The sequence below is a fragment of the Dipodomys ordii genome, unplaced genomic scaffold (genome assembly GCF_000151885.1).
Source record: "Dipodomys ordii isolate 6190 unplaced genomic scaffold, Dord_2.0 Scaffold2, whole genome shotgun sequence".
In the NCBI taxonomy this organism is placed as follows: domain Eukaryota; kingdom Metazoa; phylum Chordata; class Mammalia; order Rodentia; family Heteromyidae; genus Dipodomys; species Dipodomys ordii.
In genome coordinates, this window is record NW_012267218.1 from 15309415 (window position 1) to 15381503 (window position 72089).

A 72089-nucleotide genomic window follows, 5' to 3' on the forward strand; every position below is an offset into this window, starting at 1 on the left:
ATTACAGGCGTGAGCCACTGTATCTATTTTATAGTTCAATTTTAAGAGTCCCCCCAAAATATTCTGTATTCATGACCTTAGACCAATATAAGATATGTAAACATTTTCTCATCTGGATTATACTTTTTATTGTTTTGATTATGTGTTTTGCCAAATGACAGTATTGTAATTTTCACATCTTGTTGTAAAATGCATTTTGCATTCATTCTATTATAGTCTGTTCCATCTAATTTATCCAACATTTCGTAAAGCCACATTAAAAAATCACCGCATGTTTTTTAAAAAGCTGTTCTTTTTCTTTCACTTGCTGTCACCTTCGTTCAAAGTCAATAAACCACAACTGACAGGATTTAGTTGTCAATTTCTAGTCCTATTTTCCTTATCTCGGGTCTGGACCACACAGTTGCTTTCCATCACTTACTAAAGTATGAAGTTGGGAAAAGAAGTGATTGTTCCCAGTTATATTTTAATACTATGGTTTTGACTGATTCAGTTTTTTAGGCTTCAATATAAACTATAGGATCAATCAACTTTCTATTTTACAAAGATGACAATGTTTATGTTGTTCTCATTTTTACATAATTCACACATTTCAATGATTCTAGGCTCAGATTTGATTTTTTCATTGTTAACTCTTCAAGATTTCATTGGAATGCATATATCAAATTACTTTATAAGGATATTTAAACTGAGCTCTAAAATAATTACAGACGTTATATAATATTTCCAAAACAACACAATACTTAAGAATTATGCTCTAACCAATATTTTATTTCATTTATTTTTTATTATCTTGAAATAGTTTGTGAACACAATGCTTCTCAACTAATATCATTACTTTCAATAGTCTCATACATCTCTCCCAATCCACTTCTTCCCTTTCATTTCTTAATTTTGCAATATATACATTGATTTCTTCACTGTATTCTCCACCTCTTGCCCTCTTCATTTGTCTACATTTTCCCTTTGGCCCTACTGCACCCTTTGTTCAATTTTAGTTTATTTAATTACAAATATAGTTTTCTATAATTTAATTTAATTTTATCTGAACTTCATGAGTTCTCCCAAGGGGGCTAAAATTAAGGTGTTCTTCTTTTTGCCCACTGTTTTTTGTTTAAGGTTATCTTTTATGATTCCTCATAGCCAAGGCTTATGAACCAGTTATGTTCACATTCCAAATAATTGTGGAAGGGAGCAGGAAATAAAAGCATCCTGGATGTTGTCAATCATTTTCCATGATCAATTTCTAAGATTTTCAGATTCAGGTAACAATAATATAGTTATACATTGCTCAGTGAATGAGGCCCTTGATTTTGTAAAAAGGAAATGTCAGCAAATCTCTCAGAAATATTAAAAGCAAGACTATCTTTTGAAATACAATTTATCTCTGTCTCAGGAGATGCTTCTCCAAGCTAGTTAAATTAGTGGTTACTAGATGTTCTTCTAAAGTTATATAGTAATACATTCATTAACAAATTAAACTAGGATACCATGAGTTTCTGAATTCAGATCAAAGTTCTTAAAATTACTGATTGTGTATCCTATGTGACATTAAAACTTCTGCATGAAAAATTCACTGAAAGAATTATGATTTTCAGATCATGCACTCTCCAATCTTTAGATGGTTAGTACAACACTAACACAATTTGCTGGTCTGGTACTCAGATACCCCAAATCTATGTCACAGTTCTTAAAATAGAGACTCTGATTTTTCCAATCATACCATCTTCCCTCAAGCTGACCCATCTGGGAAAACCAGTTCATTTCTATTCTTTGAACAACCTCCAATAAGAGTACATCTTGTCATTCTTGTAAACTTGACACTTCTTGATGAGGGGATTCTAGCAGCAAAACATGGCTGATCAGACCATGACACAGTCAAAGCATGAACTCTGCTCATTAAAAGCAAAAGATGATTTGAAAAATTGACAGAAGCAAATCAATCTTTTTACAGAACACTTAAAGTAAATGAAATCATTCTCCACAGCAGCCCTTGGGCACTACAAATGGGGAAATCCAACATTATATTTTCAAATGACACCATCTACAGTCACTTTTGGTACCATTACGTGGTTTCTGTTTATGCAAGCCAAGTGTGTAGCTTATTTATCATAAAGTTAAAATCCATGCATCTCCTTCAGTTATCTCAATCAACTTATAAATAAGGTATTTTTCCAAAAGGAATCCAACTGGTAATTTATTATCCTCATGGTTTGAAATACATTTAAATCAAACTAAATGTCATCGTTCTTCTTAGATACTTCTGCAGATACTGCCATTCTACTTGGCACTTCGATTAGTTCAAAGAACTTTATTCCCTCAGCTAGATAAATAAGTAAAGCTGGGAAGAAGAAAATTTTAATTCAAAGAGGATATAAATTTGTAGGTACCACTTTTATTCTCTGAGTGCAGTAAATTTACCAGATATATATTTATAATTAATATAATGTGCATTATACTCAAAGGCAATTACTTCTCACTAAGGCAATGCCATTGGATTTATCTAAAGTAACAGAGATGTTAAGACTTGATTAAATAAGTCCTATTATAACAAGAAACTGTCATATTAAAGCAAGATTTTAGGATGTTAAAAGCTTAATCTGTACTGCACAAAATGCATATATGTGTTTTATGAAGGATTAGATTGTACTAAAAATCGAACTAAAGCATAATCTATACTTAGTCCTCTAATTGGAGCTTTTCAAAATTTTATATTTTAATTAGGAGGAATTCAGGAGTTGAAATTGGAGGCAAGATTTACAAGTACAGGAAACCTTATCTATATATTAGAAGTTCAGTTATGTCTCAAAAGTGACTATTGAGGTAATACAGTGATTTTTTTGTTCTATATGATTTCAAAATGAAAGTAGAAGTTTCCAGTGTTTTCAGCTATATACTCTACTCAGGAGAAAAGCCAACTTCTATCCGGATGCTTTTCTGTTAAGAGCATGGAGCTGTCATTCCCAAAATTCCATAACAGACAATTCCTCTCTATCATTGTCTAAATCTGAATACTTGGTTAGTCTGGGAAGAGATATCAAAATGCCATCATTACTGTAGTGGATAAAACAATGGAGTTCATATTTTATTTCTCATAGTTCTAGAATTTGGCAAGTTCAAGTGCAGAACACTAGGAAATTTGTATTTAGTGGGAGTTATTTTCTAGTTCATTGGAAGTGATGGAAGGGCTTCTTTGAGTTTATCTTAAAAGTACAACTAACCCTATTCATGAAGAATCTAACTTTGTGTTCTGATCTCCTCCTACAAAGGGCAGACTCACAAATCTATTACAATAATAGTCAATTCCTAATATGAATTTTAGTCTTTAAAGTAAATATGATTTCAATTGTGAGCTACCAGCACATGGCTGCAGAGAGAAAAAGAAGAAGGGAGAGGAGGGGAAGGAGGTGGAGGAGGAGGAGGAGGAGGAGGAAGAGGAAGAAGAGAAGAAGAAGAAAGAAGAAAAGAAGGAGGAGGAGGAAGAGGAGGAAGAGAGGAAGAAGAGAAGAAGAAGAAGAAAAGGAGGAGGAGGAGGAGCTGGGAAGGTGGCTCAGTGGTAGAGTGCTTGCCTTGCATGCCTGAGGCCCTGCGTTCGATTCCTAGCACAACATAAGCAAAAAGAAAAAAGCCGGAAGTGGTGCTGTGGATCAAGTTTTAGAGTGCTAGCCTTGAGCTGAAGAGCTGAGGGACAGCGCCAAGGCCCAGAGTTCAAGCCCTACGACCAGACCCCCCCCCAAAAAAAAAAGAAGAGGAGGAAGAAGAAGATGATGATGGTATAGGGCCTCATGTTTTCTTGGCTGTTTGCTCTGCTTGTGTTCTACCACTTGAACCAAGACTCCAGTCCCCAATAATTAGTGGTGGAGGGACATAAACACTCAGATCATAACAATTACACTGATAATCTTAAGCTCCTGCCTTAACTCAAGTAAAACATTAAATCAAGAAGTAGGTACCATGACATATAATGGAGCTGGCTGAGTATCGTATCTGCAATATTGAAGAGATGAGCACTATCCACTGAGCACTTGGTATAAGTATGTATGTGGCTTGAGAGAAAGAAGTATGCCCCAGGAAAGTTACTAAAAGTTGAGGAAGAAAAACTGATGTGGCACATATATATGATAGGGAACCAAAATGAATGTCCTTAATCTGAAAGTATATTCTTCAAACACTTTTTTTTAAAGATGAGGGTATTCACAACCCTAAGCGGATGGCTTTTCTTTACATAAAACAATAACCATATGTAAAAAAACAGTAAAGCTATGTTCAAAGGAAAACATGGCTATGAAATTCCAAGTCTTATGAGTACGCCTGAGCCTCTGCCTACAGTGGCGAGTCGAGTTTCCTTGTAAAAAAAACTATTCACTTTTATGTTTTGGGCAGGGGGAGAAGGCACTTCAAGCTATACCACACTCCTACCTCATAGTGTAAATCTAAACAAAAAGCAATGATTAAACTCATTCTGCTAGCATAATTTCTTAGGCCACTTTGTGTCACATGCTTGGTAAGTAGAGTATGTCTTGGATTATGCTACGAGATACCTTCCATACACCTCTCTGTCTAGGCAAATATCAGCAGTGCACAACTGGCTTTTGGTGTGTAGCTCTTCCTATCTCTGTTAGATTATATCAATAAATTATTATTTTTCTCATCTCTGAGGGCAATTTTGTAAAAAAAAATCCTGCTTTCATTACTTATTGATTTAAAATGTATGCTGAAAAGTATTAACTAACAGGCACTCTTAATTTTTAAAGAACATTAAAGCTTGAATATTTTAGTACCTGGGTATCTCTGAACTGGGGTTAGTGTGTATACTTATTTCCTTCTATTTTCTGTCATTAGATTCATTTTTTGTAGCTAATAGAGCTACTTCATTGATTTATTTCTAGTATTGATTCTACCCTAAGAGAAAGGAAATACTCAAAAAAATGATGATGGTTTGATTTACATGCTCCCGTGTCACTGGTGGAATAATAATAATAATAATAACAATGCATTATTTAGTATTTCCAAAGTAGAACAACCTCCTGGTATTCTGAGAGATTAGCATTAGCATGGATTCTAGGATACAAGAAGCACTAGTCTTTCTAAAGAAAATAAAAGACAACTTTTTTTTCTTTTCTTCTCTCTTTGGATTATTCCCCTAGGTTGCTGTTTTTTATTTCTGTACCCTTTTGTCTTGTCCATAAGTTCATTTGATTTGAGGAGTGGATGGGAAAGCACAGAAACAGTGGGATGATGTGTGAACAAATGCAGCAGTGAAACCCATTAGATGTTATGTTGGAAATGAACTATGCAACTCGTTCAGAGGAGAAGAGGGAGGAGGAAAAACTGGGAGAGGATGAGGGAGGGGTGACCCTGTTTCAAAGTAAATGTACGTGTAACTGCAACCCCTCTGACCATCACCTTTACAATGAAGTTTTTAAAAATGAAAACAAAAATGAAATTATGGTTTACAAAAATGAAAGTGAAACTCCAATATTTAATTTATTTCATAATTTATCAATACTAGAGATTGGGTCTAAAGTTTTAGGTAAATCTGGCTTTTATCTTTTCACTAACACTCCCTAATTAACTTCCTTTTCTATGAATTTGTATTGCATACCTTGCATATAAATGCTGTAATCAGTCTCTCTCTCTCTTTCATACAGAGCAAGTGAGCAAGAAACTGAGTAAGTGAGAAATTATGTTTGTGTGTGTGTTTGTGTGTGTGTGTGTGTGTTTGACCATTCTGTAGATTATATATCCAGGTGTGTGGAGGGTCCAATTCTACAATCTCAGGAGGTGAAAATTATGCCCTCTTCTTCTGGTGCAAGATACATATGGATGTTCTCTCCCCTATGGACATGACATTTAATAAACACATCAATTCAGTGATCACCCATTGAGTTACACAAGTTTTGATTATGTGGGGCATTTGGCTTCATTCATTTTATCCCAGGAGTTTCATAAATCATAAAGCATACTTTTTTCACTTCTTTATTACTATCCATGATGCAGTAAACATTTCATTTTCTATTTGTGTCATAGGAGATCCTCTTCCTAGACACATGTATGATTTCCACTAATTCAAATCTACTCATACTTGTAACTATGGTAAATGTACTATTTCCACTGTATTTGTTTTGTCTTAAACAATGTCAGGTAAGAATATAGGGATAAAGTCAGGCATCTACCTTTTTTTTTTTTTTTTTTGGGTCCGGTCGTGAGACCTGAACTCTGGGCCTGGGCGCTGTCCCTCAGCTCTTCAGCTCAAGGCTAGCACTCTACCACTTGAGCCACAGTGCCACTTCCGGCTTTTTTCTTTTTGCTTATGGTGCTGAGGAATCGAACCCAGGGCTTTGAGCATGCAAGGCAAGTGCTCTACCACTGAGCCACTTTCCCAGCCCCAGGCATCTACCTTTTTTGATGCTGCATGAGATATACAGCTGCTAGTGAGCAGGATTTTGTGATGACTAAATTGATTGACTAAGTAATTTGAGCATACTTACTCCACAATTTTATACTTTATCTGTAATTGCTCTAATACTTGAGCTACTTTCACACACACACACACACACACACACACACACATATATGTAGAGAGAAAGAGAGAGAGAGAGACTCACTACTTTTGCTCTATCTGGTATATGAGTTTCACTTCATGATCCACCTGCTAGCAGCTAGAATTAAAGCTGTGGACTACCACATTCTACATTCCACTTCTTTTTTTTTTTTTTTTTTTGGTTAGTCATGAGTTGTACTCTGGGCCTGGGTGCTGTCCCTCAGCTCTTCAGCTCAAGGCTAGTGCTCTACCACTTGAGCCACAGCGCCACTTTTTTTTTTTTTCTGCTTATGTGCTGAGGAATCAAACCCAGGGCTCATACATGCAAGGAAAGCGCTCTACCATTGAACCACCTTCCCAGCTACATTCCACTTCTTGTCCCAAATTTTTGCTACAGATCTTAAAGGGAATACTCAGTTGCTTTGGTTTGAAATTTTTATATATATACTCCTGAAATAATTCAAACATTTTTCATTTAATTTGAAGACATATTCAATAAGTGTAATAAGGCACTTCAAATTTTAAAATGCATACGTAACTGTACTACATAAAATCAATTTTAAGGTATGATAGAAAACATGAGGAAATGTCATCTTTTCACTTTTGATGTCAGAACCATGATTGTTTTACAGATTTTACTCTGTATTTTGTTTTGTTTTGTGTTTTTATAAATTCGTAGAAGCTAAAAGTAAATCAGAATTGCTTAATGTTTGCAGTCATAATTCAGGTAGAATGTTAAAAGCATAGGCTGTGAATATAGTACCAAAATCATTTTATAGGAACTGATTATACATTTTTGCTAGAATTCTGTTTCTGTGCATATGGTTTCTCTAGGTTTTGCTCCTTTAGTCCGAGTACTTTCAGGAGAAGTTCATAAAGAGAATCTAAGTTTAATATACATTGAGCTATATCTTGAGCTATTTGGATAATATGTACTATATACATCTAATGAACAAATGGCAAATATTAATAAGAGCACATTACAATAAAGTTTCATGATACTGTGTTTGGTTTTGGCACTATTCAAAACCAAACCATGTTTAGATTCATTTCCAAGATAAATCTAGCTTAACATATGTTTGAGAAATAAATGCATTCCTATTCATTCAAAATTCATTATTATTCCACAGCTGAAAGATCAGTTTTACTAATCAAAAATATTCTTAAGTAAAATTCACGAATTATTAGAAATAAATGGGCCAAAATGTTGTGGTATAAAATATCTGGGTCACTGTTATATGGACAACATTTTACTATTTTCCTACATTCGACTGCTTTAGGAGAGAACATTTTGTTGTTATTTTGTTCTCAGTTCTTATGTTTATGTACTTATTTTATTTTAATATTTAATTGTGAAAATACTATACAATTACATGGGCAAGGTAATGAGTACATTTCTTATCAAGCATTGTTGCCTCCTCCTTTGTTTCCCCATCCCATCCCTTCCCATTACCCTCCCCCCACCCCGTTCCCCCCCGGGGCCAAAGTTGTAAAGTTCGTTTTTCAACACAAAGACTTGTACATTTCATTATTGTAATGGGTCCACTTGTATCCCTATGTAAACGATTTGATTTCTTTGTTGCTTTGTATGTCCCTCCCCCACGGTATAACCCCTGCTTTCACCATATTTGATGTGGAGGGGAAGGGCAAAACAAATCGTTTACATAGGGATACAGGTGGACCCAATGCAACAATGAGACATACAAGTCGTTATGTCGAAAATGAACTTTACAACTTTGGGGGGGGGGGGGGGGAGGAGGACGTTGGGAAGGGGAGTGAGGGAGGATTGGATGGAAAGGGGAAACAAAGGAGGAGGCTACAATGCTTGATAAGAAATGTACTCATTATCTTGCCCATGTAATTGCAACCCCTCTGTACAGTATTTTCACAATAAAAAATCATCTTATAAATATGTTAGAAACAATCGTATGAAATAAAAACACTTGAGTACTTATCTTGGGGTTCATTTCACCTAACATCAACTTATCTGAATGTTTCTGCTTGTCTCAGACATATACTAGTTATTGCAACTAAGGGAAACCATGGGCCTATGTTTCTTTGGGCCTGGCTTACTTCACTTAATACAATTTTTTCCAAGTCTTTCCATTTCCTAACAAATGGGGCAATATCATTCTTTCTGATGGAGGCATAGAATTTCATTGTGTATATATACCATTTAATCATTTTTATTTCTTTATTTGTGATGCTAGGGTTATATTTGTCTGCCTGGTTCTCTACCACTTGAGAAATCCATTCAGCCCGTATTTTTGTGATTATTTGGAAATGGAGTGTAATTGACTTGTTTTGCCACCCTGGCCTCAAACCACTATCTTGCAGATTTTAGCCTCCTGAGTAGCAACGATTACAGGGTACTGTCACACTGCTAAATAATTTGATTATAAATAATTTGGATATTTAGGATAATTTTCCCACATTTGCTTCTGAGAATCAAAGTCAGTAGAAGTTTTCTCTTTGTAGACATTTAGACTTCACAGATAAAGAGATAAAAAATGAAAAACAAATCTCTAAAAACCATGAGCTGAATAGGGGAGTCTAGAAGAATGGAAAACAGCTGGGATATAGCCAACCCAGGAAAAGTTGAAATTACCCAAAGGTGGAGTTTTCTTTCTCCATTAGAGGATGTTTAATGGAACATTATGTTTCAGGTGAGACTAGCCTTGAACTTCAGAGAGGAAGCCGGAAAATTGTAACTTCTGACTAAATATGAAGCTAAAAGATGTCAGAACTAAGGCATATAATGATACCTTACATATTTGAGTCTAAAAGTTCAATTAAGTTTTTACCATATTTTTATCTACTCATATATATTAAATATCCATTCAATCATTCATTAATGCCTAAACTAGTTACAAAAGTGGCTCCAAGTTGTTGTAAGTTACTTAGATTATGGATTAGTTACTTAGATTTATTAAACATAATAAATAGATAAATTGATACATTGATACATAATAGATACATGATAAATGCATGATATCTAGAACCTGTAATTTCATAATTATATATATATATATATGTGTGTCATTAATAACAGAGTAACATATTGTCTTACAATGATTATGCAGGTTAAGTTATTTTATAATTCCAGTTTTTCCTCACATAATTCTTGGCCTTATTTTTTCTTCTATTTACTTTGAAACTAATCATCCTGGTGTCATAGATAAGTGATAATTAGTTGATAGAATTTGTATAAAGAGCTCAGATTTACAATTACTTTTCTATATCCCTACAAGTGTGGCAGAGAAGGTAGTTTGAGAAGCCTGCCTCTGAGTGCTTATATACCAAATTTATTAACTATTTTTCCTGATTGAATTCACAAATAATGATTTTTTAAGGTAAAAGCATTGCCTTTGCTTCATAGTTTTATTCCCCCCAGGAAGTTTTACAATGTACTTTGAACAGCAAGTATTCAACAGAAAAAATATGCATGACTTTATGCCCTTGTTAGGTAAAGAACAAAACTGTGTATTTCTACATGAGTCCATCCATAGAGGCCAGAAAAATCATTGATTATGCCTAAGGATTAGAAATGCAATTCTTTGGATTCTCAACTTAATAGATTTTCCTCCACCCACACACAATCTACTAATTATTGATTTTATAGGAAGATAATTAAGCAGAAAGACAGCACTGAGAAATGTGTGCTTTGGAAGAGAGAAGCATTTAATCTTTGTTCTAATGATGAATTACAAAGGAGAGCTCTGGAGGATAAGCATTTCCCATAAGGAGGCACAGAGTTCAACCTGGTAAGTGATATGCAGAAAAATACACCTTCTTTCTTATTTATGGGTACAATGAGTACTGTTTCAGGTAAACCTCATAAACAAAATCAATAATTCAGCATTGGCTGCCAGAAAAAGGTTTATAACTTTACATTTTAGGCACCTAAGGCTTAATCTATAAACAGTACTTTGTGCATAAGGACTAGACATGAACAAGTTATGGGACCTTAAAATTATTTGATACTTAGAATTGTTTTTAAAGGCCATCATTCCCACATACCAGGTAGCTTATAGTGTGAGGAATATGGTATAAATAGAAGAGTTGCAATTCATTTTAATTTTTATTTAACAGGTGTAAAAAAATGAAGAAATTGTATTAAATGTGAGAAACAATTTTTTTTCAATTCATTAAGTTCAACTTCTAACTCAGGGCAAAAGTTACCCGTTTAATTTTTCTTTCATCCCTTGGGGGACTTGACCTCAAGGCCTGGGTACAGTCCTTGAACCATTTTGTGCTCAGGCATAGTGCTCTCCCACTTGAGCCTCTTCTGGGTTTTGAGCACGTAATTGGGTAAGAGTCTTATTGGGACTTTTCTGCATAGGCTGGGTTTGAACTGTGATCCTCAGATCTCATCCCTCTGAGTACGTAGGATTAGAAGCATGAGCCACCAGTACTTGGCCAGTATAAATTTTTGACAATGGATTAGCTCCCTTGAAATTTGAGACATGTCTTTATGTCTTACATCTTTAGCTTGTCTATGTAATTGGAATTATTCTAGTGGATTCTTTGTTCTTCAGCATATTGTGAGCAAATTCAATTTCCTGTAGTTATTAATCTGTGTATATGGTTCTATAAAAATCATTACATGATATATCTAATTCCTCTGTTTCCATGTAGCCTCAGCTATTTGGAGAAATTTTCTGTGCCTAACATTCAATTAAAACGTATGACTTACAGACTTATTTATAACATATCTCTACTAAGGCATTGAACTCTAAAATCATACAGAGCTGTATACATTTCATGTACACTTTAACCATAAATTGTCCAGCAGGTCACATTACCTCCATATTTCAATGAATAGTTCATTTTCCAACTTGTTTCAGTGTTCATTTCCACCCATTTTAATGACTAGAATACCTTGTTTTCTCTTTCATGGGTACATAACAAATAAAACTCTATGTCAGAGAGCTAGAAGCCCCTTATTTTATATTGTTTTTCAGAAATCTACTAAAGTTTACTGCCTCATACTAAATTTAGATCTACCATTTCTTGTCTCTTTATCTGTGGGCCAGACAAATTTACTGGCTATTCTGATATGTAAAATAATTGCTATTCCTAATTGAGGTAAACTTTGGAGATGACAAGGAAAATAATTTGAATGTTAACTATAAACAAATGTCATGAAAGTTATTGGCAGTTAAAGGAGGTACAGTAACATTCCAAGTACATAGCTTTTAGCATTTTTAAGCAGTAGTAGTAAAGGAAAAGACAGAACACACCTATCATAGGGAATACCTCCAGAATTGTAATATTTCTCCTTCAGGGCCCTAGCAAATATGACCTGATGTTTAAAGAAAGTTATTATTCAATACATATTGAACAATGCATATTTATAATATTGCTTTTGAATTGTTTACATAAGACTATTTCAAAGGTCATATTTTATTGGGAAGTAATATTGAGTCCCTTTTACTTTAGCATAAGAAATCTGTTTTCCATAATTAAAAAAACCTTCAGAAATGTATTCATTTCCTCTCGTTTTGTTATATTTCTCTTTCTGAAGTGATAAAGTTCACTGTCTTTGCTTCACATTTCCTGCCTTCACTTGACACACATTTTGGACTATGTTTTGATAATAACAAATTCTTGTTCTCAATGAACTCATGGTCCATAGACACATTGAACATGATCTTTAATTTTAATGTCTAGCTTACATAAGTAGTATAACAATAAAAAAAATCATGGCTAAGAAGAAAATGATTTAACCTCAGTGAGATTTTTCAGTTTTTTAATGTTAAATTCTCATGAATCCTTGACTTGAATTTCCTTAGAAATGCTGAAATGTTATTACATGCATATTGAACCATAATAAATTCAATTACTTCAAAATAACATGTTTTCTTCTTTAGCATTCTATAATTGTCATTGTAATTAACAATAGTGTTAGAAGAAAAGTAATTTACATATAAAAATTTAACCTTTCTGTCTCATCTCTAATAACTGCTCAAAATGGGGAGCATTGTAGGTATTCCTACATTAAATTGCTGTAATTTGCTATAAATTGCTACTATATTATTGGTATGGTTTCTTTCACTTTTTTCAAATTTTAGCAGGAAGTATAGCATATATAAAAACTAAGAATGATTTGTATTTGGTAATTTAAATAATAATTAGAAATGTAGAAACTTAGTCTTTCAGTGTGTCCTTTTCAAATCTTTTCTATTCCTACCTTCCAGTCAAAAGTAACCATTAGAACTAGTGTGTTATTTTTTTATTTGTGAAATATTTATTTATTTATTTATTTGTCTTGTTTATTTTTTTATTGTGAAAATACCATACAGAGGGGTTAGAATTACATGGGCAAGATAGTGAGGACATTTCTTATCAAGCATTGTAGCCTCCTCCTTTGTTTCCCCTACCAATCCCTTCTTATCTCCCTCCCTCCCCCCTCCAGCCTCAAAGTTGTAAAGTTATTTTTTTGACATAACTTGTACATCTCATTGTTGCAGTGGGTCCACCTGTATCTCTATTTAAAAGATTTGTTTTTTTCCTTCCCCTCCCCAAATTATACCAACATCAAATACAATGAAAGCAAGATTATACCATGGGGGAGGGACATACAAAGCAACAAAGAAATCATTTTATAAATATGTTAGAAACAATCACATGAAAGAAAAATAAAAACATTTGAATACTTATCTTGGAGTTCATTTCACCTAACATCGATTTATCTGATAATTTCTGCTTATCTCAGACATATACTAGTTATTGCAAATAAGGGAAACCATGGGACCTATGTTTCTTTGGGCCTGGCTTACTTGACTTAATATAATTTTTTCCAAGTCTTTCCATTACCTAACAAATGGGGCAATGAGAGAGACTTCTCTGAAGAATAAAGAAGGATGGCCAATAGACACATGAAGAAATGTTCAACCTCTCTAGCCATATGAAGAAATGCAAATCAAAACAACATTGAGATACCACCTCATCTCAATTAGAATGGCTATAGTCAAGAACTCTAATAACAAAGATGGTGGAGGGGATGTGGACAGAAAGGAACCTTACTGCATTGTTGGTATGAGTGTAAACTTGTTCAACCACTTTGGAAAGCAGTATGGAGGTTCCTCAAAAGACTCCACATAGAGATCCCCTATGACCCAGCAATCCCACTTTTGGGCAATTACTTAAATGATCACAAACAAGACCATACTAAAGCTGCCAGCACAACTATGTTTATTGCAGCATTATTTACCATAGCTAAGATATGGAACCAACCCAGATGCCCCTCAGTAGATGAATGGATCAAGAAAATGTGGTATATATACACAATGGAATTCTATGTCTTGTTTATTTTTATATGTTAACATTAATAATATCACACAGGAATATACATGTTAAACATTACATAATTTTGTTTCCTCACCATTGTTAATATCATGTGACTTGAGTTTGAGTCCATGAATTATTATGTAATTAATACATATTCAATTATTTTTTCAGTTTTCATTTTTTTATTGTCAAGGTGATATACTGAGTGGTTACAGTTACATAAGAAACTTGTCAAACTTGTTACCCTTTCCCTCATTTTTCTCCTACTTTCGCTCCCCCGACCCCCAACTCCCAAATACTACCAATTATTTTCATCATATTGCGTTGTGTATATCACTTTTGCCCTGATTCCCACCTTGTCCTTTGTCTCATCCTTCTGTTGTCCCCTTCCATTCCCTAATTCAAATAAATGCATATATAATATCAAGGTGCCAGAATCAAATGTAGTAACAAAAGGGGATATACCATAGGGGGAACATTCAAATTTTTAACAATAAAAAATCCACTATATGTTTTCTGTCTATTTATTTCTATGAAGAATTAAATTGCAATGCACTGAATTATTTAAATAAAATTCTGCTACTTAATAATAATATTGTAGAAAACATTGTCTCTCTTGAGGATCAGGTAAAGACATGTGTAGGGACACATGCACATGATTGCATACACACACACACACACACACACACACACACACACAACTATATCTATACCTAACAGACATAGTCTCTATGCAAGATATAGTCTTTGCATTGTTCCTGTACCAACTGATTCCATATTATTCTCCCAAGTGTTTAATTGTACTGTGTTCTCCTCAGCAATCTGGCATATATAACCTGGCTCTCCCAAACTTTAATAAAAGCTAAATTCTATAATATTTGTGAGTTTTAAAAAATGAAATTTCATCGTAGTAATTTTCATATTAATAACTTTTCAATTTTCCTAGATTTGGGTGATTTCTAAGGGAAAGTAAAAAAGTCATTTTTTATGGGTGGGTTTCATACAGATTCTGGGCCATGATATCACTTTGAACTGTTTATAAGAGTAATATTAAATACAACCAAACTAGAGAGTGGAGCACATTGGAAGCTAAAACTTTTGGAAAAGATGAATGCATAACTTTGCTTATTATCTTTAAGTAGTTATAAAAAGGGGTTTAATTTTAAAATACTGAATGTATTTCAATGAATATATTAAACAAATTAGTAGATCTTACTGTGCTGTCAGTGATGAAATTATATTCTATATCATAAATGTGGAAAGAAATACTCAGGAAAATAGATGATTACTTAGGAAACACTACTATAAAAATAGACTAGACTAGAGGCAGCATGAATAGCTGTAAGATAAGAGTAGACAATGAAAAATAATACTAGACAAAATTAAAATTTGAGTGTGGGAAAAAGGAGAAATAGATGACTGGTGACATTTTAGAGGCTGAATTGTGAACAGAAAAGGGAAAAAAAATCAAGGACTACCATTAGGGCTTAAGGAAAAAGTAGAGTGGTAAATAGAATTTAACAGAGGAATGATATGCAATGTGAGGCCTGTTGTTTCTGTGCACAGAAGGACAGAAGGTAATGGGATTAAGGGTAGAAATATAAAGATTTATATGTCATTGGTTATACATTATTCAGAATCACTCTAGTCTTAGAAAAATTTACTAGGATCAATATCAGTCTTATTAAAATTTACTGTGTTTGAGTAGTCTCTTATGATAGGAAAATTTTATTTGATTTTCAATTTTGAAGAACTTGAGGAATCAAAAATCATGATAATGAAAAAATAATTAAATGCATACATCTAATATGCACCTCTGTCTGGATTTATATTAATCATGGGGAAATATTTTGTTTTTGTCTTCAGTATCGTTAGCCTTTTCTAAAAGCAAACTTGTGAGGAAGGATTGAAGGAAGTGTTTATCTGAGTGTCCGAGACCAGAGAGATCCTTCTGGAACAAAATATACTTTAGAGGGTTTATGATAGAATATTTTTTAGAATTATACCATTTGTGCATCGGTCATTCAACTCTCATTTTGAGAAGATTGACACAAAATGTGTGTCACAAATTTATCAAGCATTTAATTCATTCCTGTGGTCTTTTCTTGTTAGTAATAGTTTTCAGTCCTTTATATGTATGTAGAGGATCCCTAAGGGACTTTAGAGAATAGCATGAGACACTCATATCAGATGTTTCTGCACAACACTTGACATCAGGGGACAGTACTTACAAGTGCTCTCATGTGAAATATGGGCTGTCAAGGGACAACCCAATTCTCAAGGTAGTGTTTTCCATCACACACTCCCTACCAACTTTGATCATCAAAATTGTCTTCAGATATCATCACCAGTTTCCTCTAAAGGAAACACATTTGAAAACCATGGCTATTAATATTTGACTAGTTAAAAGGTAGTATTTCAAGTGATATCAATTACCTGTGCCAACTTGAAGCATCCTTCTTATCTTTAAAACATTTTGTTTCCATATCTCTCTTAACTGGGAAGAGAGAGGACAAAGGTCAGTTAGTACTTTCACTGAAAACTGTTCTTTAAACAACCAGGAGTTGTCACCAACAGAAAGAAATGCCTGCCAGGGCACTGGGAGATGGTATCATGATAAGACCTACCTTTTCAGAAATATGATACAATGAGAAAAATCCTGTTGTAGAAATGATGAAGCCATCTTAGTAAGCACAGCAGGTAGCTATCCATCTACTCTTGAGTTTAGCATACATTTCCCAGGGTGGAAGGGTGGGTGAAAATTTGTCCTGCAGTTACTAGTTTAGCAGTATGAACTATGTAATTATAAGATTCTTTTAAATGAGCAATATTATTTTGTGTGTGTGTGTTTAGTGTACACTTTTGCAGCTCCCTTAATCATCCAGGGAATTCCAATTAGCTGGGAAGTTAGAAAGCTTTTTCCTAGAACTCATGTGGCTGATAAGTTATAAAAGTCTTGCCATCTTTATTTTTTTCTCCTGTGCAACGTGAAAGTGAATATGTGGTTGCAATGGGTAGAAAGTTGAGACTGTGTGTATATTTGCATGTAGGTGGGGGTGTTTGTGCAAATGGGTTGCAAATGTTATGGGAACTACAGAAGAGTTACAAATTAAGTTAGTTTAACATAATCAGATATAGGAAGTAACTTTTTTAACATTGATTTATCCTTGTACTATTGTTACATTTTATTTTATTTTAATTTTTTGTCAAGGTGATATATAGAGGGGTTACAGTTAAGTAAGGAAATAAGTACATTTATTGCCAAACTTGTCATATAGAGGTAAATATCTCTTTGAATTACCTGAGAAACTTGGACTCTAGTTCCAGGAAAAAAGAAAAAAGCAAACTTGGACTCTAGATCCAGAAAAGAAAAAAAACAAGTTGCCCTTGAATGAATGATTACATGCAATGGTATAATTGTGACAGTTGATTAATAAAGACTGAATATCCAAAATGTCATATTCCAAAGAATTATGAACAAATGACTGTAATAGATTATATTCACTTTTGTTTCTTAAAAAAAAGCCTTCAATATCGATTTTACACAAATCCTTGCTCATTGATTGGGAAACACAACCTACCCTTAAAGATACTACTTCTCCTTTTCTAATTCTTTCTCATTTCCACCTCCCTCAAGAAAAAGTTCTTGACAAATAAGCATAAAGAGAACAGCGACACAGTTCTCCAAGTAGGCAGAGAGAATATGTTGTCATCTACTTTGTCTTAACATTGTACAAAATGTAATGTTTGTGGCGCCGTAATAATAAGTCACTTCTATTATCATATTGTAAATATTCAAGCATACAGAATAACCTATATGTTAGTGGTGAAACAATAAAACAAATTACTAGGATACCCTCAATCCCCTGAGAACTGGAACATTACCACTCTCCTTGCATGTAAGTGCTTCTTTTCATATCTCCTAATATCTTTCACCAGTAGACTCTCAATTCCTTGAAATTGGTATTCATTTAATTTTATTGTCCAATTTCATTATTTGAAATGTCATGATAGTGTGAGATAACCTCTGTGCTATTAAGGTAGCTAGAATTATACATGGGTACTTTCCAAGGTCTCTCTTCATTTAAACACTTATTGTTCAATTTTGAAATAAAATTACCTTTTAGCTAATTATGTTTTTACTTATACCAGAATTTTAACTAACGGCCTTGCTCTCCTTTACTAGCTAAATCCTTGACCTCTTGGGCCTTGCTTATAATCCAAAAAATATTTTAGCCGAAAGCTGATGGCTCATGTTTGTAATCTTAGCTACTCAGGAGGCTGAGATTTGAGGATTGTGGTTCAAAGCCAGCCTGGACAGTAAAGCCCATGAGACTCTTATCTCCAATAAACCACTCAGAAAACCAAAAGTAGTGCTGTGGCTCAAGTGGTAGAGTGTTTGCCTTGAATTCAAGAGCTGAGGGACAGCACCCAGGTCCATAGTTCAAGTCCCACGGCCAACAACAACAACAACAAATATATATATATATATATATATATATATATATATATATATATGAAACAGTACATGTTTATGATCTGGGAGCTGCTGGCACAAACCTATAATCCTAGCTACTCAGGGGCTTTGAGGTCTGAAGACCATGGTTTGAAGCCAACCTGGGCAGGAAAGTCTATGAGACTCTTATCACCAAATAACTCCTCCAAAAATGCTGAAAGTAGAGCTATGGCTCAAGAGGGAGAGTATTACCTTGAACAATGAAGCTCAGGGCAGTGTCCAAGACCTGTGTTCAAGCCCCAGGATAAGCAAACATACACAAAAATCCCTACACAGATATTTATGGAAAATGTTAGTTCACTAATCTTACTTTCTATATTCTTTGATAAAATGTCCAAATATGTAGCCTTATACTGGCCTCCAAGTTATAACCTCCCAGGGGGCTGAGATTATAGGGGTATACCACCCTAATCTAGATACTGTTGCTATTCTAATATGTTATGTCATGCAAGCTGAAAATAATAAACTTAGTGATTTGATTTGAAACAAGAGGACAACAATTGAAAAAAAAAGTTGTTCATAATTGCAATATTCTGCTAATTGAGCTGAAAAGAGAGATTCAACAGAGGTTGTTTCCTTCTTCACAGGAAAAATAAATAAATCAAGAACACTTGTTTTAGTTCCTAATAGAATATGAAAAATCAAAGTGAGGAAGAATGATCCCACAGAAAGACACAAATATATCCAGTGTATTTCTGTAGGAAGATTTTTTTCCTACATGAACAAGGCCCAGAAATTGAAAATTAAAATTACAAAGAAATCCAGCCTAAATTATCTATCTAAGACACACTTGGGAACTTCCCCAGTGGGCAGAGGTTGATGGAATGAGAATGTGTAATGAATATGGCATGGTAGAGCAATGTGCCATGATTGCTACTGACTACCTGGGTAGCTGTGGGCAGTCCATTTAACCTGTACCTCTGAAACAACAACCACATACTAGCTCCTGACCCTCAAACAATGAAATATGGTTGCGTACCTAGAACATGGCATCATTCTGTTGCTAAGTGCTATAAAAGAGATAATTACTATTGTAGAAGAGATAACAATATTATCACTGCCATTTTACATCTGAAACATGGAATATGATAAAAGTACATGACTATTTTTAAAGTCACAATAAACATATAGAATTCTTCTGTGGGACAAGAAGAGAAATAGTGCATAAAGTTTAATATGTTACTTGAAGATCATGTCAAAAATAAAATTATTGGGCTTAGAAGGTTCTTTGCCTTTAATGCATGAGGCCCTGGGTTCGAATCCTTGGCACCACATAAGAAGAAAAAGCCAGAAGTGGTGCTGTGGCTCAAATGGTAGAGTGCTAGCCTTGAGCAGAAAACCTGAGGGACAGAACCTAGGCCCAGAGTTCAGGCCCCATGACTGACCAAAAAGAAAAAAGTAAAAATTATTAACTCTTCAAATGTATCAATGCTGGCCATGTACAGGAAGTAAAAAAAAATTAAATGCTTCAATTTTTAAAAGTTTGAACTAATTTTTTTACTACGATATAGCACATGACAATCCATAGTCAAATATGCATTGAGCCACATTCTATTCTGTGAAAGGTATTACAATGATAGGAATTTCTCCTTAAATGTTGGTGACAATTCAAAAGTAAAACCATCTAAGTAAAATTTCCTCATGGGATGTTTTCTAACTCCAGATTTAATTTCTTCAGCATTAAATTCTGCCAAAATTTCTGATTTTTTGTGCCAGTTTTATGATATATTTATCAAGAGGAAGGTTAATTTCATCCAACATTATAAATTTATGTCACAGTGTTGTTAATGACATTTGATTATCTTGTTGTTGTCTGTAAAATTTGTATGCTTGTGCAGATTTTTATGCATATTACTTTTATCTTTTTTCACAGCTAAGACTTTGTCAATTTATTGACCTTTTCAAAGAAGTTAAAATTCGAGCTTTATTGATTTTTTACTGTTACATCTAAGTTCACTTTCATTGAATTATTGCCATATTATTTGCTTTCTTATGTTTAATTTAGTTTTAATTTGTTATTTTCCCAGTCTTTTAGGTATAAGCCTATATCATTAACTGTTTTTTTCATAATAGCTGTCTATGCAAAATGTCAAATTAACACAAATGTAAAATGAATGTTAATAAATCCCCATTACTTATTACCCAACTTAAATGATCATCAGTATATTTCCCAGGCAGAGTTTACCTATAACATTACCAGTAACTATTTTTGGGAATAGTTTTCTAGGTTAATCAAAGTAAAAACAACCTACTAAGTAACTTATTTTGTTAATATTTATTTGTTTAGTCATTGACAGCATTGAAGTTTGTATTCACAGCCATAGATTTGTTAGACAAACACTTTAAAACATCTGAGCATCTCCACCATTCTTTTTTTATTATCATTTTTATCAACTTACTTTGCTCACTCTATAATCCTTTCTGTGTAATTACATGCAATGAATGGGAGTTGTACCAACAGCAGACTTACAGACCTACAGAGGCCACATATGGATGAAATGTGTAGCCTCTTCAAGGAAAAGAAACACACCGATTTATTCAGCATATGACTACAAATACAAATGGCAAGCCAGAGTCTTGGCATGGCTTGTATAATTCATTTCCTTAAATGAGTCAACAAGTATTCATACCCAGGAAGGAAGATTATAACTGGTATTTTATTGATGACATTAAAGAAATGTTAAAATGTATATATATATATATATATATACATTATATATATATACACATATATATATATATTATTGTGAGACTATCAAACAGAGGAGTTACAATTACGTGGGCAAGATAACGAGTACATTTCTTATCAAACATTGTTGCCTCCTCTTTGTTTCCCCCTTCCCATCCCTTTCCCTTCTCCCACCCTCTCCCCCCTGCCTCCCCTGACCTGATCTTCCCCTCCACCCATCTTTTTAATGACTTATCTTTCCTGATTTGACTTTAAAGGCAGTATTCCTTCATCAGCTTCCCAAGTAGCTGGGATTTTATGCACAAGCCACTGCTTCCAATGACAATCTGATAGTTTCAATACACAAAACTTATTCTTAAAACATTTATACTTCTGTGAAACATCACTAAGGTCCAGTTTTTTGTTGTTTTGCTGGTTGTGGGGCCAGAACTCTAGGCCTGAGTGCTGTCCCTCAGCTCTTCAGCTTAAGGCCAGCGCTCTACTACGTGAGCCACAGTTCCACTTCTGGCTTTTTCTGCTTATATGGTTCTGAGGAATCCAACACAGGGCCTCATGCATGCAAGGCAAGCACTGTACCACTGAGCCACCTTCCCAGTCCCTAAGGTCCAGTTTTAGTAAATGTCCTAAGTTCTCTTTTGAATTCAATCCTCAAAGCCACTCCTAGTTCCAGGAACATACTTGCCCATGTATCTTTAGAGGTTCTTTTCCTCTAGACACTCCATTGCAATAAAATTATACAATATATCATATTTAGAAGCTAGTTTACTTTTCCTTAACACTCATCAAGTCGCATCCTTTTTGTATGATACTTTCTATTTTGGAATGGCATGTGTATCAATCTACTTTGTTTTCTAGTTTACCAATCAATGACATTTATATGGCCAAAATATTTTGTCATGCTACTAGAAACAGTCATGCATAAAACTTTATGTGACACACATTTTAACTGCTGGTGGATATTTAAGAGGAGAATTATAGGCACATCTAGATAGGTTTTTATTGTGACAATACTGTTCAGAGGGGTTATAATTACATGGGCAAGATAATGAGTACATTTCTTATCAAGCATTGTAGCCTCCTCCTTTGTTTCCCCTTCCCATCCCATCCTCCCCCAACCCCGGCCCCTAGATAGGTTAAAGTTAGTTTTTTTCTGAAAGTGACAACCCCTAACATATACAATTTTTTTAGGCACAACAGTTTTTTTTACTTTCTCTAAAGTCTAACTTATATATATTATTACCTTTTATTTTTGTACAATTTAATTTAATGTACATGATGTGACATATTAGTATAATTTCCATTGCTCTACCCTAATAACTAGATATACTGAATATTGTTTCACGAGCTTACTGACAATTTGTATATATCTATGAGTGCATATGTGTGTGTGTTTACATATATAGTGGCCCATCCATTTGTATACAGTATAGGTTGGTCTGTGTTCTCCCAAGAGATATTTTGATGACTTAGCCCCAGTATCAAGAAAGTGACTTGGAAGTAGGGTCTTTACCATTACAATCTCTTAGAATGAAGTCATACAAGAATAAAGTCCTTAAAACAATATGACCCCGAGGAAAGGACAGGCCCAGACATAGAAAAGGGACAACCTTTAAGGCATAGAAACAGGAAAATCTCTCAAGTGAAGACAAAGAGAGGGATAGAATGAAGCAGCTGCAGGACAAAGAACTATGCGATACAGAGTAATGGAAGCCACCAGAACCTAGGAGGAAGCAAGCAGTGTTGTGCTACAGTTTCAGAGAGAGTTTGGTGCTATTGGGAGAGTTCAATTTTGGATTCATTGCCTATAGCACAGGCAGACAATACATTTCTGTCCTTTTATTTTGTGATACTTTATTATATGAACCCTAGGAAAGTGATAGAAATTTTGCTTTTTTTTTTTTTTTTGGTCAGTTGTGGGGCTTGAACTCTGGGCCTGGGCACTGTCCCTCAGCTCTTCAGCTCAAGGCAAGCGCTCTACCACTTGAGCCACAGTGCTACTTCCATTTTTCTGGTGGCTTATTGGAGATAACAGTCTCACAGACTTTCCTTACCCAAGCTGGCTTTGAACCACTATCGCCAGATCTCAGCCTCTGAGTAGCTAAAATTACGGGTGTGAACCAGCACCTATTTTTAATCATTACTGTAAGTTATAAAAATTGTTTACAGTGCATATCAGCTATAGAATTTTAAATACTGTAAGTCATTTATGAATTGTCTTTATATTTTGTAATAATGCCTTTTGAAGTGAATGAAGTCTGTCTTTGTTAGTTTGTTTATTTGGGTACTGGAGTCAAAACGTTGGCCCTCCAGCTTGCTAGGTTTATACACTACCACTTAAGCCCATGCCTTTAGCCTTTATTGCTTTTAAATCATGCTCTGATAGTGTCTCTTCCTTTTGTCTGAGGTCAGCCTAAGACAGATCCTTCAATCTAACGCGAAACTTAGGTGGGGAATCACAGACATGCCATTGTCCCATACACAGCATATTGGTTGATAGAGAGTATTGTTAACATTTTTGCTCAAACTATAATCTTCCCAATTCATGCTTTCCAAGTAGCTGGGATCATGTGCATAGGTCACTACACTTACAGCTACTTAATTTTTCTTTAGCATTATGGCTTCTGCTTTAGGTGTTATGCCCAAAAGGAAATATTTATTTAAGCCAAGGTTATAAAAGTTTGGTTCTAGGTTTTATTCTATATTATCTTTAAGATACTTTTTTTTCTTTTAATTATCTTTAAATTCTTTGCAAAGGAGTGGCCGTTCAATAAAGCATTAGTCAATGTCATACTTTGGACCTGTTCACCCCTCCTTCCCACTCTACTTCCCCACCTTTCTTAATTTCATAAGATTTGCATTGAATAAAGTTTTAAAATTTATACTGTGATCTGTTTTTATCCATGCAAATTACATCTGTCCTTTTTTATAAGGCGTTCCCATTGTTTCACCATCTTTGGTTGAAAATTGCCCCATTTAATTATATTGGAGTCTTTGTTGAAAATTAGCCTTCAATGACAGACTTTATTTCTGGAGTTTGTTCCTTTGGTCTGTGTGCCCATCACTTTAAACATTACCTCTCCTTCTCTTCCTCCCTCCCTCCATCTCTCTTTTTCTCTCTCTTTCTCTCTCTGTCTCCTTCTCTCCCTCCCTCTCTCTTTTTCCACCCTTGTGATGTTTTAGTGACTTTTGAAATCAGAAAGTTTTTTACTTAATTTTTTTTAGAATTATTATGTTTGACCAGGATTTTTCTCATTTTTAGAAAATAATTTATGATAAGCTTGTTGTAAATTTCTGTTTCTAAAATGAATTTGATTTTAATAGACATTCCATTTAATCTGTAGAAACATTTGGGAAATGTCTTCCTAACAATTCCATCTTCTAATTTATAAAATGCAAATGTCTCCTTGTTTATTTAAATCCTTAACTGCTGCCAATAATTCTTTATAAAATGTATTGTGCCTATCTTTCATTTGTTAAATTAACTTAGAAAACAAATATTCATTTCTGGGTGTTTTAATTTGAAAGTTTTTATCTCATTATTTACGAAAATATATTTGTAGATATTTTATTTTAATTCTGTTTCTGGCTTTCACATATTTCTTTCTATGAACTGGAAGAGGAAATATATTTTAATCACAGTTCTGCTTAGAACATGCATTCGTATCTCCCTGCATCTACCACATACACTCATAGACCTTTATAAGGGTTTTCAAAGCACTATTTGGAGAATATAAATTGTATTGCAAAATTACATTTCATTTCATTCTATTTAGTTTTCTGGGCTTTTTTCTGCAGAGATGATTTCCCATTTAATTAATTTATCATTCACTAATAAGTCATAACTCATAAATTGAAGAATACCATTCCATTAAATGATAGTAAGACTATGTTAATTCCAAAAGTTTAATGCAGTCTTACTTAGTTGAGGATGATACTCTACAGAGCTCTTCTGAGAAGACTAGTAGATGGATCATCATTAATAGGCTTTTTTAATGTACAGAAAAATTTGAAGATGCTATAAGTTTTTCTAGAAGCATTTGCATGTGTTAATACTACAACAACAAATTACCACACCTGCCACAATCCATATGCTGTCCCTAATACAAAACTTTTGTATGGTAACAGAATATTTTTATACACAGATAATTTTCATAGGTAAATCTGAACTCATGTCTCAGCCTATTTGTTAGAGGTGTCTTAATAAGTATGTTAGTTATCTAAGGCTGGTGCATTGTTGCACATACTGATGGCTTCAAATCATTTCACTGTGTTCAAGTTCTGAGATTAGGTGAAAAACCAAGGTGTCCCCAGAGCCATACTTCTTTTATCTGCACAAGAATCCTTCCATGGCTTGCCTTAGTTTTTGATAGTTGGCTAACAATCTCTGGGATCATTTAGCCTGGGTCTGAGTAGCTCCAATCATCCCACCGAGTTTTCCCTGCTAGTTTCTTACGTTGTTGTCTTCTCTTTAGGACTTTGATCATATTGGATTAGTGACCCACCTTATTCCAGTATGACCTCATGCTAATTAATTGTATCTGTATCAACCCTGCTTTGAAGTCAGGGCACATTTTGAAGTTCTGGGGTTAGCACTTCAATATATCTTGTTTGTAGTAGTGAGGGGAGACACAGTTCACCCCACAACATTAGAAAATTCCTTTTTACTTCTAAGCCAACAGAATGGTATTTGTGGTCAACAAACAATATTGTCAGCTCTACCCGCATTAACCAGAGGAAAACATTTTCATTTGTAGTACTGCCCAAGGCTGTGTCTTGGCTGAAAAATTCAGACTTACCTCAAATCTCACCCTTGACAGGCATGATCTCCTAACTCCTAACTTAGGCATGGAATCTCATGTTTGTCTCTTTCCTTTGACCTGTAAATAATTCCAAATTCCTGAAGTCATCAATTCCAGTGTAACAGCTCTAGCTGGGTTCACTTCAGTTTAGCTGTATTTGCAAGAATGTGGAGCTTTGGATTAAAAAAGAAAAGAAAAAAAAAAAGTAAAAGAACAGGAAAAAAAAAAATCTGTGAGATGCATGGCTTTCCCCTGTTGAACTAGAGGCCGGAAAATAAATGTTTGTACCTTTAATGACCTCCATTGTCCTGACTTCACAGAAATCCCCAGTGGGCAGCTAATCCTTTGGAACAATACTGTACAGATGTTTCACAGGATAAGAAGGCTAATTCCAGACCAATCAGAGTCACTGCAAATGTCAGCACACCAAACTAAAGGGGAAATATGGGGCTAACAGATGCAGCTCCAAGCCCTGATCCCTGTTTGGGAGGGTCACTACAGTAATGGGCCCTTTATTGACGACCGTGGCCACTTTCTCCTCAGTGGGAAGCTGGTGCAGGGTGTGACCTGACATTTGCAGTTTTAATATTTCTAGATGTTTACTTCAAAATACCACTGCCCCACATATTTAGATCCGTGAAATCCCCCCAGCCCCATCTCTGTGGAAATTACTACTAGGTCTTATATTTGAAAAATAAATATTTTGGTTGAGTTCAACAATTCAGGGAAAAGTTCAGATTGAGAAATAGAAAAAGTCCCTAACTCTCCACTGTAAGATAAAAAAATCCTTTAGCTTAAAAATGCTATATGATTTTCTGGAATGGTCCAGATGCATGCTATAAATTATTTTTTGTGTGTTTGTGGGAAAAGAACTTCTACTTTTATTACTACCAGTTTGTTAAGTAACACAAGTGAATTAGATGTTAATGGTAAAGCTGATATGCCCATTTCTTACATATTTTTTATTTTGCAACTTATTCTTTCAATTATTCAGAGTTAGGTAATGTGGTATTCTCTGTTCTAAGAACACACAGACTTAACAGTTTCAGGGTGAGAAGAACAGAGAGAAACTTGTTGTCCCTTAAGAGGAAAATTACATAGAATTTGAGTCAATCATAAGAATTTTTCTCAATCAAATGAGTATAAAATATAAGGATCATATATTAAGATGGGGAAAATGCAGCAGTATTAAGTACTATCTAAAAATGCCTCTTTTTCATAGGACCAGAAAACCAACTGATGAAAAAATTGCCTTTGAATTATTTAGGACTCGACTTTTATTTTCCTTTATTATTTAAAAACTATGCTCCAAAATTACTACTTGAGGAGAGAAGAAATTCAAAGGCTTTAAATGATTCATGAGACAGACTTACCTTTCACTAGAAAATCCAGCTTGATTATAATCATTTTAAGACCCAAGCCATCTCTAAGTGATAAAAACTCACTTCACCAATTTTTAAGAATTGGATCCATTGGAGTCACTTAAGTTAAAAAAAGATTCATTTTTGAGTATAAGTTGTTAAGTCTGTATCACTGGGCAAAGTATAACCCATGACAAATTTTTAGGTGAATTCACAAGTTTAAGACAAAACACAGGTAATATAAACATACCCAGTTACTGGTAAGGGAAGAACAGTTGTGTCCTGTAATCACATTTTGTAGTGAAGCTAATGGCAGGCTAATTCATAGCTGAGGATGTTCTTTGCCAAGCCTATCCTTCACTTTTTAATTTACTTACTGTTCAGTTTTTCTAGTTAGTCTTCTTAGAAAAATAGCAGATAGATTCTCAGCATTGTTTTCCTTTCATTTTAGTTATATCTTTCTGTGTTTGCCTTTTACTTGCTAAAGTTTAAAATAGAGAATTTATTTGGTTAAATAAAAAGGAGGAATGGCCGGATGCTGGTGGCTCATGCTTGTAATCCCAGCTACTCAGGAGGCTGAGGATTACAATTCAAAGCCAGCCTGGACAGGAAAGTCCTTGAGACTCTTACCTCCAATTAACCACCAGAAAATTGGAAGTTGTGCACTCTGGGTCAAGTTGTAGAGTGCTAGCCTTGAGCTGAAGAGCTCAGGGAGAGCACCCATGCTTAGAATTCAAGACCCATGACTGACAAAATAAAATAGAAAAGAAAGAAAAGAAAAGAAAGGGAGGAGGAAGGAAGGCCAAGAAGAAAAGAAAGGAAAGGAAAAAGAGAGAAAGATAGAGAAAAGAAAGAGAGAGAGAGAAGGAAAGAAGGAAAGAAAGAAAGACAGAAAGAACAAAGAAAGAAAGAAAGAAAGGAAAGAAGGAAGGAAGGAAGAAAGAAAGAAAAAGAGAAAGAAAGAAAGAAAGATCTGTTTCAAATGGTCAACCTTCTGGACAATTATCTGTGACTACCCAGAGTTTAGGCATTTAGAGAACTCAATGAGTAGTCGTAGATCAACATTACTCCCCACCCCACTCCACAAAAAAGAGACACCATGCATAAGTGTCTGAAATAACAGAAGAATTTCATAAGGACAGTAGACAATATTTCTTTCTCTTTCTCTCTTTCTCTTTTGTCCTTTCTGCTGGCCTATTTCTCTGTCCTACACTCTATGTTTCCCCATTTTCCATCTTTGTTTTGGTTTTCATTCTTTTGTTGCTATATCATCTTTCACTTCTTTTGGACTTTAGTACTTTTGCTATGAAGTATATTTCACAGCAAAGCTGGAGAGCTAGAGTAGAAAACAGACTAACAGAAAGTTACTTTTTTCTTTTTCTTTTTTTTAAATTTAATTTTATTTGTGAACATACTGTACAGAGGGGTTACAATTACATGGGCAGGATAATGCGTACATTTCTTACCAAGCATTGCAGCCTCCTCCTTTGTTTACCTTTCACATCCCTTCCCAGCCTCTCCCTCCCCCCTCCATCCCAATCCTTCTCCTTACTTTTGATTGGTGCATCACAGAATTCAGCAATTCAGCTCAAAATTGACTAATTCATCGTTATTAATTTATTTTTTCCCCAATACCTTACTTTTGAATCAGTCTTCATATCGAACTCCCAGTCTTCACATCTCAGCATTATGAGGCTGAGAACACAAGTCTATTGCCATCGTATCTGGCTGAATTCTTACTTGGAAATAACTAAGTGTGTGTGTGTGTGTGTGCGCGTGTGTGTGTGTTTAATTGCATATATTTGCTTCGATTGCATTTCTTAAAGTAGTATTGGGACTGGACACCAGTGGCTATGTCCATAATCCGATCTCCTTGGGAGGGTGAGAACTGTAGGATTGAAGTTCAAAGTTAGAATGGGCAAAAATGTCAGAGACTTGTCTCCAATTACTCAATATATACCTATACTAGAGTTATATCTTAGTCAACAGAAGACCAGTTGATCAAGCCAGCCATGAGACACTGAGTTCAAGCACTGGAACTTCGTAAATCTAAAGTGCAGTTCATAGTTTTACCAAATTAGCTATAGACAATCAATTAAAGTAGTTGCATTTTTGGTTCATTTTTCAATGTTGTCTACACCTAAGAGCTGAGCAGTTAGCAGAAATACAATCTACAAGAAGATTGTTCACTGAACAAGTTGGGTTGAAGTTTGGCAGTTTGGCAATTAACTACTGTTGCGTTTTTCAGAAAGGGTCAAAGTTCTCCTAACCCTTTGCATGTAATCAATTTAAGTCCTGACAGTTGAGAATGCAGTAGGATAAGTTAAGCACCTCACACATAAATGATGACATGGTCTTTGCACTAAAAAAGCTCTTATGAAACATGAATAATGTTTTTAAGTGTTCATTTGTCTGCTGATTGTGCTTGTTTCCAGTATTCCCATAAAAACCTTAATTCCAGTCTTTGGAAAAGAAAAGAAAAAACGTGTAATAATATAGAAGCCAAGTTGATGCTAACTACAAGAGAAGAGCCAACAACAACAGAAAAAAGCATGAATGTTTAAGACATGAAAGAGGAAGAAAACTCTATTTACAAGTTAATAAATGTTTGAAGATACAATGAGAAGGAAATTCAGTGTCTGACATCAATTGGCCCTGTCCTAGATAACCTAACATTCTACAAATTATTTCACAGAAACAAAGCCAGGGAGAGTTATTAGATATTTTTAATCTTTTATATTGGAAATGTGTGGTTTATTATAATTAATAAAACATTAGTAAGTAGATTGAAAAAATCTTTCTTTTAATCACATCAAATTCATAAAAATTATGTTGAATTGCTTATCATTTTCTATTTGAGCAAGCTCTTTTTTCCAAAATGTGTTTTATTTCATGTGTTCTGAGAAGACTTACCATGAATTTCTTGGACTATTTTGTAATTTGAGTCTTTAAAGTGCTATACTAATGAGAAAACTATGCATGAAGATACTATCTGGACATTTGTGGGATCATCCATCATGATGAAGACATGTTTTAATATCCTGAGAAATTTCTGCTTAAAGCTAAAAATGAGAGAGAAAACATATTTGAAACAATAAGGATTTTCTGGTCACGTGCCACATTTCCTGATCCATTGTGTTTGGCACAAGGAAACAACTTGGCATGAGCCACTAAAAAAAAAAATCCATCAGCAGCTCTGTCAACTCTATCACTTCCTGAGCTCATGCTTGCAGGAAGTGGATACAAAAACAATGATTTAAGGGGAAAATGACGCTCTAATCTGGAAAATTTAATACTTACTTGCTGTCTCTCTATAGAAACTGAACTGGGAATCCATTCTAAAAATGCCCATTAAACTACATTATAATAACATTATATGAGCCTCCATCTCTAAGATAAAATACTTCATTTTTTCACTTTGTCTTTTTCTCTCTCACTGTTCTCCTCAAACCTCTCTTCAGCCTCCTTGACCTTCCCCTCTCTCTTCCCTTGTTCCCTTATCATCCCCTTCCCCTTCCTCCCTTCTCCTCTTCCTAGTCTGTCCTCATTCTCTTCCTCCTCCACCATTTCTCCTTCTAACTCTTCCTCCCCCTTACCCCTCTCTTCTTTTTTAACTCTTTTCTTTCCTTTGGTTCTTAATAGGGAGAGAAACTAGGGTTCTGGGAGTGATTTGTGAAAGTGAAAAGTGATAACTATTTATAAGAACTTGTGTTCAAGGACTAGAAATCTTCCTTTAGTCTCACTCTGCACTCTCCCTACCAATTTTTCAGTACTTAGACGACACCACAGTGTTTCAGCTTCAGTTCAAGTCCCTCCTCTTGAGCCTCAGCCATGTATACAATTCCATTTCAGTGTCTCAAAGGCATTTGGAAATCTATGGATTTAAAATTGAATTCTTGAGCTCTTTCTACAAAATCTGGCCATAAAATATGAGGAATGTGTAACAAAAAGAAAGTTTCATGTCAAAAATCCTGGAAAATAGGAAGCATTCGATAGCAGGTAGAATTTGTTTCTCAGGGGAGGAGTGGAGGTGCGGATGATGTAGTTTATATAAGTTTGTAATTTAGGAAAATTTCCTTCTACTTTCTGGCTGTAAGTTGACATATATGTCTAGTTCCTAAAATTCCTTTCACTTATTCTTACCTAAATGTTCACAATAATTAGTGGATAGTTCGAAAGAATAACTCAAAAGAAGAGAAGCAGAGGAAAAATTATATTGATATACTAAATATTGATCATTTGAAAAATGACTATAGAACATATTCATATTTATAAATGGAAAATGAAACAAGCATACTAGTGTAAAATAAAATGTAAAACCATGGCAAAATTATTTTCAACTCACTTTATTTTTAAATTGTAATATTAGCTGCTGACAAACAAATTCAAGTGTAAAATCTCTAAGGTAAAATTTTCTTTTCTCATGAAAAAAATCCTAAAGGTTACTCTCTTCGGTACGTGACCTTTCCACGCAAGAGTTCAGTACAATTATCGAACATATGGCTCTAATTCATCACAAAGACTTGAAACTAATATATGGGAGAAGAAGATGTCTTACTCCTTAATCAACCTAAGTGATAATAGTTGTTTTTTTCTCTCTTTCTTTCTCTGGGGTTACTGGAGTTTAAACTTATGCTTCTAACTGAGTACTCATCCTTTTGAGCCATACCTCCATCCCCTTCACTTTCATTATTTTTCAAATAGTCTTCCATTTTTACCTGTGTCTAGCCTGACTTGGCTCCAGTTTAATCATCATCTGCATAGTTAGAATGATATGTTCAAGACATCATACCCACATTTTACTGGTGAAGATGAGATCTGGCAATTATTCTCTTGGGCTGGCCAAGAACTGTGATCCATTTTTTTTCCTCTACTTCAGGAGTGCCTGAAATTACAGCTATGAGTCACTACAGTTGTCCTTTAATTTGTTATTAAATAATATTTAAGTCATTATGTGATGATTTATTCAGCAATTAACTAGTTACACTTATATGGAAAAATATGCTACTATATGCAAATACTTAAATCCACTATGCATGATCCTTGAAGTTTAAGGACTTCTGTTTTGTTTACACCTATTCATCATGCCGCCACAAGTTTTCTTTCTACCTCAGTTACTCTACCAGGTAAAATTCTTTAGCCCTCTGAAGGAGAGCTAAGGAATAGTTGTAGAGGCTTCTATAGTAAATACAGGGGTATTAAAGAATTTAATCATAAACTTTTACAATATGCCTCCTCCCTCAGACCTTACCACAGTATAAAGTTTTCAATGCAATCATAATGCTATGCAACTGGAATGCCTACAAGGTTCTAAAAAAAACAAAATTTAGGACATTTCAAACTGTGTGGAAGAAAAAGTTCACAGACATGATGTATCTCAAACTATACTAGATATTAAAAGTAGCCTGACTTCCACCCAAATGAAAACACATTGATATCTTTAAAGTCCTATGTATTTAAATCTATCTATCTACTGAAATACAAAAATCTGAAGAGTTCAGAGAGGAGTCAGATTTTTCATTAAATATGACACAAATATTGGAACACTTATTGTAAAATAACTAAGAATAACATATTGGACTCTGGAAGAAATACCAAAATGGCTTTAATTGGCTTGTTTCTAAAGTCAATAAGACCCAGTAAAGAATTAATAAGATTGAAAAAAAGGGTGTTAGAAACAAAATCAATATACAAAGAAAAAATGTACACCAAAACTAAGAAACAAAAACACAAACAACTCAGTGAATTCAAGAGGAATGGTACCATGGGACACGTTCAAAAGGTGTAACAGACATTGCTAACACACTAGAAGAAGGGAAGGAAGAACCACAGAAATCGTTGAAGCAATAATGTCAACAAATTTGCCAAAATGAATGATATTCACTTAGGGGAAATTGGAGGACGCCCAGGGAAAGATGAACAGGAAGGGTAGTCTACTCTCTGACTCTATGAGGAAACCCTATCATCATATAAAGAGAAAGGTTTAGTTTATCTTATGGCTTTAGTCCATGATTAATTAGCTCTATTGTTATAAGACTATTGTGAGTCCCACATCTTCATGGTAAAATAATGCACTAGAACAAAACTGATCACCTCTCTCAACTTGGAGGGAAAACCGAGAGGAGAAACATTGGGGTCCTCTTGACCCCTTTAAACACAAGTGCACAGCCAATTCTCAGTCTTTTCTTCCTAAAGCTTCAATCTTTTACCCACTATCGCTGCATTGGGGACCAAGTCTTTTTTAACCCACGGACATTTAGAACACACTTAAGATTCAAGCTACAGTATGAGACACATCATATTCAAATGGATGACAACCAAAGAAAACCAGAATGTCTGAATCCCAGATGGATGGGAACATGTATTTTATCATTAGAGTCATGTTTTATCATTAGAAGTCAATACTCAATGATATTGAATGTAGTGATATTATACTCCCAAAGACAAAGAGAAATAAAGATATCCTCAGACAGAAAAGAATGCATGGGACTCTTAATCAAGAAGACGTGCACAGAAGCTATTCAGGGAGAAAACAATGATATAGGTGAGAAACAGATTTACATAAAGAAGAGAAAGTGCTGGGGAAAATGCATTATATCAAATAAAATAGAATAACAGTGCTTTATAACAGAAATTATTTCTTTCCTAGCAATGGTAAAGCTGACTACTTTCTAAGATTTGCCACAGTTGTATAATTCATTTTAATAACCATATATCCAATTAAAACTTTGATTCCCTTAAAAATGTGTTGATTTCTAACATTACTGCTTGAAACTATGTATTGTGGCACATGGTAAGAGCTTTTTTCATGGTTACATTGCTAACATTCTTATTAATAATCAGGGACAAAAAGAAAATAAACTGAAACTGAAGCAAAAGGCCTCCTGGTTATTGTGAATGTTCTGGTTTTATAAAAATGAAACCAAATGTAATTATTACATTTATAGAATAATAGCAAAAGTAATTTAATAGAATGAATGAAAGGGTTAGGGGAGATTTTATTTGCTTAGTCTCTTTTCCAGTGCTTTAAAATGTGAAGTACGATGTTGGAACAGAATTTCATACTAAGACATCAGTTGCATCTTACAGTCTTTGCAAAGTAGTTTGTAGTTTGTAGAATCTAAGAGTAAATAATTTAATTCATCATAATTGTCTAGAAAATGATCAACCAGGTGTTTGTAATTTGGTTAGATCTATAGTTAGCAAAATAGTTATAAAGTAGACCTTCCAAATTAAATCAATTTATCTCAGTGATTTGGGGCATTCACTGTTCCCTATATAAGCTGGGCAGTAGCTATTGATTAACCCTAACATTTCACAAAACTACAGATGACATTTCCATATTATACGTAAAATATTGGCTATATTCAACTCAGAATTCAATGCCATTTTCTCTCAGCAAAAATGTCAAAATGTTGTGAGCACTGAATGCGTCAGTGGATCTTAGGATTTGTTATGGCTCAATTATTATCTATGAAGAAAGATTTCTTCAGGTTTTCCTTCTTCCATACAAAAATATAAAAACACATTTACTTCTGTGGTATTGTCACCATGTGTTCTGTTTTACAACCACAAAAGACAACCTAGATGATGGAATCAAGACTGTAGATTAAAAATTGGGAAATGGAGTTAATATGCTAGCCATGTCAGCGACTGGAAAAATCCACGAGAAGCAGGCATACCTATCCTCTGGAATTGTTTTGCTTCAAAATCCAGAAGAGATATCCACTGGGCAAAATTTACTTGTTGTAAGGATATAATGTTATATAGTTATAAGGATACATTGTTCTTAAAGCATTCCCCATGTTATAGGTTTTCAAAATGAATTTTTTGTCCTGTAGATCATTCTCTAGCCTTGTACACATCACAATTATGTGAAAACTGTATTGCTGTCCTCTTATATAATACCGAATATAATTGTTTGTATTCCTAGCTGCAAAGGTATATAGCACAGTGCCTTGAGCATTAATCTTTTTCTTTTCTGTCAATGCATTATATTTTCACAAAACTGGTACTAATAAAGACTCTATTAATCAACATCTTCCACCTAATAGATTGGTTACCAGATTTTTCTGTTTCATCAGGGTAATTAAACACAGAGGGTACATTTGGTGAGTTCTATTAAATGTAAAATATGCATATAAATGATGGATATATGAGTTTCTTAAATGAATAGAAACAGTTGAGATTTAGGTTTTGAGTAAAGTCTTCATTATTCTAATATCTGTTAAAGTTGTACAATATCATGACAGTACCATTTCTGTTAAGAAATTCAGTGTATACTTTTCTGAAATATGTGTTTAGTATGCCTCATGTCACCAAAAGCACTTTAAGTCCGTAGTAAACAACCAAAGGAATCACAGTAGTATTTATCTGATGTGCAACATATCTGTGTTGTTATTTGGATGGCAGTTTTTTTCTGTGGTAACAGTTCATGGAGGTGATTAATGATCATCTTCCTCAGCTCACTGTGGGTACCTAGCAGTTGGTCAAGAAATGGCTCTAAGACTGCCCTGGCCCAGCAGTCAATTAAGGACTGCTCCTGGTCAGCAGTTGTTCTGAAACTTAAAGTGTACATACACTATGGCTGTAGTTGTAATTCTATCTCATTGGCTGGCATTGTTTTACAGCCATATATCATAGAAAAGAGAGTGATGTGTGAAGAATCATCTTTGAAAGGAACATGAATGTTATCCACATCAACCAAAACAGAAGATTCTCCTCTTTCCTTATCCTTCATAATATTCCCAACATTTTATCAAGTGAATAATTAACTGTCTTTGAAACAAATTAGAAAATATAAAGCAGTTTATTCAAACTGCATTGAAAGTAATGTTACATTGAATTTTTGGTTGAATTGAAAATGATCACCAATATGTTTTTTTCTGGTACAAGAATTTTAACTCAGGGCCTTGTGCTTATTTGACTTTTTTGTTCGGCTGACACTCTACCAGTTGAGTTATGCCTCCAGCCAAACATTTTGCTGCTTATTTTGGAGATGGAATCATTTAGATTTTTTTTTTTTGGCCAATACTGATGACTAAGCCTGACCTATAAATCTCAGCCTTTTGAGTAGCTAGATTTACTAATATGAGACAAAAACATGTGTCTGTGTCTGTGTCTGTGTCTGTGGGGAGTGGGGGCTAGGCCCTGTCTCAGAGCTTTGTTGCTCAAGGATAGGACTCTACCATTTGAGTCACAGTTCTATTTCTGGCTTTTTCCTTTCCTTTACTTTTATTTTATTTCTTTTTTTTTGTAGCTAACTATCGATAAGATTCTCGTGAACGTTCCTTCCTGGCCTAGTTTTGAAAAGTAATCTTTAGATCTCAGCCTCCAGAGTAGCTAGAATTACAGAAGTAACCTGGCCTGTTACCTAATTTATAAAGTTGAATTGACATAAATTTAGATTACTATGACTTCATAATTAGTAATAAAAATCATTTATTTAATAATTTTCTGGTTTATACATCAAACATTTATATCAAAGAAACTATGAACTGCATTTTACAAATTTAAATTTATAATTTCTTGGCAGCTTAATCAAAAAATACTTGTTGAATACTCACAAATAGTTCAAGATTCATGATATCAAAAAGTCAATAAGCTTATTAGTAATTAAATAACTAACATTATCTATGACTTTAACATTCATATTTTAAAAGAAGATGGATAAATCATACTTATCATTTTAGAAATACCAATGTTATGTATTTAAAGATAAGATGATGCAAATATTTAATGTCCTAATAAGTTATATTTTTGTCATTGAGTAGCCCTAAGAGAAAATAAAACTCATACTTGCTGAACTGCATATGCAAAATAAAGAAATTTAAAAAACAGCTTTCATTATGACTATTATAAGTACAGACATTGTATACACATCTAGAATATTTGGAACACATGGTCAAATCAACTTAATGGTTATTATTTTAATATCCATCACCCATCAGCTCATTATCATTTAGGTTGCAATAAAAAGAGAAACTAAATATAGTATTATTTGTTCCTATTACAGTAAAAGAAGTCTAGAATGAATTTAAAGATTCTGCCTTACTACCAAAATCATCCCCACTTAGAAAGATGCATAAAAACTGAAACTTATTTTTGTCTTTCCCTTTAAGTGCAGTTCTCATTTTGTCACATGTGGCTCTGAAAGCAATGCTTGAACAAATCTAAAATTATCAAAGTTTCGTGGGTACAGCAGAAAATATTATGGCCCAAATAACAATTCCAGTGACCAGCACTATGTAGAACTGTCCTCAATCAATAACAGCGATGATGAGGCTGAGCATGAGGAGACTGGGACACACAGTCACAGGAGCCTTAAAGAAGATGCTTTTGGAAAGAGCTTGATTACTATGTGATTTTGCCCAGACAATAGTTCTAAGATCATACAAGGAATTTGCTAACAGAATTCAGCTTCAAAAGATGTGAACTGCCTGTTTGTTTTAGGAGGAAGATAAGACATGCGGATTGGACATCATCTTAGAGGGAAATAGGTCAAACTCAAGAAAAATACACAAGAGGAATCAGGCTTCTGTAGAAGTTCAAAAGAAAAATTCAGATGACTTTAAAGTCACTGTGGTTAAATAAATATGTGAAAAACCTGGCATGCAAAAAGGAGTAGAAGGATAATGACCTACTTATAGACATTCCAATTTTAAAATTAAGAGGCTAATAAACCTTGTATAGTACAGGGTCACAGAAACTGAATATATTAGCCTGCCAGTTTCTGCCAACTGGCTAGGAAGGCAGGAATATTGGTAACTGTGTAGACAGAGAGATGCACAAGAAATCCAATGTATGTACATTGTATTGCAGAGAGCATGGAATAAGAATAATGATCTATTTTCAATAAATTTGTTCTTTCTCATGTAAAATAGTGTTTATTCTTAGGACAGAAGTACCAAATAGCATTGTAGATCTAGCAGAAAAGATAAAATGGTGTATGTGTGTGTGTGTGAAGAAGTCAAACATAGGAAGGTAAAACAAAGAGATGCGAATTGAAATGGTGACTCATACATGTGGCATTATTATATTAAAGAAATATATAATATTGTTTTTATATATCACATATATGTGTAAAATAATTCATATATGTACAATTTTAGCTATGTTTTATACATATAGATATAGATAGATAATATACATGATATCCAGGCATATTGCATGGATAGTATTATATACATATTATACATAATTAGATTTGATAGGTGGTACACTGTAGGATTTTTCTCCTTGCAGGAGGAATATTGTATGGAAAGTAAATGTAATATAAGATCAGCAAATAAGGAATGATGAGCTATACACACATTAACTGTATGCACAAGAACTAAGAACTGTATATGCAAAGTTAGGCTTTCTATTTTGCAAACCACCACAAAAAATTCATGATATACACTCACAACTTTTAAAATATGTGAATATTGCAACTTTAAAATCTATTAAATTCTTAAAGAAGTCCCTATCGGATAAATTATTTAAGTACATTAGCATGTAGTCTAATCTGTTTACATTATTTAGATTATTGTATTTTCATAGTTACAAAACTTAGGAAGATTATTGGATTTGAGAAAGCCATGTTTTGAAATTCTCATTTTATTTTTATTTTATGTTTTCAGTCATGGGGCTGAACTCTAGGTCTGGGCACTGTCTTTCTGTTCTTCAGCTCAAGGAGAGCTTGCTACCACTAGAGGTACAGCTCCGATTTTGGGTGTCTATTGGTTAATTGGAGATGAGTCTCATGAACTTTTCTACCACGGCTGGCTTTGAACCATGATCCTCAGATCTCAGCCTCATAAGTAGCTAGTATTACAGGCATTAGCCACTGGCGCCCAGCTCATTTTATTTTTTAATAAGCCAAATGTAAAAGCAAGGTCCTGAGTTCAATCATTAGTATCAGCACACTTCAAAATGTAGCTTTCTTTTATGAGGACCAAATTCTCATTTGACCATATTCAGTAACTTTTGACAAATAAAAAAATAACACACCTAAAATAATTATTGTATATGTATTTTTATTTATTAAAATGAAAATTGTTGAAATGATGTAAAGAAGACCTCATTTAGAAACACAGTAGTTTTCAGAGTACTATTATAAAAAGTACAGGTCCTTCCACTCTCCATCCTAATATTTGGATATAAAATGTAATCATTGTAAAGGAATGATATTGTTATAAAACTTGTTTTATAATGAAATATATTCACAATGTTTGCAAAATCCCTAAGAAAAGAATTACAAAAAATATTTATAAGAATGTTTAAGGCCTAGAAAATTTGTTGGGCAGAGTTAAACACAAAGGCTTAGATATCGTAGCCAAATATCTTGTCTCAGTGTAAAAAATCGTAGCAGCACTTAGACGAGTAATATAAATGAAAGTGTAAAGCAATTTGTGGTTGGCCCAAAAAGGTCCTACAGATGTATTAAATTCATCGATGAATAGAGGACACATTTGATTTTTAATAAAAGACTTAATATACCAGTTGACATCATCTGACCTCCTATTTGACATGGTCTGCATATTTATCAAGTCCATTTATTTTCTTCTCCTCAGCAGCCATGCTTGTAAGTTGAAGCCATATGGTCAATAAGTCACTGGGAATGCAGCGAAAGAGAACTGGGAGACAAGACTAGTATTGACCAGTTACACAAATACACAACTGTGTAAAATTACGAAAAAACAAACAATTCCCCCAACATCTTTCCAGCTCACTTCTACCCATAGACATCTTCAAGTCGTACTAGACACACTGTGTTTATTTTTCTGATGGACTTCCTTCTAATCTGTTTCAGATTTTCTTTGCTTACAAAACTACATTTTCCACCAAGTTTAGAGACCACCAAGGAATTACATGCCCAAATAAAAATATCCTCTTTTAGACCTGAATTTAGAATATTCTTTATCTTAGTTATTTTTATGTTCATAAAAAATACAGAATATAACTCGAACAACACATTCACTTCACACACACACACACACACACACACACACACACACACATGAGACATGAAGAAGAGAGGCAACAGCAATAAAGCTTTTGTAAGTAGCTTGGGATCAAAAATATAAAATTGCAATAGCCCACAGTTAGTTCAGCACTTCTGGATCATGTTCACATCCTGGAAGTTCTTAACACTATTTCAACATTTCTATACAACTGGATCTGTCAAAAGACCTGTTGCCTGTAATATTGAGAAGAAAAGGACTTTGTCTCTGCTGCAGTGACAAAGTATAAACAGAGAGACTGTGAGTTTTCAAGGACACTGATATGTACAAATGTACAAAATATGTACAAATGACAGTGTTGGGAAATATGTTTGAGGGTCATTGTCTTTTTTCTGCTTATCTTCATTCTAATTTAGAAAACAAATAGGGTAATACCTTTGTTGAATGCATACAAACTGTGTTCAGCTCTTAGTACATTTTGCATTGGAATTATTCAAAGGAAAAAAATCAATAGAATAGATAGACTGGCACATGACATGTAGATAAATACATAGGTAAATAGAGATAGATAGATAGTTATAGGCATACATACATACGTACACACATACATATATATAGAGAGAGACAGATATATAGACTGGCAGATAGATGATAGACAAACTGAGATTTACTATAGGAGTCAGTTTACACATTTAGGAATTCCTTGATAGATGGCAATGTGTTCCTCACAAGCTAAAGATCCAGGAACAGTAGTGTGCATTTCAGGCTGAATTTGAAGGTCCAAGAAAAAGAAGAGAGAATGATGTATGGCTGAGTCCAAAGGAAGGCACACATAGAACTCTGACATCTGAGGGCAGAATGAAAGTGATGTCTCAATTGTAGAAGAGCAGTATTATTTGTTTTTCCCTCAGCCATTTTGTTCTTCTCCAGCCCTCAGTTGACTAGGAAATTCTGGCCCACATTGATTAGGATAGGACTTCATTATTCCTATAGCTATTATCATTTCAAAAGCTAATCTTTTCTAGAAACTTCCTCATAGACACACCCAGAAATCTTGTAATACGGCTCTATTTCTTAATCCAATCTGATTGAAGAAGATTAGCATGCATACTTTAATATTTCATGAATATCTTCAACTTAAAAGTTCAATTACCAGAAGTCACTCAGAGGATTTGCAACATCTCTTTATAGTGAGGTTTAATCTTAAAGTGTAAACTTCCTTTTATTTTCCATTTGTACTTTTTAGAATATGTTTTAAATCTGAAAAATTGCACAATTCTTTTCAGGGTTTCTAAAGTTGCTTTTTTTTTTCAAATGGGCTAAGTAAAAAAGAAACCATGAAGAATCCACATACTGGTGTTTATTTAAATTAATCATTTGGTTTTTATTTTATTCCCACCACATGCTATTAACTATAATAAGCTATTTGGAAACAAATATACTTTAAACTATGCATTAATAAAAATAATATATTGAGTGTTATCATTTAAATTGTATCAGTGACAAAATGCGTAGAGTGTATCTATCGAGAAACTCCAGAGTTTAATATTTTCAGTTCTTTAATAACTCTATTTAATAAAAAATGTCATCAGTTAGCTTAATTGGTCAATAGCACATATCAAAATAGCCATGCCAATACTCATACTACCAAAGTATATTGGCCCAGTCTTAGAAACAGAATTACTTTGAAAGTGTATGAACTTCTCACTGTTTAATATAATGTGTTTTGCTCTTATCGACTTACGTGAAAACTACATTTATGTAATCCTATAACTGGATTTGAGTTGGTGGAATTAAGAGACTTGTCTTTGAAGATCTTTGCATTTATCAAGGATTTCATCAATAAATCAGACAGCTTTGAGAAAGAAATAGAACCCACAGTGACCATAGTCATGAGAAACAGCAGCTCCAGGACCTCTTCTGCTTATGGTACTTACTTAAAAAGTCTAGGTCAAGTCGACCTTGATAGATAAGAAGTAATAAAAAATGGGATTTAATTTTGAGAACAACAGGATAGTTCGTGGCTTTCAAAATAGATAGGTTTATAGTGAAATAGACATTTTAAGGCTAGCCAAATTTAGAAACAATTTACTGCAATATGTGCTCAATCAAAGTTTTCTACCAATAAAAATAATACACCTGATATTCTCCAGCAAGTTTTGTTCTGTGAGATTTATTCGACTCCCACCAGGATTTGTTTTAATGTAAAGATAATGAATGGTACTTTCTTCCCAAAAGATACCCAAAGGACTCTGCCCCTAGGAGTTGTTTTATTCAGCATTGAATCCTGCATTGAGAAGCAGCAGATGTGAAAGAATCATCCAACTGTTCTGGGAAACCCAATATGGAGAAGGAGATAATTTTTTTTAATACATGAAATGTTTTTTTTATGATGCATTTGGCTGGCAGTATTAAGCTAAGCTGTTAGGTGTAGTCACCACCCAAAATCTTTAATGTAGTTTGTGTGTGTGTGTGAGACTGTGTGTGTGTGTGTGACTCTGAGTGTGTGTATGTGAATAGGTTTGCTTGCATGTGTATGGGTGGCAAATATAGAGACTCCAGAAATAAGAGAGAAAAATAGAAGACGGGCTATCTAAACCATACATATTTCTGTCATTATGATGCCAATAAGCATATGACTGGATTACCTCACTCCCGTATACCAATGTATGTATCTATTATCTATCCATCAACCTATCTACTATCTATCTATTTATCTATCAAAGAATCTATAAATCCAATCCTTTGAACAAATTCCCTTCCAAATTCTAACATTAAACCCAGTCTAGGACAAGTTTTTTTTGGAAAATAACCCCGCTTATGTCTTATAAATTCATAATGGTATTCTTAACAAGGATTTAGATTCACTATAGATTCAGCCTACATATTTTGACATGAAACAGACATTCCTACCATAGACAACTTTGTCTTGTTTTCAAATAGCAAGTAAAGACATTGTGAGAGCAGTTTAAATTAGTGTAAGGGAAAAGCTTTGTAAAAACAAAAGAATAAAAACATGTGGCATAAGAAGTTGAACAGAAAGTGACAAGGTATCTTGCCATGCATGATAAATGTGAAAATTTTCTGAAAGTCAGTCCTTGAAGACAGAGATTCAGTCAACCCAATCTGTAGGAGAACATAATCACCTTACAGAATATTACCTAATCACCCAGAAGGATGAAATGCCTTTCTAGTTAAAAATATGACTGACCAATAAGTAAAATGATAGCAACCATACAATATTTTCTGGAGGTAATAGTTGCTGGGAAAGCGTAGTAATGATAGGATAGCTGAAAATGTAGACAAAGAGTAATACTATTTTTCAAATCTTTCTAACAGGTCTTGGGAATGAAAAATATGTGACTTCTTGCTTCAGCTCTCTATTTTCAAAATGTATACATATGGCAATGATCCATCTACTAAACTTCATTATAGTTTTATGTTTATACAATCATAGCTTCAATATACAACACCATTTTCAACATATTGATAGATGTAATTAAGAGTACAGATGATAATATCTGAGTTTTAATCTCAGTTCCCCACTTTCTAATCCTGATTTATTCTTCTGAGAAGTAGGGTGAAAAGATTTGTCCATGATGAATTATTTTGTGGACTACTCAGGAATTATGAGCCAACTTCTAATTTTAGTAGAATCTATGGAGTAAATACTGATCCTAATTCAAACCAAATAAAACCTCTCAGGTTTTGTAAGGATAAAATAAAAGATAATATATATTGTATACATATATGAAATATATTATATATAATCAACTTTATTTTCCTTAAATTATCCAAATATAATGAAAGGAAAATAAAGCTCTTATGTTAAAATGCATATTTCAACAGAATATTAAGGAATTGTATAAACTAGTTTGAAACTTTCTAATGAATTATGAGCGACAATAAGTCACAGTTGGGTAGACTTTTCTCTTCTGATAATTTTTATTCACATGTTGCTAATTAAGTATCCCCTTTATCATATTCCATCACAGGTCTCCAGGTATAGGACACAATTATAGGTATTAAATGTGAGTTTACATAAATGGGGAATATAGACATGACAGAGATAGAAAGCAATGTTGAGCATTCACAGCAGGAAGGAAGGACAGCCAGCATTTCTACAGCAAAGTCAATAAACAGAGGCAGAGCCATGATTGAGAGATGGAAGAAAGCAGATTAGAGTGGGATCTATGACCAGTGATAGAGGCCTGGAAGTGTTATTGGATAAGTAGTGCTAACATACACTTTTAAAGGATATCTTTAATGCAGTGTGGAGAGTATTTTGAGGAGACCTCAGGAAAAAAATAAAAATGGAATACATCTTTAATAATGAGAAAAACTAAATAAATCCTTATACATTCAAAGAAGAAGAAATTACCCAGGATAAATACCTTCCATCATTAATCTACATTTTCTTCTCAGTCCTTGAGCCATTTATTTTGTTTCTTGAATATACAAAATATTTTACTACCATTGATCCAAGTGCAAACATCAGCCTCTTCATTAGAAGTATCTATGTTGTAAACACTTTTGAAAAAGAAAGGTATGCTGATTTTATTCTTGTCTCCAAAGGACAAATATAACTGTCCATACCTTTACAGAGTCACAGAGACAGAAGCCATTTTTTGAATCCTTATGAGTCCACACTGAAGCTAGGATTACAAAGGTAGCTTTGTCTATAAATTCTCACATGGCTGACATATGTCTCAACATCAGTTTTTGCTCACATCCTTGAGAAGAGAGATTCATTGCACATGTGTACTTGGAAATAAGCTACATGATGTGGTGCCCAGTTAAGATCATAATATGGTGGTAGAATAGACAAATTCTTTTTTATGGGATGAGGCAGTACAGGGTTTGAAATCAAAGCCTGCCATTTGCTAAACAGGTGTTTTACCACTTTAGACATATCTCCAATCCCCTGGATAATTTTATACGAAATAGCTGTGCATTGCAGATGCTGGGGACTGAATATTTCAGTTCTTCAAGACCTATAATGGAAGACCTAATTACCAATAATATGGTTTCACCCATATTTTAGCCTATAAAGATACAATTGCCATTAACTCCAGTTCCAAGTGTAGGGCCGTGATCTGATAGGATTAGTGCCTTCAAGAGACACGTTAAGGTTCCTTCTCTTCAACTTTCTTACCTAAGAAGAGATTATGTGAAAGAAGGAAGAAAGCTTCCACTGAATTCCTCAGTCTCTATCTTGATCATAAATATCCAGTCTCTGAACTGTGCTAAAATAAGTTTCTATTGTTTCAGTCAGGTGTTGTACAGCATTGTGTTATAGCAGCTCAAATAGGATAACATTATCTATTGAAATACAAGGATCTTTTTGTCATTTCTGTAGTAGGCATGTAGACCAAAGCCAACAAACACATTAACCTTCTTATAAAGAATCAAGCCTAACCATTGGACTAGGATAGATAAGAAATGAAGCCAGGTGCCAGTGGCTCAAGCCTGTAATCTTAGCTACTCAGGAGGCTTAGATCTAAGGATCTCTGTTCAAATCCAGCCCAGGCAGGAAAGGCCATGAAAATCTTATCTCCAATAACCACCAGAAAACCAGAAGTGGCACTGTGAGTCAAGTGGTAGAGAGCTTGACTTGAGCTGAAGAGCTGAGAGATACCACTCAGGTCCAGAGTTCAATCTTCATGACTGAAAAAGAAAGAAAGAAAAAAAGAAATGAAGTCACATAATGTAAGTTTATGTGGGTTTGGAGAGGTGGTGGACAATGGAAGGCTTGCCATGGACCAATGTGCACTGCACGCAGAAACTGTCATATTGAATTGAAACATCACTGTACAACTTCTTAAACATTTTTTAAAAATGAAAAACATATATCACAAGTGTCCAAAACTTCAGAAAATCATCTTTTAAATTAACACTCGATTTTCATAGCACAGCAAAACATCAAGTTTAGGAGAAAAGAAGGCCTAAACTGAGCAAATTCAATTGTAGAAAATAAGGACATTTGCTACTTTTGTTCATTTAGCACTCATTTTCCATTTTGATCCAACTGTGATTGCATATTCATTTAATCTCATTCTGTACCAAAATGGGTGTAAAGGCCTAGATGACTCATTTCAAGCTCTGAATTTTCATTTATGACTAATCCCACCTACAGTGAAAAGTTTTCCTTGATCTCACAGCATTTCAGTGTCCTAGGGATGAAAATCATGAGTTGGTAACTTTTGTAGGCAGGGGTGAGAATAGAGACTTGAGAGAGGCTAAGGGAATTTGCAGGTTGCCTTTTTGTTCTGAAAGATGTAATATTGGAGAACTTCAAATGAAAGGAACCAAAGAAAGGCTCACCAAGGAAATAACATGCAAGGCAAGTTCTGCTGCTTCAAATCAAAGGAAAGTAATTTCTGGTGGGGTACACATTGAGGCTGAACATGACTCACCTTTACTACATATCAGACAGTACCATGAGAAGCATGTGCACAGTTTAACCAACATCTCTTGGGAGAAAAGTCAAGGTCAGAGTTTTCACTCATTATCCTAGTTGTGCTTTATAATGTAGGCAATTGTGACCTCAACCACATTTTGGCTGCGTCTACCTCATTTTTGTCATATAAATAAGTAACTAAGTGAGCACAAATGGGGGCTTCTAAAATTACTCTTTGAGTGAAGTTCTTATTGGTTAGTACACTTCCACATGTTTAAAATGGAATATAGCCACATTGGTAGAATCAGTTCAGAAGTGGACAGTTAATAATATAGAAAAGCTTCCGCCCAAAGAGAACTCTAAAACATTATTCTGAGAACTGTTTCTATTTTAAAGTTGTTAGAAACCAATAGCAAGTGAAGTATGTTTAAAAAGGAGTTATAACTTATTTCAGAATAAGCAAAGGCAATTCATTCCTAGAAGGCTTGTTCCTGGTTAGGATATGACATGGAAGAAAGTGTGATGTGAGCAGATGGGCTGAAAGACCACAGGCTGAGTGAAGTCAGGGATGCCTAGCATTGGACATAGCGTGGATAGTGAATCACTTGTAGCTACTCACAAGTACCTTACGAGTCATTGCCAATATCTTTCCATTTCAATAATTATCTTGGTTGTTTAAACCAGGGTTTCTAAAGGGAAGAAAGCATGATAGATTTGGTGGTATAAGATATAAACAGTGTAAGGCTTGGTAAAAAAATATATATATTATTTGTTTTTTGACATAACGTCTTGTACATCTCATTATTGCAATGGGTTCACCTGTATCCCTAGTTAAACAACTTGTTTTTTCCCTTCCCCTTCACAAAGTATACCAACATCAAATATGCTATTTTCACAATAAAAAAAAATAATTAACAGCCAGGTGCTAGTGGCTCACGCCTGTAATCCTAGCTATTCAGGAGGCTGAGATCTGAGGATCACGGTTCAAAACCAGCCTGGGCAGCAAAGTCCATGAGACACTTATCTCAAATAAACCACTAGAAACCTGAAAGTGGTACTGTGGCTCAAGCGGTAGAGCGCTCGCCTTGAGCTGAAGAACACAGGGACAGTGCCCAAGCCAGAGTTCAAACCCCACAACCTACCCCCCAAAAAAATTAAATTAAAAAATATATTAGGTAAGCTATACCCAAAGAAACATAGGTCCCATGGTTTCTCTTATTTTCAATAACTAGTATTTGTCCAGGATAATCTTACCAGACAAGCAGAAAAGGTCAAAAGCTATGTACATATGGCCACATAAGATGATGCTAAGCAAAATGAACCCCAAGATAAGGCCACGAGAGGTTTTATCTTTATCACTGTTGTTTTAAATGTCCTATGTGATCTTTTTGTTTCTTTTGTATTTTCTTCCCCCCTCTTTTCACTGTATTTGATTACAGTGCCATGCATCTTATATATACATTCTTCTAATAGGGAGAGGGGAAGGAAAATAACAAAATGCTGAAGTAAGGATACTGATTGACCCATTGTAACAATGACAAGTGCAAGACACTATTTTGAAAATGAGCTTTACAACTTGGGGCAGGGAGGGAGAAATTTGGGCGGTAGGGGGGGGAAGGGATGGTAGGGGAAAAACAGAGGAGGGGAAATATATTCATTACCTTACCATGTAACCATAACCCCTCTGTACAGTATCTTTACAATAAACTAAAAAGAAAAAATGAAATAAGCATTGTAAAATTAATAGAAAAATAAATGTTACACTTAAAGATATATTAAGGACTGAAGTAAACCCACTGCAAAGGCAACATCTCCACCCCCAAATTGAATGAATTTGGAAACATGGCCTGTGAGGAGGCAACACAGATAATAAAGTATTCTTGATGGGTCTATAATATGATGAAGCTGGTACCCTTAGAGGTGTAAGAAAACTTCAATGTTTCTGAATTTGGACAAGTTTGCTTTGTGACCTAAAATGTGGTCTATTTTGGAAAATGTTCCTTGTGCTGCTGAGAAGAACGTGTATTCTGAGGTTGCTGGGTGAAACATTCTGTAGATGTCTGTTAAATCTAGTTGATCTATACAGTTGTTTAGATCTGCAGTTTCTCTGTTGAGTTTTTGTCGAGTTGATCAATCTAGTGGGGATAGTGGTGTGTTAAAGTCCCCAACAATTAATGTCTTTGGATCTATATGAAATTTGAGGAAAAGTAGTGTTTCTTGGATAAATTTGGGTGGCTCTGTTGCTTGGTGAACATATATTTAGAATTGTAATATCCTCCTGAAGAAGAGATCCCTTAATTAGTATGTAGCAACGTTCTCTATCTCTTCTCACTGATTTTAACAACAAATGCTGGAGGGGATGTGGATAGAAGGGAACCCTACTGCATTGTAGAAACTTGTTCAACCACTTTGGAGCAGTATGGAGTTTCCTCAAAAGACTCTACATAGAACTCCCCTATGACCCAGCAATCCCACTTTTGGGTATTTAACCAAATATTCACGAACAAGACCATACTAAAGCTACCAGCACAACTATGTTTATTGCAGCATTATTTACCATAGCTAAGATATGGAACCAACCCAGATGCCCCTCAGTAGATGAATGGCTCAAGAAAATGTGGTATATATACAAAATGGAATTTTATGCTTCCATCAAAAAAAATGACATTGCCCCATATGTTAGGAAATGATACGACTTCGAAAAAAAATTAATAATTGAAGTAAGCCAGGCCCAAAGAAACATAAGTCCCATGGTTTCTCTTATTTGCAATAACTAGTATATATCTGAGTCAAGCAGAAATATCAGATAAATTGATGTTAGGTGAAATAAACTCCAAGATAAGGACTCCAATGTTTTTCGTTTCTTGTTATTGTGTCTAACATATTTATAAGATGATTTCTTTGTTGCTTTGTATGTCCCTCCCCCACAGTATAACCCCTGTGTTCACTGTATTTGATGTTGGTATAATTTGTGGAGGGGAAAGGAAAAAACAGTTTAAATAGGGATGCAGGTGGACACATTACAACAATGAGATGTACAAGTCATTATGTCAAAAATGACTTTACAACTTTGTTGCAAGCTGAGGGGAGTGGGTGGGTGAGAAGGAGGTGGGAAGGGAAGGCAAGGGGAAACAAAGGAGGAGGCAACAATGCTTGATAAGAAATGTACACATTATCTTGCTCATGTAATTGTAAACCCTCTGTACAGTATTTTTACAATAAAAAATAAGTAAGTAAAAAATGGTGTAAGAAAAATGCTAAGCCCAATATAAACCTAAAAATATCATGCAATTTCAGTCTCTTAAATAGTTCAGGCCTTAAGAGATCATGCTGCAGAAGTTTGTTCTGATCAGTAGTAATTTACATATTGAAAAATACCAGAGAAGAACAAATGTGATAGCATTAATATCATTCTACTTGTAGAAAATAATATAGAGTTAAGAATTGACCATTTTTGAAAACTATTGGCTGTCAGAACAATCCTAAAGAAAACACAATCTTAATTAATTTGTTCAGTAAGATTATGGTTCATCACACATTGAATTTAATATTTAACATTATTAGGAGGATGGATAATTTTATTGAGTTATTTTTTGAAATTATGTTTAAAGATTTTTATACTCCATGGTACTTTTAATGTATTTAAATATGTTTAATGTCCATTAACCTTATCAATAATCCCCTGAAATCTCATCTTAAAATGTATATGTTTACATATACATTTGTTTGACCCTATGCTTTTTTTTTTTTTGTCATTTGTGGGGCTTGAACTCTGGGCTTGAGTGCTGTTCCTGCACTCTTCAGCTCAAGGTGATCGCTCTACTGCTTGAGCCACAGCACCACTTCCGGTTTTCTAGTGGTTTATTGGAGATAAGAGTCTCATGGACTTTCCTGCCTGGGCTGGCTTTGAACCATGATCCTCAGATCTCAGCTTCCTGAGCAGCTAGGATTACAGGAGTAAGCCACCGGCACCCGGCTTCATGTCATATACGCCTTTGTGTGTGTGTCTAATTGTACTTGAAAAAACCAAGGTAACTATTAGAGTAAATGTATTTTGCATTACAGAAGAAACAGTTTGGACTATTTTTTTCTGAATGGAAATTTAAAATAGAAATCATATAAATCTGATTTAAAAGGGCAGAAAAAATAAAGCATTCTTCATTGCATGTTCATTTCATTGTATGCACATGATAGTAATATTGAATATTTGAGATCAAAGTATCATCCATCTTAATCAAATTTAACTTGAATTGGGCCAAGGTGTTCTTTGCTTTCCTTAGTCACATAGTGCATGACTGTACTATGTTTTATCCCATTAGTTTTAAAATTGATCTCAATTTTACTTTCTGTATAGTTTAAAATAAATTTCAAAATAGAGTAACATGGAAGAAATGTACTCTGAACATCCACGTAGTCATTATGTATTTTGCTATTAATATTTAACTATGTTTATCATCTGAGTTTCTATGTAAGTTTCCTAGAATTCCTATAGCAAATAACCATATGTAAATCCATGGAAATTTATTACCTTACATTTCTGGGTTGCAGAAACCCAAAATGGCTTTCAGCCATGTTGGAGAGTCTACATTCCTTTCAAATCGTTTCAAGACCCTAGATGGGAATTCAGTTCTTTGCTTCCACTTGCCTCTGCATTGCTTGAACTATAGATTCTTCCTTTATCCTAAAATCCACCAACATGCCTCTTCATGTCTTTTTTTTATGAGTCTGTCCTATCGTTACTTTGTCACATCTCATTTACTGAATCAATGTCTTTATTCTCCGATTTTTATAATGTTCTGGTGTTTAGGGCCTAGTACCTGCTGGGGCCATACCTCTAATGTCTCTCCTTTAAAGCCCCATGTGATATTATTTGAACCATAATAATACAGAATAATCTCTCAAATTTAAGATTCTTAAACTAATGAAATCTTCAAGATCCCCTTTCTCACCCAAAATTATGTATTCACAGCTTCTAGTGATTAAAACAATAAAATAACTTTGGAGGTCATTAATTTTCCAACTGTATCATCTATCCTCTGTCTTTTCTCCATTTATGAATTCTTCAGATATTTTGAGTGCATTAAAATGAACTGTAGATGGGTTGTTTTTAAAGGATACTCTCTATTGATTTCTCAGTATTCTGTGCCTTTAACCTAATTACTCATGTTTTAGGAATTTGTGTGAATGAAATGCTTAAATAACTTCCCTACTAAATATGTGCACATTTTATTAACATTCTTAAAATGTTAATCTGTGGGTTGATATATCAATATTTATGTGCTTCTCTGATTTTTTTCTTTTTTGTATCTTTCATTCAGGAAGTCAGATTGAAATGTTTTCAGACCATTGATTGAAGGCCAAAAATATAAATTCGGTGCTCCATTATGTATAGGATAAAAATGAAATTTCTCCTTTGGTCTGTTTTGATTGACATAAAATATTCAATATACTTTATGGTCAAAATAACAAAATTATATTTCTCACTGTTCTAAGAGTAGAGAGGCCAAGATCAAGGCACTAACAGATCTGTCATCTGGTGACAGGGTACTTCCTGCTGTACATGAGGGAATATCTTTTAGTTGGATCATTATATACTAAAGGTATCCCTTCTTTTTTTTTTTTTTGGTCCGGTCGTGGGGCCTGAACTCTGGGCCTGGGCACTGTCCCTCAGCTCTTCAGCTCAAGGCTAGCACTCTACCACTTGAGCCACAGCGCCACTTCCGGCTTTTTTTCTTTTTGCTTATGTGGTGCTGGGGAATCGAACCCAGGGCCTCAGGCATGCAAGGCAAGCACTCTACCACTGAGCCACCTTCCCAGCCCAGGTATCCCTTCATATAGCATCACAAATCCCTTTCATAAGGGCTCAAATCTCCTAATCTAATTATCTCCCAAAGATCCTTACCTCCTAAAACTTCCAATAAAAGTCAAGTTTTGAAAAAAATGGAATTCATGGAATCAAATATGTTGCTCCCACTTTCACTAGACCACAACATCTGAAGACTAGATGGAGGTCAGTCAAAAGTAGACACTGGAGTAGCATTCCTGAGTCCAAGATAAATGACTGCTAAAATAACCCCAGAAATTTTAAAATCAAGTACATATAATCTATACTATGGAAAGACAGATTGACTTTGCCATTAGGCATTTGGTAATGTTGGAAGGTATTTTTGCTTGTCATAATGACAAGAAGTTGTTGCTCTGGGAAGGTGGTGGGTAGAGAGCTGAGACACTGGTATATATACTATAATGCACAGGATATGCCTCAATGCACAAGTCAGAGTTTTTGTTCGTGTGTTTGTATACACACACACACACACACACACACACACAAATGTACCCTTTGCATGCATAACATTTACATTGAGAAATAAACATAATCATGTGTAATGGCTCATGTTTGATTCAAGTGGTTTCAGATAGCTTTAACAAGAGTAAGCAGCATGGGGTAAGAGAGAAAAAGATGGCAAAACAGCTGAATGTCTCTCCTGAATGGAGAGTTGACTGTATTTTCCAAGCAATAAGGAGGCAAGGAAGAATTTTTAATACTAAGGCCAATAAGAGAGTTCTGTGTCTTTCAGAATGGGATGGCTTATGTGAAGTAAATAATAAAAGCCCCATTAAAGCTGTTTATTATATTCTATATACAATTGAGGCAATACTGTGAAGCTCACATGAGGACAAGCCTCATAGATAAATTAGGTTGGCATTAGTGAAATTATCAGAGCACTGAAAAGTTGTATCATAATTTTGTAAGATTATCTGCCAGTGAGCTAATGCATTAGTACTGCAACTCTATGTATATCGGTCACAATCTGATTTCTACTTCTTAGACATTAATATTTCTGACTCATGTCTGCACTCACATCATAACTCTGCTACTCTTCTAAATCAGCCACCAAATCAGCTCCCCTTCAAAAGGATTTGTAGCTTGGACTTAGAAATGCAGAAGTAGCATCTATTATGTTATGTACTAGTGATTTTATTGCATTATTTTTCCTTCCTATGCCTTTTGTCTTTCAACTCTTTCTCTTTGTTTTCTTTTTCATTATTGTTCTTGTCTCTATTCTGCATTGGATGACTAGCACCAATAGGGGAAAATTTACCAGGAAGGAAAAATCCTGATCAAAGTCTAAGAATGATAGCTTATTGTATTACTTGTGATTTTTTATCTTGAATGACTTTGCAGATGACCTCGGGCAATCATCTAAAATTTCTCTCAGTTGTTTTGACTCTTTATATTTATAGCCCAGTGTAATTCTCTCCCCTACATACTCTGCTATTAAATTAAAAGTATGTTTCAGCTTTGAGAGAGCTCTACTTTTACAATAGTGTTACCAGAGACGATGAGTTCTGACTTGCCAGTAGATTCTGTTGTGCCAGTTTTGACCAATGAAGCTACATTTGGGAGTAGTTCTCTCTTGATCAAGGACTTGTAGAAACAGATCTGAATCCATCTTCTGTAATGTCTTGATGAACTATGGACCTACCTATAGCCACTTGAGTTAACCTGCAAGTGAATCTTTTTGTGATGCAGACTTCATAGGAGATTCTAGTCTCTGCAGTCTCTGGCTTGTAGATTTCTGAGAGGCTGTAAGGAAGAGGCCTGTCTGATTTATATTCAATTTCTTAAACCTCAGAAAATGTGGTATAAATAGCATGTTCTATTTCAAGTGGTTAAATGTTGATTTAATCTCTTGCACCCTAATAGATAACTAATATATGACCCAATCTCTCCCTTCTGAAATTATACACACACACACACACACACACCCTGAATGATGGACACTGAGAACATAAAAATTATATTCTGACTTAACGAAGCCAGAATACATTAGTCATATATTTAGTTGTATACAAGAACCTAAACTATGTGAGAAGCAAATTATTTTTTTTCGTCTACACCAGTGACTATCACCATTAGATCACCTACTCTGGTAGTGAATGAAAAAATGAAAGCATTGCTTCATTCCAGGCAATGACTGCATCAGTTTATTTGAAACAAGAAAAGCTGCTGAAACAGGTTAAAATAAATGACAGCATAAAAATAGCCATTTTATAAAATCATTTCTTCATCTGCATGAATCCCTTATAACTTTAGATTAGAAATCCTAGATTTTCTCATCCTGAGGTTAAATCATTTTTTATTCTTGAACAAATTAAGCACAGAAAGGGATAAAGGATAAATGTTCATTAACATTTTGAGAGCAAAGATTAGAACCGGTAAAAATAACTTAGGCAAAAAAGTGTTTGGCTATAATCAGTTATTTGGTTGCTATTAACTTCAAGTAGGATACAGAAATATAGTCTTGCTGTGTCTAGTATGAAGCATGAAGAGAATCAGTTACCACCAAGTCAGGTTCTGCTACACACCTGACTCATCAAATTTTCAAATGAAAAAATAGTATTTAATATAATTTCTGATAGAAAAAGAATTTAATATAGGATAATAATAAAATAGAAAGTAGAAATCATTATACTTGGTGATTACCACCCCCCCACACACACACAAAAGTTAGGCTAAGCATCCAGTTTTTAAATTCTCATTTGCTACTTATCTGCAGTAATTCTATCTACAAAGCATAGAGAATAAATTATATTTTACAGGGTTTTCTAAAGTTAATAAATTTTGGTAGGCTATTATTAAAGACCATTTGCAATGATACTAGTATTTGATTAATCAGCAAGTAATTACTTAGCATTGCAATTAAAAAGAACTATATGTGAATCTCCATTTGTGTTGAAAGGGAAAATGAAATATATCCTTTCTCTAATTTTACATTAATGTAAATTAATCAATGGAAATGTAGGTCAGTTGTAAAAAAATCAACAAAACATTTGGAGACTTTTGTAGGTTTACCATTGCATCACTTTAATTAATTAATTCTGTTACCATTTGTTTTAACTTTTCTGACATTAGACCAACAAAGTTTGAATAAGAAAAAAAAAGCATCCATAACCTGCTAAACAACTTACTATTTAATTTGCAAAAAATAAATGCTGCATATTGTTATAAAGCTTTATTTGCAGGCAATGAAGTTCAAATTTCATATATTGTTCAGATTATAAAATAATATTCTTTCTATTTATTTAAACTCTTAAAACACAGTCTTAGTCTTCAGGCCGTATAAAGATAGAAGATCAGATTTAGGCAACAGATTTTGATTTTACCAACCCCTGCTGTCATATACAACATTGTGTTTTTAGATGGCTATGGTTCTATAACTTCTCTGTACATCACCTTCACAATAACAATAAATACATTTTAAAAATCATTTTGTCTGGAATAAATTGTGTTCATTCTAACATTCATTAAACTTCTCTCTCTCTCTCTCTCATTGGTCACCATCGAGAAAAGTGACATTGGGAAGAGCTGGGCACCGGTGGCTCACACTTGTAATCCTAGCTACTCAGGAGGCTGAGATCTGAGGATTGCGGTTCAAAGCCAGCCCAGGCAGGAAAGTCCATGAGACTCTTATCTCCAATAAACCACTAGAAAACAGGAAGTGGTGCTGTGGCTCAAGTGGTAGAGCCCTAGCCTTGAGCTGAAGAGCTGAGGGACAGCGCCCAGGCCCAGAGTTCAAGCCCCACAACCGACAGAAAAAAAAAAAAAAAAGGTCTAGGAAAGGAGGAAGAAAGAAGAGAGGGAAATGAATGTAGGGACATAGTTATTGGTAGAATATTGGATAAAATAAGTGCTTGTGGCTCTCCTATTACCTAGATACAATCAGATAGACTGTATATATTTAATAAAATAAATAACTAGGAAAATAAACCAGGACATGAACTAACTCTCCACTCTGCCTTTGAGGTGTTCTTAAACACATTTGTTAGAGTAAGCAAAGACCTATTTAAACAGTGAAATGCTGCCTGAAAACAGTTAAAAATTGAAAAATGACTAAGTTCCTCATTTGATGATTTAGCTCATCTAATTGAATGAGAAAAACAGATTTCTGAATTCACCATGCAAAACCAATAACCAAGCTGATAATGGTGTTTTGTCTGATTAATTGCTTCAAGGGAACCATTGACTTAAAAAAAAATTAGTTGTTGCTGAAACTGTATTATGAGTTGTTTATCACAAATTACTACCAAATTAATGCCAAAGCATATCCTCCAAAAAAGTTCTCTTAAATTTTATTTTATTTTTTACTTATTTATCATGTTTTCAGTGGCACTGGAATTTGATTTTAGTGACTTGGTATATGTTAGACAGTATACCAACATATATATATATATATATTATATATATATATAAAACAATATAACTATAAATAAACCCTATATATAACTATCTAGATATAATTATCTAAATAGTTATACCTATCTATAGATAGTTATATATATATATATATATATATACATATATATATATAAAGAGAGAGAGAGAGAGAGTTATATTCCTTATTTGCCTTCTTAACTTTATGCCTGGGTTGACTTTGAACTCTGAACCTCCTGTTCTTACCTCCTAAGTGGCTGTATTATAGCTGTAAACTCTTTTGCCTACCCTGGTTCGTATATACAAGTATTTAAATTAAGTTTGTTTTATTTTTAATCATGGAGTAACTCAATTCACCTCTGAAAATCATTGTCCTGAACTTACTTTATGCCTTGTGTTTATTGAATGTCTCAATATTTTTATTTCTGTCTTCCTGAAGCATACTCTGCTAAATAGACCAGTATGGTGAAGTGAATTAATTATAGTTTGATGCATATCTTCTATTATGATGATTTAACATTGTAATAAGAAATAAATATTTTATAGAAAATTGGGAACTCCAGCTTTAAAAAAATCTTTTGTAGCAAATGGAAAATCATGTTTTATGATCATATTTACATAGTTGTACAGCAGAGTTTCAATTCAACATGTCAGTTTATGAGTAAAAAGAAGACCTTTTTCAAAACCCTGATATTATATGTGTGTGTAATTATATTACTTAGACACCCAGAGGTGCTTCTAACAGTACTTCAACTACTGTTATGTAAATGACTGCTAGATAATATTGAAATTAGTATAGAAGCTGGGCACTGGTGGCTCATGCCTATAAACCTAGCTCCTCTGGAGGCTGAGATCTGAGGATTTTGGTTTAAAGTCAGCCCAGGCAGGAAAGTTCATGAGAATTTTATCTCTAATAAACGGCCAGAAAACTGGAAGTAGCAGTATGGCTCAAGTGATAGAGCACTTGCCTTGAGCTGAAGAGTTGAGGAACAGCGTACAGGACCAGAGGTCAAGCCTCATGACTGACAAAACAAAAAAAAATAGGATAGAAAGACTGGCAGAGGAATTTTATGTACTTCTCTTGATTTGCCTTAAATGTCTTTCCAATTAGGGGTACAAAGCAATTAAGTAGAATTCTAGTTTTAAAATTTCATTTATTTCAGGACTCTATTTCTTGAACGTTTCCATTGTTGGATTCATTGAAAAACTTAACCTCCTCCTGCTACTGGAAAACTGTGGTTGAAAGCTCTGTAAGATTTTCATTAAAAATACCAAAGAAGAACTAGAACAGGAGGCTGTCCATTAGGACAAGTAAGTGGAAGGTTATCAGCGCATTGTGTTTGCATTCTTGTGAATTATAGGCTGGATCATTCTGCACTTTCTCATCTTCAGATTTTTCCCCCATTCCCCAGCTTGGTTTCCGGCCCTTTCATTTTGATCTAGCTTGATAGAGAATTTATCCAGTCATAGGGAAATCATACTGCATTTCTGACCCACCTTTAGATTCACTGTCATTTTTCACAAATGAATACATTGATTGACAATCATTTTTTAACGTGGCTTGTTTGTTTTTCCCCATGCAGTAATTAGAATATTTATCCACATATATTATAATCCACTGTAAAACAATAAAGAAAACTAAAGAAATGTGAAGTTTTGAAGGTACAGTCTCCCCTCCTGAACATTCTTCATCTTGCCTTGTTCTGTCTTACTGGTTCAGTTCATTGAACCATTTTGTTAACCAAATACATGATTCATATTAAGGTATAAAAGAATAATATACCCTTAAGACATTATTCTTCTTTTGAGGTATATTAGAAGCAAGCCAAGTTCTTAAAATATGAGTAAATGTAGATTTCAAAACCACATGGAACAAATTACTTTGAAGAAACAGCTTTGTTCTAGGTTCCTGCCTATACTTACTAACGGTCAGATACTAGGAAGGTAAAGTTCTATTCTAGGCTAATTAAAATAAACAACAATAATTTGTATTGCTATGGGTTAATTATAAAATTGTATATGTCTAACTGAATACCTGAACCTGTCACTGTAATTTTTATGTTTTCCATTGTGTCTATGTTTTCTACAAGGTAGACATCAGATTTTAAGGTGGTCCCCTGAACGCCCATCCTGGTATCCTGTCTTAAAAACTATCTTCTGTCCTTACTCTTCCTTGTGTATGATTGGGACAAGTAACTCGATTACAACAAATAAAAAGTGTCTGAAGTGACAGAATATTTACTAGACAGATAGTATACTGCACATGACTCTGTCTTGTTAGCACTTTCCCTAGGCCCTCATTCTCTATTTTTCTGCTGTAAGCTTGCCAAAAACATCCATAATGAAAACAATTCTGAAAACAAACCCAAGGAAAATGCAAAGCAAATTATTATCCAGCTAAGTCTCTGATGAGAAATCATGTCACAAAAAGTACAGACTCAGACCTGCTAGGTAGAAAACCTATGCTAGGACTTCTGATCCATAAAGAATGTGAGATAATAAATGTATTCTTCTGATTTCTAAGTCTATAGTAATTTGTTAATGGAACATAAATAATTACGATACTATTTGCTCCCTAATTATAGATTATTTGTCAAGGAAGAACATGTCATACAATTACTTAGAACTAGAAAACAATGACATTCAGACCAGCTGATTGTAGGATGTACTGGTTACTGTCAAAAACAACATTTTACTAGTGCACAAACAGAAACATATGTGAGATGCTATAAGAAATGCTCCTTTCCTGGCTAAAGATAAATGGGCCTATCTTGTAGAAGTGCTTCAGGGAAAATAACAGAAAAATTCAATATAAATATTGAGCACAAATTCCCTTAATATGAAGTTATAATATCCCTATACCAGTCCGGATGTTTGTCATGGATTAAATCAACACATTAGTACTAACACTTTCTGTGAAAGACAGTATAACTATGAAGCACAAGGGACATTGGCAAAAATGCTAAAGGGGCTATGTTGATCTTGCCATGCATGATTTTCTACTCTCTGCATTTTTTAAGTTTTTTTATTTATTTATTTTTTTTACCATTTCACTATTTTCTATCCTGCTTTCTCCATGCTCATCACCTTTTTACAGATAAGTAGCTCAACCACACCTAAAGGCAATTGTGAGATGATGGTCTCAACAAAAAAATTGCTGGTTTCCTTCTATTTTTTAATTTTTATTTTTGGTACTCACTAACTTAAATAAAGGTATTTCCTAAAATGCCTCTCTTCTTTGCCGTATCCCTTCTTCAAGCTGATTATGAATGTTCCCCCAAACAGTTTCTCTGTTACTATAGTTATAGTCATTTACAGCTTTTATTTTCTTCTTTATTAGGGCCTTGTTTTATACCTGTAAAATCTAACTCCCATATATACCTGTAAAATCTTTACTCCCATATTTGGCACTGGCCAAATTCTCTGATCTTTTCTCATATTACTGTGGTTGGTCAAGGAGAGAACTTAATTCTCTCAGTGGGAACTTTCTTTGAATGTATTTAAAGGAATTATAAATTTTGTCTGTGTAATATAATAATAAGCAATATTAATATCAAGCATTAAGTCATAATAATAATAATAAATTAGCAGTTCTTTTTAATGTAAGTATCTTATATATAACTTAGTATTGTCCCAGATGGGAATGGTTTGTAACATTTCTTAGCAAATTTAAGGCCTTCTTCTTGCAATAGGATTTTTTAAAAATAGTTTAAATAATGATGAAAATGAGAGATGATTTAAAAGATGGACGTTGGAAATTTTTATCACAAGCTAGGACCAAAATCATATCAGCATCACCATTCTGAATCTTCTTCCATCACAATAATTTGTAGAGGAAGATTTCCAAGTTTGTCAAAAGTGTTGATTTCATTCAGCACAGTAGAATGTTTTTTCCACACTGATTAACCATAGCATCAAGGTAAGACCAAAATTAAAACTTAAGAATAACTTAAAACTAAAAGAAGCTGGGCTGGGAAGGTGGCTCAGTGGTAGAGTGCTTGTGTAGTAAGCATAAAGCCCTGGGTTCAAATTTTCAGCACCATATAAACAGAAGAAGCCGGAAGTGGCGCTGTGGCTCATGTGGTAGAGCACTTGCCTTGAGCTGAAGAGCTGAGGACAGACCCAGGCCCAGAGTTCAAGCCCCAAGACCAACGCCGCCCCCCCCCCCAAAAAAAAGTCTTCACAGTACAGTACCTATACACTTTCTATTAATTGGCTTTCTTTTTTTTTTTTTTTTTCAGCTCAAGGTGAGCGTTCTACCACTTTAGCCACAGCCCACTTCTGGTTTTCTGGTGGTTTATTGGAGATAAGAGTTTCATGGATTTTCCTGCCCGGGCTGGCTTTGAACCACAATCCTCAGATCTCAGCCTCCTAAGTAGCTAGGATTACAGGTATGAGCCACCCACGCCCGGGTTAAGACATGTTTTAATTATAGAGGCCTGATGATTCAGATTTCATTTGGTACACAAACCAATGTAATCATTTCTGAATTACCTCTGATTTCTTGTGAGAAAGTAAGATAAATGGCTGGATTTCTAGAGTGTCTAGAATTTCCTTTGAACTTTTGTTCAAAGGAACAAGACTTTCCTCTGTAACAATTTGATAATACATTTTTTTCTTTTTAATATCTTAATATATCCTTTTCACTATTTCAATTTATTGTAAGCATTCATCTGTTAATCAGGGTTAACAAAAAAATTTAAAATGAGTGTGAAAGAAGAGAGAAACAAGAAAGAAAAATGAAAGAGGAGAACAAAATGAAATGGAATATCTATGAGGATAAGAGTATTTCTGTGAATAAATCATGTTCTCAGACCCACAACTGAACCAAGCTTAACTTCTTAAACATGGCGCTCTTTTTCAGCATCACCATTCACAGATGACAAAATCCTTTACCTTACAGTAAATATCAGGGCAACCCCTTACCATCAGAGAAGGCTATTCAGCACTCCTTTCAAAGGTCATTAAGAGCTGCTACATTTGAAAAGGTGCAGAGGAAAGGAGAAATTGTCCTCTTTCTGGCTTGCTGTCCATGGACTGGTATTTGGAGCATTTCTTCTCTAATTCTCAGTTCTTTAGGACTGGGCAAGAACTCATACTACTAGTTACTCGGTTGGGTTTTCAGACTAATATGTGAGCCAATTTCTTTTCATTCTTTTTTCCTCTCTTTCCTCTCATTCTATTTCTCCATTCCTCTTTTTTCCCCTTTCCTCTCTCTCTCATGTTTTATTTGTTAAAGCAATTAACAAGTTGACATGTACAAAAAAATTAAAATTGTGAAAACAATAATGTATTAATTTCTCTTCTATTAAAAGATGACATTCCAAATGTAGCTATTCAACAGTTTTCATAGCAAGATAAGAAATTTAAAAACTGCTTTCCATTATTCTTTTCAAATATACATCTGATAAAGGCTTGTATCCAATATGTGCAACGATCTTTAAATCTCAACAATAAAAATCTCCCCCTCCAAAAACTAGCTAATATATGAGAAATACCAATATATAAATTTTCACTTGTCACACACATAGATGAAAAATGTAAAAATGTTTTCAATTAGTGAAATGAAAAGTCAAATTGAACACTAGTACAGTAGAAATGACATTCTATTTCAACCTCTAGTTCTAGCTGAAGTGATAGATCAACAAGGGGAAATCTACACTTTGATGCTTATGTGGTCTTTGTGTTTTGTGTTGTTTTGCTTGGTTAGTAAATAAGTAAGAAAACTTTTGTAAAGAAAAGACTATGCACAGAAGCAAAGTCAATCAGTTGCATAATAATTTAAACAAAGAACAGTAAATATTGAAAAGAAAATATATTCTGAGGAGGAATTTAGATGAACAAGTTGGTGAAGAATTTCTAGATCTCAACTTCTGCTTTTTGATGATGAGGATGCTGTGTATTCTTTTTTGTATTTTTTTGTCAAGGTGATTTACAGAGGGTTTACAGTTACATAAGTTAGGTAAACAAAACATTTCTTCTCAAACTTAGCCTCTGCTTCATTTTTCTGCTATTTTCCCCACCTGACCCCCAAGTTAAATAGATCATTTCCAACATATTGTCTTGTGAATATCGCTGTTGCATTGGTTTCCCTCTTGTCCTTCGTCTCAACATTCTCTTGTTCCCCTTTCCTTCCCTAATTCAGATAAATGCATATAAAATACCCAGGTAACAGAATCAAAGGCAGTTAAAAACAGGAGATATGCCATAGGGGAAAGAACATACAAAAGAAACATGAAATTACATAGTACATTCAAAAACACAACAAAGAAAAACTTCTTGTGCCCTTATCTTGGAGTTCATTTCACTTAGCATCATCTTAGATGGTCATATGTACATAACTACTGAGCTATTCTGCCCTGCACATCTGCTATGATTATCCTGGAGGCATACTAATTATTGCAAATAAGGGAAACCATGGGACATATGTTTCTTTGTGTCTGGCTTACTTCACTTAACATGATTTTTCCCCAAGTCTTGCCATTTCTTTACAAATGGTAGTGTCATGGGAATTCAGGGTCTAGACACAGCATGAACATTAGTGTGATCTCCTTGCCTCTGACACACATAACTATCAAAGTGGATAAGATTTTCTAAAGTATCCAGTGAGGAGTTGGAGCAACAGGAACTCATTCATTGCTGCTGGGAATGCAAAATGGCACATTAATTTTGGAAGACAGTTTTCCAATTTCTTATAAACTAAATGCAGGCTTCCCCTACAATCCAGCAATTGCATGCCAACTGACTTGAAAATGTATGCCTGCAGAAATAAAATACGTGCAAACATTTAAGGTAGCTTAATTAAACAAGAAATTACAAAGATATCTTTAAATATGTAAGTATAAAAACTGTAGTTTATACTATAATTAAATACTACTTGAATGATGAGTCAAAAGATGAAGAGCAAGCCAATGCAACAGCAATGTTCACAAGAAAACATGTTGGAAATGATCTTTACAACTTGGGGGTGGGCATTGGGGGTGTGGGAAAGTGGGAGGAAAAATGAGGGAGAGTAAAAAGTTCAGCTAGAAATGTACTCATTATGTGTGTAGCTGGAAGCCCACTGTACATCGCTTGGACAATAACATTAAATTAAAAAATACTACCAAGCAATTTCAAATTTCTTTTAATACAATGGAGTAAACATTACATACATTTTTGTAAGTGAATGAAAAATCACTGCGAGCATTACAGAATATAGAGTTCAAAATCTATGACATTCTGGAAAGGCAAAAAGATAAAAGAACATAAAAATATTGGTTTATAAATCAATGCAAATGTAACTATGTAAAATCAACTTCTAACATACATTTCAAGTTATTTATGGAATATAGAACATGATACAAACCATGATATCCCTCCAATGAATGTATATGTTACATGCATGTTTTACCATGTGCAATTACCTGTATGCAAATAGGTATTGTTCACATGTATATGTAAACATACAAAGGTATATATGGATACTCACATTCATAGTATGTGAGTATCAATACAATAAAACAATAATATATACATGTAAATTTACATGTATATGTGTGGATACAATCTTTATCATTTTCTTTATTTATATACTATGAAATCATCAAATATTTTACTTTCTTAATGAAAACAGAAAATATATACTGTGAAAACAGTTATCTCACAGCTAATAGAGCTAGCATAGAATTAGTTTGCAGAGAGAAGTTTGAAAACATAAAATGTCTTATGAGTTGAAGTAGATGAAGGTAAGATACAAAATTCACAATCATTTATTTACAATCATATGTAGAAGAGGTCATACTCAGTTTTTGCTCATGAGTTTGTACACAATAAATCTTCAAATATTGGTGATTAGAAACCTATTCAAGGAATATTTAAATGACTTCACAACATGTTAATGGTTATTTTGTAGAAGTACTTTCCTCCCCACGCTTATCTATAATGGATTGTGTGTTCATACCTTGCTCATGAAATTCATGTGAAGAAATTCTAATCCCCAATATGATGGTATTCAATGATGAGACTTTGGGAGTTAACTAGACCATAATGGAGGCACCATTCTGAATGGTAATTGTTTCCTTACAAAAAGAACTTAATTGCTGGCTTCACTGTACTCAGTGCCAGTGGGATGATGCTAAGGCCGAAGGGCAGCCATGTACAAACAGGGAAGAGCAAGGTTGCTCAGTCCTGAGCTGCCAGCACTTTGATCTTTCAGTTCCAGCCTCAGAACTGAGAGTCGTCTACTTTCTGTTCTATTATTTAAGCTCTCCAGTCCATGAGACTGCTAATACAACCCAAATGGACTAAGATATGGTTGCTGGTGATAAGTACTGTGGAAGAACATATTAACTATGCTGAAATATTTGGGCCCAAGACAGTTTTTATAGATAAATTTGATATATCATATAATTTAGCTAAGTAAAAATTAAACCTGTTCTTTTACATCATGAATAGTTACTACTAAGCTGGGAAAGGTTCCTTTACAAAATAGGTAAAAACAAACACAAGGAGAAACTGCTTAGTGTATGACAAATTATACATAAGACCAGCACATGGGTTGGGTGAAGGTGTTCATACTAGCTTAGGAACTTAGATTCTTGTTAATCTCTTTAAGTTAATTGTTTCGATACCAATAAAACTAGCTTGTCAAACATAAGACTAAGCAAATTAGTTAATATGCAGGGGCTCCATTTTTCCAACCTCGAATGTTCTTATACAAATGAATTCACTTTCATCTTGCTGAAAGAATAAATTTACTGTCATCATTCTGAGAGAACTGGTAAAATCCATAACTCCACTGTATATGTTTCTTTTATTTTCAGTACGTATGAGTAATAATAACTTTCATGCAGGACTTTTCATGGAAATTAATGACTGGTTGGAGTTAATGGACCAAGGAGCTACCCTCCCAGGCAGTCATTAATCTCCAGGAATGCCTTAAACTGCAATTGCACTTACTTAAATAAAAGCTTGCAATAGAATTGGGAGAGAAATGCCAGACCTGTACCAGTCATTGCAGAACAAATGGCAGTTTCGATCCAAAATAAATCTCTAGAGGGACAAATAATTTGTGTTTCAATTGTTCTGTTTTCTAACATGCTGGGCTGCATTTACAATTTCTTAAGGTGCCAGTACAGATTGTATTTCTTCAGGATTCAAAGCAGATGAAATTGTCCTCAAGTGGAATTTTACCTCAAGCAGGAGAGTGTAGACAGCACTTTGAGCACTGATTTGTGATATAGCTTTTTACACCAAGAAGTAACTTCAGAAAGCCTGTAGGCCTAGAGATCTACAACTTCAAAAACCATCTACTCTAGGCAGATTGATTGTTCATTGATTATTGATAAAACATGGACTCGATATTATTTATATCTGAGTCATAGAAGCATGTTTGACATTTTTCTCTTCATCAAAACACTATCATTCGTTGGTGGCATTTTCAATAACTTTTTTCTCCTTTTGACATCTCCCTTCTAAATCTATGGTATGGTTTGAATGTTTGTATGCCCCCAACAATTCTTATGGAAATCCCTATACCTACTTTTAGGGTGCTGGAGACATTATGAGGTAGCTAGATCATGCAAAGACTATACTCAGGAGTGATTTAGTGGTCTAGAAAAGGACCTGATAGAGTTTGTATGGCCTTTGTCTACCATGTAAGGACACATTCAGATGGACAGTGGCACCTGTAAGGGTGTTGGGCTAGATCTCAGATTCCGGCCTCCAGAAATGTGAGGCATACGTTTCTGCTTTAACAGCCACCAAATCTATTTGCTACAGCAATCTGAATAGACCTTTTTTGGACTTTGCTTCCTTTACTTCTCTTAACTGCTAGAAACATAGTCAACCTTCTTTTCCAGCTTTAAAATTGACATGATTTCATCCACTTTTATGGCATGAAAACCACACCACATTGCACTAAGGTGTTCTACAGATAGCCACATCTCCTCCACTAATTTCAATCCCAGTGAATGAGCACCATCAACATTCATTTCAGTAAAGTCATTGGCAAAGTTCTCTGATCTTCACTAAGCCCATAAATTCTACTCTCAGAAAAACATCTCAAATTCATCTACTGCTTCTCAGTTGCACAAACACTTCCCTGATCCAATTGGCATTGCCTCTCATATGGATTTATGAGCAACATAATTGATTTTTTTCTTTACCAGTTTTATTCCTTGTCAATTAACTTCTACCAAGAGTAATAAGTGATCTTCCTTCAATGTTAGATCATGCCACCCCACTGCTTAAGTCCACTAATGAGGTGTCATTATCTTTTTTAATAAGATCATGCTATTTCATATGCTTTACAATGTTATCAATCACGATAAAAAAGGGAATGGAGTGAGTAATTGAGAAGTATTCAAAGTCTTACCTTAACTCAGTATAGGGGACAGATTTTTTTTCTAGCTGTCTTTTATAATTCTTTCTGCTTGATGTGGCAAGATTGTAATTGTTTCTTATCAATAGAATATGAAAAAGATAAATGGATGTGGGTAGATGTGACTATGTGACTGATTAGGAGACTAATCAGTTTTGCTGATTTCAAAGAAAAACCTGATACCTTGTGATATTGCCTCAAGGGAAGAAACTAAACACGGCTTCGATCTTACAGCTAGCAAAAAACCATAGGTTCTCACTGTAGTCTGGAGGAAAATGAATTCTGCCAAGAGATAGACAAGCTTGGAAGCTAATCTTCATTGTTTCTTGGTAATGCAGCATTGAAGAGGACCAAATCAAATTAGGCCTGGATTATGAACTGATGCTGTAAGAAAACAAACATATATATATATAGATATGTTTTTTCTTACATATATGTACTTATATATCTTTTTATGCTGCTGAACATTTGATACCATGTTATATATCACTGAAAGCCTAGTCATTCTCTCTAATATGTACTTAATTGACTGGCTTAAGACTTTAAAAAATATGCACATTATATGTATTATAATAAAACAGATAGATTTTTTTTGTTGGAAAGCATATGCATACACAAACACATTTACAAAAAAGCCCCCAAAATGATGTTTCATTCGAATGGGAATAAAAGTGTTCATTAACAAATATTTTAGCAAAAATGTGGAGTTAAAAAAACAGTACATTTTGGGGATTTAAATAACAATGAGAGAGAAAAGACGAGGACATTTCCAAGCAGCCAAAGGAGAAAAAATATAGACAGGAAGTCTGAGGGGACATGTGAAGGGAAAGGAGCCTCACCCCTCGTGAGAGTAAAATAGCTGAGATGGAGAGTGTGGAGAGTGTCCATTTATTCTTTCATGGCTGAGAAAGTCAGGCAGCATGCAAATCTAAAACTGAAGACCCACCAGTTCCCTGTGCCTCTCACATGTGACAGATGAAGCAATTGAGTGTCAGAAAAAAAAATCTAACTTAACTTCCATGAAATCATACAACTTACATTTGACAGGGTTAGAAAACCATTGAGTTTGACTGACTTCAATTGCTGTGTGTCTTTTACAGTGATTTATTTTGAATTGTAGACTGATTACATGGTTGATTGGTATATCAAAACAACCTCTCATTACAGCAAAAAGCTTCTGTGTTAGGGCAACTGTTTCTTTCTGGAAAATAAGACACAGATACTCGTATTTGAGTTAGCTTTTGCTGAGTGTTTTGAGTCCTTCTGGTTTTACACAGTGAAAATTTACAGCTTTACAGAAATGTTTAACCTCAAATTGATGCACAGACTTTACTTGCCAGTTGCCTCAACATCCTTTATCCAGGCATCTTTCTAGAAGTGAAGAGCTTTGCTACCTTAGACATCAAGTTAGCATGCAATTATCTCCTTATTGCGAAGAGCAGGAAGATCATTGTGACAAGGGAGGGAGAAGAGTCAACAAAATGAATACATCCTGGGAAACCCTCTAAAGATTCATTCAAAACCTTAGAAGTTGAGACTGCCCAAAGGATAATTTAATTTAGGTCATTATCTAAACTTTTTAAGTCTTGAGTGGCAGCAGATAGTTAACAAACTCCAGTGACATTGGCAGCCGCAGTAAAACAGGCAAAGGAAACAGTGAACGTAGGAAACTTTATATAGATAGATATGTAGATAGAGATCTATGGATGACAGATAGATAGATAGATAGATAGATAGATAGATAGATAGATAGATAGATGGTTGAATAGGTAAAGACAGGTAAATGGTTAGATATATACATAGAGATACATCTATAGATATAGCTTGATATATCTAAGTTGAATATATCACAAATGTATAAAACTATCAAAAACATAAATCAATTAATAAATGTAAGTTTAATTTTTTGCGGTGATAGATAAAGGAGCTAAGAACACTGATATTCTTTGGTAAAAACTATACTATGGTAATCAATGTGTTTAACATCAAATATGTACAGGATTCCCCCCACTATTTGCACTTTCACTATTGACAATTTCAGTAACCTGCAAACATTAATTGAAAAGTTCTAGAGTCAAACAGCTCCTGTGATTTACATTGTGTAATTTATTATTTTATTTTTTTATTATTTATTTATTTAGTTTATAGTGGGGCTTGAACTCTGGGCCTGTGTGCTGTCCCTGAACTCTTCAGCTCTAGGCTAGCGCTCTACCACTTGTGCTATAGAGCCACTTCCGGTTTTCTGGTGGTTTATTGGAGATGATAAGAGTCTCATGGACTTTCCTGTCCACTCCAGCTTTGAACCATGGTCCTCAGATCTCAGCCTCTTGAATTGCTAGAATTACAGGTATGAGCCATCAGCACCCTGCCTAAAATTCTAAGTAGAATGATACAATTATTGCAACATGAAGCTGTCTTTTGACAGAAATGTGTGTCATCTTTGGGTCCAGTTCTTTTCATACTTTATGGCCTACTTTCACATTAATCATAGAATCAAATCAGTTACAGAGCTACTGTCACATTAATTCAGGGCTTGTGTTCAAGTAACCCATATTTTTGTTGGATAAGTTTAAAAAGACTGATGCAGGCAATGTGTACATTCCAACAAGAATCTGTATAAAGTGTTTTCACTTAAGGGGAAATTTAAACTCATATTACAGAAAGAAATTGTATGCCAATACAAGAATCATTCATCTAACTTCTCTAGTCACATAGGCAATTAATTATATTGACACCCAAGAAGAAAAGAATACTTGGAAAGTAAAATCACCAGCACATAAATTTTATTGCTGTAGATTTTTCTAAATGTTTGATTTCATTATTAGTTATTATTGCCAGTCTTTTACTATGCTTAATAAGGTTTACAATGTATATGTATGTACAAGGGAAAACACAGGATCTATAAAAGGTGAAGTACAATTTGCAGATTCAAATAACAACCTGATTAGATTTCAGGAAATTTTTGGTAGAAGATGCATATTTCATTGAAGCCATTCTCATTCTTTGTTCTGCCCAATTACTGTGTGTATTCCCTATATGAAAACTCATAGGTCTTCCTTTGCTCGAACCACAGGTATAATCTACCGTCACTATGTCACAAAGACAAAACTACAAACAAAAATGTTTCTTAAGAGTTAACTTTTAGAAATGGGTTCAAAACATTTAATGCTAAAGATTTTTCCTTATAACTCACCATTATTTATTATTGTCTTTGATCTTTTTAGGTTATTGAGATCACACAACAATATGATTATTGTCCATAGAAATACATTCATCTCTTTCTGGTGGATTTCAGTAAAACATTGCTTGTGGATATAAAATAAGTGTACATCAAGTCATAAGTTTGTGGCAATTATTTCTGATTGTGTCTATATGTGTGGATTTTTAGTTACCACCACCCTCAAGTGGCTTGACATCTCACTGTTTTTCTCATTAGTTAATGACTTAATAAAAATCACTGGCCCACATTTATTTCTTATTTTTGGCAAACTCACGATATTACTTTAAAAAATTTAAGTCTATCCAATAAAGTTTATTTCCCATAAAATATTTTAATTTCCTCCAAAAGGAGCCTTCAAATAGTATATTTAACATCTGGGAAAACCTCTAGGGAAGCCAGAAATTTTCAAAGAAATTTTGTCACTGGTCATATTCAGGAGACTCTCAATTGCCCTTAATAGCATTTAGAATCCAACATCCTTAATTTGTACATGAAAGCTTTCCTTCTTGAACTGATGCCAGATTAAGAGCATATTACTTAAATGATTTTAATCTTAAACTAATATATATTTCTTTTAGGTTCAATTATTTCATCATTATTCACTTGAAACACTGACAGAGCAGAGGACTTTAGATTTTATTCTCCAAATTTATGATGTTCCCAAAGATATGTATTCATTTGAGTCATAATTATATAAGTCTGTATATATATTAATGCATAGATATAGCTTACTTGAATATAAGACATACATACACACACACATATATATGTATATATTCATATACATATATGTAGTGTTCATGTTGCTAGATATGACTTTCAACATATTGTTTATCTGTTCAGGGTTACCAATGACAATGTATTATAAATGATTAAGAGATGCATAGTCATCTCATCTCATCCTAGTAATTATCTTCCAAAATTTTTATGGGTTTTATAAGGGTTAATTATGTGCGTTTACAATGAATACATGCATAGGGTCTATTGTCTTTAATAGCCACGCAAAGGCCAGACAGACCATTTCCTTCTGGGCCTCCACCAGTGTTAGGTTGTCAGATGGCATCAGTGAATCAACCACCATGAAAATTTGTATTTCATATTTACAGATCCCGAGAAAGCATGTTATGCCTAAAGGTCACAAACATAGAGATTTGACACACTAACAAAAAGAGAAAGAATGGGAGTAATGGATCAACCCCTATATTTAGGGTCCAAAAAATGTCCATGAAAATCTTACCTGGTAGACTTAAACAGGCATGCACGATTTCCAAGGAGTGACAGGATGACTGAGTTCCGCAAAAGGAGGATTCCTTGTGTGTTTTAAACATGTGTTTTAAATGGATGCCAAGACAACAGGAAGTTTCCAGCTTTTATTACAGTATGTGTTAAAAAAAATTAGTGGCAGTGATTATATGTCTCCCCTGACTTGTATTTCATAGCAATTGTTCCATTAGTTGACTCGTTATTCCTTGTTATGATTGATAATTTTCCTTTTCCAGGAATGAGGAAAACAGGCATGTTAACCTAATCTCTAAGAAAAAAAAATCCTAAACCAAGTACAAATTCTGATATAAAATTTATATAAGAATTATGCATAAACATTACTAGTTTGAGATTTAGCCCTTTGTAAATCTCTACAAGTTTACATGTAAAACTTGATTTGGAAAAGCAGGTAGTTAGTTATTATTTCATTTATTCAACTATTTTTACTAATATCAAGCCTTATTAAGTAATTATTACATGC